Consider the following 72,089-nt stretch of genomic DNA (forward strand, 5'->3'; position numbering starts at 1 on the left):
TTTTAAGTTTTTTTGTTTTTGTTTTTTTTTTGGAACAGCAATTTTTTTCCCTTCAAAAAAATCTCTGTTCTAAGCATTCGAGTTTGTAAGCTTTCACTTACATGGAGTCAATAAATCATTGTTCACTTTTCTAAGTGTTCGATGATATAATATAGACCTGGTTATTGGCAGGGAAGGAGGATTACATTGCCATATATTCATATTCCTCTTAAAACTATTAAGGAGCTTATCAGCATTATGGGAGAGGTAATTACTTTTCATCAGGGAATATTATTCATAGACGGGGGCTAGAATTTGATATGCAATAATGACAATATATCAGGGGAATCAAGAAGGGAAAATATAACAAAAGATAGTAGATTTATGAAGAAATATAAGAGAATATTCAAAATGAATAATGTGAAATTACTAGCAGGGACCCAAACAGAATTTACATATTATTCCCCAAGGTACAATAACTGGGTTAGACTTGACAACAGTTACATTTCACAGCAGCATGGGTATTTACTTGAAAGCTTCAAAACACATCCAATAACCATTTCAGCCCATGTGCCAATAAAAACTAAAATAAAGATGCAGGATATAAGTATATATGAGATATCGGTGTTTTCCTACTTACCTATTAAAATGCGAGGAATTTAAGGAATGGGTAGTGGAAATGATTCGAGTGAGGGAAGATACACATTTCTTTAGAAGGGATAGCTGAGGAGTTAGATAAAATGATAGTAAAATGTATAAATATGGTAGAAACGAGAGAGATATATGAATGAAGTAATAGGAACATCTTAAAGATAGATAAAGGGGAATTGAATTTAATGAAACCAAATAGATATTAGGTTACATGCTGATGGTGAAATGGGTCTGAATGGATATGTTCCATTAAGACCCATACTGAAAGCTAGCATCTATTCAAACACTTTTTTACTCATAACAATATGTAAATATATATATATATATATATATATATATATATATATATATATATATATATATATCTGGTTACATGTTAAAAGATCGAAAGTTTGAAATATCGAACTGCTTATGGTCGAGACCATATGGTCAACATTTCAAAACATCGATCTTTCAACATGGCTAAAAAAAAATAAATAAATTAAGTAGAAGACTGTAATGCAGGGGGGCAAGCCCCCATGCATCCCCCATGGGGGGCTGCACCCACCCCACCCCCCTACTTAAATATACCAAATCCGGGATCGTGCTACAGCACGGAATAGGAAAACTTCCCATTCTGCACTGTATTCTCAGTGTAGCGCAATCTCTGAGTTGGTATATTTAAGTAGGGGGTTGTGGCAGAGCAGGGGGGCTTGCAGTACAGTCTTCCACTTAATTTCTTTTTTTTTTTTAGCCATGTTAAAAGATCGATGTTTTGAAATATCGACCATATGGTCTCGACCATATGCAGTTCGATATTTCAACCGTTCGATCTTTTAACATGTAACTATATATATATATATATATATATATATATATATATATATATATATATACATTGACGTTATAGCAATTCTGATTCCTATTTATATAGTCATAGTTTCAAGTACTTTTAGCGCAGATTTTTTATGTCTGTTCATGACATCATTTCATATAGAGTTTGATTCAATAGTGTAGTCATAGAGTTTGGTTCAATGGGGTAGCCATATGTTTTGTTAGCTAAGTCATATATAGTTGATTACTGATGTGTGTATTCATGTTTACTGCTCAGAATCTCCTAGCATATGTTGAGTATATGGTTTATATTTGGAAGGTAGCTCCTGATATTTATTTTTACCTATGTTCCTTTCACTGTTATATTTATTGCTTAGATATTTTATATTTATTTATTTAAATAGTGAAATGTTGTTGCTAGTTAGTGGGGCATAGGCATTTCTATGTGCATCTTTGGATGTTTTTTTATGTAACTCAGAGTTATCTGACATTTCAGGGGGATGTTTTTTATGCACTATATATTTTTGAATAAGGTTATGCATTTATTAGATTGTAGCTGTATATTTAGTTTTAAATATGTACACATATGTGTTTTATACATTGTCAGATTCAGCTTATGAAATTGTCTACACATGTTTTTGGTTTATTGTATAAAGTAGAAAAGGGAACATGTATCTGTAAGAAGTTTTTGGAATCTGTAGTAGAGTTTAGAATGTTATTCGTAAAAGTCATGTGTCTGATATGATCATTTTGATTGGTGCTTTGGTTTTTGCATTTTATTAAAGAAAATTGTTTGCAATGTATTTGGTTTGGTCTGAAGAAGCAAGACTAGTACTCATGAAACCGTTCACCTTGAATAAATTATTTATTTTATTCTACCCTGGACGTGTGTTGGATAGCTGACTGTACAGTAATTTTGGTGTTATTTTCATTCGTAGTAAGTGGTCCATTAATCTCAGTTGCTGGTGTTTTCTGCTTTTGAATCTTTAAATTATATTTCAATAATAAATTGTTTCTGATAGCATACGTCTTTGTCTACTGTCAGCATTTATTCCATACACAGTCTTGCTTCTCAACAAGCAGTTTCACCCATAACAAAAGCTAGAATAAACCTGTAACAAAACTGCTACACCAGCAGCTCATGTCCCTAATAAAATCCACAATTGTAGCATTCAGTGGTTGCGACTAAGTCTCTTGACTCTTGGTTAACTAAAGATTACTGGCAATATATTATTTAAATCACACTAGTGTCCAATGACCTATACTACTGTTAATAAATACATTCCTTCCCATAACCTGAGATCACAAGCATGCAGTCTTTTAGAAGTGATTAATTCTTACTATCTTTACAATAACTCCCTATACTTTGCACATGTGTTCAAGCTATGGAAGTCTATATTTCCAGGCCCAAGAAACTAAATCAAATGTAAGAGCTATTAACATATGTTATAAACCTATTTAGAACCAAAATGGCACTGCCCATGTATTTGAAATCCCTGCTATTATATTCCCCATGTAGTCACACATTTCTCTAAATTAATATCTTTATATATATATATATATATAACTATCTCACACACACACACACACACACACACACACACACACACACACACACACACACACACACACGCACACACACATATATATATATATATATATATATATATATATACACACACACACACACACACACACACACACACACACACACACACATATATATATATATATATATATATATTCATAGTAATAATCTTTAATCTAACTACTTCTTTTCTAACACTGTTTCTACTTCTTCACTATGTATAATTACTGGACTTATCCATTATTCCAATTATTACCTCTAGGCCTTCATTTCCTATAACTATACCTTTTTAATTCTAATGTTACGTAAACGTTATCTTATATCTTAAATATAAATTATATATTACTCAGGTTGTAAAAACATATTTTCTAATATTACCTAAACAATACACTGTATCTTAAATGTAAATTATGTATAACTGTTAGTAAACAATGTTTGCTTTGTTACATCTTTTATGTAAACTGTGAAGCTTTTCTCTCTGGGCCTTCTCTAAAAAATGGGTGCCAGCTCAGCTGGACCATTCTGGTTAAGAAATTGAAATAAATCATCACCTCCTTATCCCAGTTAGTGGATCACCAGTCCGCTCATGACTGGTAGTTGAGTTTTACAGTGCTGAGTTGCCAGCCCAGCACCCAATCTTCCACAGAAGGCACACACACACAGCGCCAGCTTAGAGTGTCCAATCCACCTACAGCATGTCTTTGGGATGTGTGAGGAAACTGGAGCACCCAGTGGAAGCCCATGCAACCACAAGGAGGACATACAGACTCTGCATAGAAGGTATCCCAGCCAAAAATTGAACCAGAGAACCTCTTGCTATGAGGTAGCAACACTAACCGCTGCACCACTGCAGCCACCCTAAGAAACTGAAATAAATAAATAGTAAAAAAGCAAACAAGCAAATACAGTTCTGGGCCAATTTTACCAACTCAGTTACATACTGAGTTGCAGACAAGCTTTCTTATACATGAATCGAATTTCAGTCTTTAAACTGACTGGTTAGGTTTGGGGTTTAAATGATTTTCTAACCAGCTTACCAAATGCATGTAGATTTTTCACATTGTATCTCAAAACTCATTATTTTTTTATTTAAATGCAAGTCATAGATCTACAGTTATTAGTAAGTGTAGCCAATGTTTGTCTTCATTCTCGGCTTCATTGGCAAAAAATGTCATGATATTTCATAGTACTCCTCCCCTGTATGGATTTAGATATCAGAAGTAATCAAATTCTTATAGCTCCCTTTTTGTTATTTTATTTCCTCCAATAAAGATTTCTGCAAATCAAAACTTAGTTAAATATACAACACATTTAAAAATTTCAAAAGCCTTAATATGTAATCTAAATTTCATGGACAACAGTAAATGCAGCATAAGAATCTCAATAAAGAGGAATGATGGTTAAATAAGCAAAAACAGCTTAGCAAAAATAAGTTTCACTAGACAGGGACCAGATGGGCTCAGGGGGGGTTTCAACAAATTCTTGTAGTCTAACTTTATCACCACTGAACATTTAGTCTGTAACATAGCTATTATCAAGAGGCATATTAAAGATTCTATAAGCTAATGTGCTCATCCTACAGCAGTCATTTCCTGCCAAGGCACCAATCAACAACCTTAAGGTCTGCAACCTATCTCTTTTTCCTAGAACTCAAAGAGAAAACTGAAGGAAGTGAAATAGGAATATTGGTCAATGTTTACAAAAAAATATTAATCTATTTTAATTTACTCAATGAGCAAAAACAAAAATAATAAAAAACTTATTTGGCATAAATCGGCTCATTGCTTACAAAAAATACAACAAATAGTACAAAATGTGTCTACAGATTATTCCACACTGCATACAATATGTAGGAATGTAGTCGCTCATTATTAATACCTCTTAGGCCTAACGCTTCTTCCCAAGATCCTCATCAGCAGATTGTCCAGAAACAACTCTCTTCAAGACCTGTGCTTACCTCTCCCCAGCTTCAAACAGAAATGAAAGATGAATGAGCAAAACAAGAAGCAACTTTCATCTATAATGGACACACAAGGGATGCTACCAACATTAAAAATTCTGTCATTGCATAGTGGAAGCCAGACTAGTGTTCAAAATATTTGCAACATTTATGTATATATCACAGCATTTGATGAGTCACATTGCATTTTCCATCTCATTTGTTGTTACGTTTTTGGGTTGTGTTTTAAATAAAAGCTTCATAAACTTTTCTTTTTTTTTTTTAGATCATGGCTCAAATAGATTTAGTTTTTCCTACAGTGACACTACACTACCTTAGGGTAGTGTATGATCTATTCATTGACTAAATGGGCACTTTTGCACATATGTGGCTGTGCACCCATTAAAGTCTATGAATGCAAACCAGATTTTCTTACAATGTAACCAATTAAGTTAATGTTCATTGTTTGATTCAGTGATGTCAGTGTAGGGAAGATGCAGATTTTAAAAAGTGCTGTTTGTCAGTTTATGCAGGCATATGCTGTGCTGCACAGGTAACTTTTAAAATGTCACAAAATCACTTTAATATATCCAGCACACAAGCACCATTTCTACTATCAATAACAACAACACAAAAATCCGTATTATAGTCACACTGATTTTTTTAAAGTGTGTTTTAAGAGGGACGTTTTCAAACTTGCATGCTCACATGTCCTCAGAACCTGGAATCTGCTAATGTCAGTGTGACTCAAACTTGGGGGAAAGAGAATATGTTCTTAACCCCCAAGGTTCAACATTCTCAAAGTTAGAAATGCAAATATGGCCGTGATCCTATAGAACATTACCAGTGTGCCACTGAGATGACATCATGCTCCTGCAGTGCTCCACCCAGGGACTATCTGACGTACCCTGAGGATAAACACTCCTTGCAGTTTCTTTTACACTGAATACTTACACTTTACATTGTTTTCTTTCTTGGACTTACTGCACTTCTCTTTTACATCTGTGACTTGGAAGTATTTTGTTTGGTTGTAGAAATATTACATATTTTCTTTGGAGGGATTGAAAGAGAGAGAGAGAGAAAGAAAGAAAGAAAGAAAAAAGAAAGAAACAAAGAAAGAAAGGAAAGAAATGAGACAACTGGCAATCAAGTTTAGTTTAAACAGATATGCACCTATTCATCCTGCGATATATAACTCACAAGATGTCTGAATTTAAATATGCTGTGCCTTCATGAGTGTAATACCTGTGATAACGCCATTATATATTTTTCCTATGAAACCTCATAAGCTAGTACTAATATCTGAGGATTGGCAATGTTATTGAATACAAGTTGAGAAAGGAGTATTTTGTGGCACAGTACAACAGAAGAAAGGCCTTTTGTCATCTGAAAGGTCGAGTATTCTCTAGTGCTACTATCCATGGATATTAGTAAACTTAGAAACAGGCTACCTTGAACTTTATGTATTTCAATTCCCATTTCTATTATAGTTATGTCTTGTTGATGTAACACAGAATGCCAAAGGCACACATTTAATTTTAAGAAAATTTTAAAATAGAAAATAAAAAGGTAATGAATTAATCCTTGTTACCCTGACTCAGTTGACTACACATTGGGGCAAGCTAGCAAAGTACGTGTTTTATGAATCTAAGTTAATTAGCAGATTTATGTCACTGTTTAGCTTCTTCAACATGATGATACTAAAAATATTATCATAAAGCCACTACATCCTGCTAACTGCAAGTGCTGCAAGTCCCACCAGACTCTTCTCTCCAGCTTTCCTTAGCTGCCAGGCTCCAGGTTTTGAATAAGTCAGGAAAGCAGCCCAGATTGAATGTCTAGAAATCTTAGCTACACAGATGATGCCTGTAGTTTAAAAGGTCACTTATATCTTGTCAAATGCTTTCCATAGGTGTGCTGTACATTTGAACATTTATTTGTGAAAGAGCTTTATTGTAAAGTTACAGCCATAAATGGAGTTCTTCACTTATTAGGTCTCATTACTGCTATATTTTAATTCCATTCAGTGCTGTTGACTCTCCCTGTAAAATAATGCAATACTTGTGGTCGGCATTTTTCTTATTACATGGCATTACAAAACCATTATTCAGTTTAGTGTTTTTGAATATTTTTATGTTCTTTTTGCCTCTGTAATTACTGACTATCACGTTTTCTTCAATGTGCCTTCATCCCATTTGTTTCCCTGTACAGTGGTAAGAGTCGACATCAGAAGGGTCAGCATCTAGACAGTCATAAAGGTGGTCTGTGCCCTTTTCAGCATCCCAGCAATAAGGGCATTTCTATTAAGGCCCCTCCCTATACCAGATAGCTGTTATGAGTGCCCTTATTACTATAAGGTGTCTTACACCCTCCACTCTCTTATGCATGCCTCCAGCCATGAGCTATGATAGCTGACATCACTGATTTCTGATCACAATGTCTATACTTCCCTTCTCACTATCCTGGTGCTGAGAAAGACTCTACTTACATGGTGACAATCAGGTGTATGAAACCACTGTTACATCTTCCAGGGCTGGTCAGCTTGCATTTTCCATTCATTCTCATTATCCATTGTCTGGGTGTTCCAGTGCCTGAGACACTATTTAGGGTCAGGTCAAATGTGAGGTAATGCAGAAGTTTTCCCTTTACACCACAAATACAGTGTGTGTGTGTGTGTGTGTGTGTGTGTGTGTGTGTGTGTGTGTGTGTGTGTGCGCGCGTATGTGCATATTATAGTGTGTGTGTGTGTCTTTGTATGTATGTGTATATTATAGTGTGTGTGTGTGTGTGTGTGTGTGTGTGTGTGTGTGTGTGTGTGTGTGTGTGTGTGTGTGTGTGCGCGCACGCACGCGCTCGAGCACACGCGCACTTGGATGAGGATATTTCTTTTTTCCAGGTTTGGAAATTGTGTAATCTTTTTTTTAAAACATGTTTATTGTATTACCACTTGTGACATAGGCACATTTACATTTATATAAAAGTAATCAAACTGTATTAACAAGTTAAAATTAACAAACATTATACTTTACATGTATTGCTATATATCATATAACCTAAGCAACATTTCATACATTATTCAATTCCCAACACTTTTTTTAAACAAGAAACATATTTATTAAACCATCACTTACAACATAAGCAATTATACATTTATTTAAATGAAAACAAACCACACCAAAACAATCCTAGTTGCAAGCATTTTACATCACAAAACATACTGACACACTCCCAGCTGCAAACATTATACATCACTTATAATCTACCCAATCATTTTCAGTCAAACATTACAAGGCTCATTTAAGTCCTGCCTTCTTTTAAACCTCATTCCTCCCATGTATGTATTGTTCCCACAATTCCCATTTTTCCTATGTAGTTTTCTCCTACCTTTTTCTAAATATCTCAATTCCAGTTGTTTTACTTCTTTTACTATATTCACTACTTCTAGTATAGCTGGTTTAGATTTTGATTTCCATTTTCTTGTAATTGCTTTTTTGGCAGCCACCATAATTAGAGACAGCAAGGCTTTACCATGTCTAGGCAATTTTGATTCTGTATCACAGCTCAGAAAAATCATCTCCCTCGTCATGAGTGAGGGAGTTTGTCTGTCTGTCTATCTGTTTTGGATGTGCCTGCTATGTTTTTGAATTTCTTGCAGCTTTGGTATTTTTTAAAGTTTTAATATCTTTAATATTAGCCTCGATTTTTTTTATTAGTTACTTAACTGTGATTGGTCTGTGTATTCATAGCTATATTCATAAGATTGGCCCAAACTGAAATTTTAGTTCTTTAGCTTATTTAATAGTAGCTTATTATTTATTGGTAGCATTTTTTTGTGTAGCTCATAGTTCCACATTACCATAATTTTGAGTCTAAACTGTGTATAACTGCCAGGCTAACAGTGAGGTTCTAATATTCTAGGAATTTTCCACTGGCCATTCATTCCTTCTGCTATTTGTTTCATAGTCCCAGTATTTCTCTCAACTGTATGAGAGTTGACATGACAAGCAGCCATGATGGAGTTCTGTCCAGTGGGGATTGGTATTATTCAGAGTAGCACAAGGGTAATAGGGCTTGAGAACCAGTGTCCCCCTTGTCATGTGCCAGTAGGGTTGGTGAGTACAATCTGACCCCCAACATTTCCATGAGCTGTTTTATGTAATGCCAGGTCAGTCAGAAGTGATCTCATTTACTCTATGTGGTCAAAGCAGCATTTATTATTAAAACTTGACTGGATGAAATCATAGGGCTCTATTTAGGTTTTCACTTTCTGCTGGGATATTAGGTGATTCAGAGCACTAGACTTACCAACTCAGGTGATGGAACAGCTATATCTTTTTCATCTGAGTTCTTAGATCATCTCATCGACCTTGGTCATATGTTCCCTAGATAGTAATTCCTATGGGATTTTAATGCCTGGGTAGGTAGTGAAAACTCTGAACTTGCCATGGAATTCTTAAGATTAATAGAGAGTTTCAGCTTCACTGAAGTTGTTTTTACTGTGACCCATAAGGATTTTAATGCCTGGGTAGGTAGTGAAAACTCTGAACTTGCCATGGAATTCTTAAGATTAATAGAGAGTTTCAGCTTCACTGAAGTTGTTTCTACTGTGACCCATAAGTCTGAATGTTCTTTGGACCTTATTTTCCAGCCTTGTCAAGAAACCAAAGATGTAGTGATGAAGCCTGGCTCTTGTTCTGACCATTACCTGGTTATTTCAGACCTTCCCTTCCCTTCTCATGTCAGTCTCTAGTCATACAGCTTGTTCAGTGAAAAGATCTGTTACCCTATGCTTGATTCTTGGACAGTTTTTAGAAGGGATCCCTGCACACAATCCAGATGACTAGGCTTTGACTTATACTCATACCGTTACAGTATTCTGGATCAGGTTGTCCCAGACTGTTGGTCCATAACAAGCCATGGTCAGTGCATAGGTTAGGGCAGAAGATGGAGTGACAGTGAGGTAGCATACACCTTCTTGAGGATAAACTTGCTCTAGACAAAGTGTGAGTGTTTTACCAGACTGAGATGACCTGGAAAAGGGATGATTTTTTTACCAAAGAGATTTATGCCACAATTATTGTGCAGCTGCACACCTTCAGGATGCTGCTAGCTGTGCAGCCTAGACCATGTGATTGCCCTGAAGGGTTTTCTCCAATGAGTGTGAGGATGCTGCAGGAGTTTTTTTGTAGACTCATGCATGAGGACTGTCATTGATGGGTAACTTGCATGTTTTGTGGACAGAGTTTGCACATGTCAGCTATGAAGAATGCTTGCAGATTATTTCAGCTATAGCTACCTCAGAGGGGTATGGGGTGGATCAATAGCCACTTGTGATATTGATCATAATCTTATCAGGCTAACTACAACTTTCTTCAGTTTAGTAGGAGTAATTATTCCCTGCATAACTTCTGTCTTTGAGAAGCAGGATATTTCCATCATCTATAAAGGAGACTGAGGTTACCCTGCATCTCAATAAACCATTTGTGGATGTAATTTTAGAAATATGACCCTGTCTCCAAGGCTGTTGAGAAGGTGGTCTACATGCAGCTGTGTTTCTTTTTGATGGCAGGTGACATATTAGAGCTACATCAGTCTGGATCTAGCTCTAAGGACAGCATAGGGCAGTGACTACACTCATTTGGGTGGTTAATAACCTCCTGATGGTAAGATATCAAAGAAAGTTTTCAAACGTGCTACTTTTTAGCTCCAAGTGGCTTTTGACACAATGACCAATACAATCTCTGACCAAACATCTTTGCAGGTGCACTGTGGGTTATCTGGTTTGTTTCTCTCATTTGTGTTCAGAGTGTCATTCTTATCATCAGACCAACACTCAGGGCCAGGTATTATCTGTTGTCAAGACTTCTTACTTCCATCTGATGAATATTCCCCAGATCAAACACTATATACTCTCCTCAGAACTTTGTATGGTGATAAATTCTCTATATTCTGCCTTGACTACTGTTATATTTTAATGCTAAGGCTTTCAGAGAGTGTTCTGGTCCATCTAGAGTAGGTGCAATATTCTGCTGCCACATTGTTAACTGGTGTTCCTAGACTATGCCATATTATGTCTCTACTTCAGGATCTAGATCTAAAAGTAGCCAGTTGTGTCCAGATATGCATTTAAGATCCTTTACCTTCTCTGATCTACATAATCGGGGTCAAGTTTATCTGAAAGACCTGTTGAGACTCTATGTTCCCATAGTGCAGCTCAAATCATCAGCTACAGGGCTACTGGCTGTTCTGAGAACTCAGAAATATTGAGTTCTTGATGTCTGAGGAGGAATTATTATATATATATATATATATATATATATATCTTGCCTAGATTGCAATACATCAAAATCAACACAAAACCTGTTGATAACATTAATATATATACAGCAAGAAACTCAGAATAAGTGAATGCACAACAGAGTATCGCAGCATGAATGGCACATTAAAGAAATGTGCAAGTAATCCATAAGTAATAAGAAATGGTTGTCCAATCGCGTTGTACAGTACCAAAGTTATGGAAAGATGATCACAATTCAAGCATCCTGATAGTTATACTATCATATTTATAACAGAATCTGTACAGTAACATTAAAGACAACTACAAAATATAACTGACTTCATTATGATAGCCAAAAAAAGAATAAAAAATGGCAAGTATCCCAATTTAAGCTGCATGATATTTGAATCATACATTTTCAGGAATAAACACAGAAACATTTTAGACAGCTATGGATATTTACATAATTCATCCACTAACATAAAATACATGCTTTAAAGCAGCAATGCCTTTTGTTTATATATGTATATATATATATATATATATATATATATATATATAGGTATACCTGAAAACGGTGACAGCACACAACGCCGGCGACGAGAACACCGACACCGGAAGATCGTCAATGGAGAAGACTGACAGTTGAGAATCCTGACGCTGAGAACACAGACATGTTAAGGTAAGTGTGTGATAGGGACGGATGTTAGGGTAGGGTGCGGGTCACGTAAGTGTGTGATAGTGATGGACTTTAGGTTTAGGGGCAGGTTAAGTGAGTTAGGGTTAGGGTGCGGATAAGGTAAGTGTGCGATAGTGAAGGACTTGAGGGTTAGGGGCAGATTAAGTGAGTTAGGGATAGGGTGCGGGTAAGGTAAGTGTGCGATAGTGACAGAGTTAAGGGTTAGGGGCAGATTAAGTGAGTTAGGGTTAGGGTGCGGGTAAGGTAAGTGTGCGATAGTGACAGACCTTAGGGTTAGGGTTTGGGTTAAGGTTAGTGCATAGAGAGTTGTGTATGTAAGGTTTAGTGTAAGTTTGTAAGGTTTTTGGTGTGCTTGTGTTGTGTGTGTGTGTTTTGGGAAGGTATTTGTTTTGTTGATTGTCGGGATTGTGGTTTGTCGGGCATGTGAAGTTTTGTGTTTTTGAACTTTTTTTTTTTGTCGTTTTTTTCGTGTCGGTTATTTCGTTGTCGGTGTTTTGACGTGTCATATATATATATATATATAGATATGTATATATATATATATATATATATATATATATATATATATATATATATATATATACATATATATATATATATTTATAGACAGCACTCTTTCCATTAAGCTCAGAGACAAATACAGATATCTCTATAATACATATATTAATAAAATATGGCAGCTTGGACTTACAGATTCTAAAGGAATCTGCAAATGTTCTAATAAAAACATTGAAAAGTGAAGGGCAATCATAACAATCATGGCCACATCACCATAGCTAACATTTGCTAACAATGGGATCAGGAGTTGTGTGGGAACACAAGTAATGCACACTCCCAAGGAAAGTGGGAGACAGAAAAGATGATGTGGGGTATAGATGATGTTGTGTGGGTGAAGAAGAGGCACACACAAGAAGGATGTTGGAATATGAAAATATGCAGGAAAGTCAGAAGGGTATGGACATTTTTTTTTTGTGGGAATAGGTCCCATTTATAAGAATAAAAGGAAAGGTAAACATAGGGAATGAGGAGAAGGAAATCACAGCAGATATACCCATACAACAAACAGCACAACACACAAGACAGACAGAGATAACAAAACAGTACGGACAGGTAAGTTACACAGATGGCACATTGTACAACACAGGCAATGGAAAAATGTCAAACAAGGTGGGGATGCATACCAGCAATGGTGAAATGCAAAACAAATGTTATCTACCTATGCACTATCATGGTATGACATGTTGTGAAGTATGTAGCAGTCATACCTGGATGTGTATGACCAAAGTTACATGCGTGTTCCAGGATAATAAATTAGGATCACAGTAAAAATTGGAGAAATATACACAAATCCAGTTAATCTGTCAGCATTGCAGGTGTAAGCCAAGCAACATCACAGATGAGCAAATGCAGGTGTAACAATGGTAGATAAGTCCACCAGAGGAATGAACCAAACCTACGACCGTGCATGTGAAAAAAAAAACACCAAAGCACAGTGCCAAAAAGAAATACTGAATAAGAGCAACAAAGGCTGCTACATGGTTTTGGCATCTTTTCAGACTTGTTGGCTGTTGGGGAAGCACCCACCAAGAGGAGGAAACGCTGAGAGAAGAAAGGAGCCACTTTTGAGATTTTAAGTATTTTTCTTCAGATTATTTGCTAAGTTTTTCTGCATAGCCGCCTACTTTGAGCATTTTCTGGCTTGATAAACTTGATTTCTGCATTGGTAACTGTATTTAGAACACAACCTAGAGCTGTTTACTGAATTTCCTGTTTGCACTTATTTTTAAAATCGTTTTTTTCTTAAAAGTTGCATTTTATCTGTCTCTGGCCTAGCACTAAAGTGTGGGGTCATTTACTGCACTGTTATAACTTGTTGATACTTGTGAACCTCTGCTATCTTTAAAAAAACAAAAAAACAAAAAAATCTTGCTTTTTTCCCACTTTTCTGAGATTTAAAAAAGTTTAGTTACAGGCTTGCTGTTCTGAACTGTTTGTAAGTTTCTTGGAGGCCATTTTTTGCTTGGGCTAAAGGGAAGTCTCTCTGTTCATCAGTGGCAGTGATAAACATTGAGCAGCCTGCCTGCCCCTGTGGGAGTGGTTACTGCCTTGAAACTAGTTTTATTGGCCATTTTGGGTCAATTCCAAACTCCTTGATCTCCCTCTCTTAAAACCCTTTTTTGCGCAGTTTTTGCACGTTTTTGTGCATAGCACAACAACGGGCAGCGCCGCCTAATTGGGTATAAACTAATCCTGGCTCCACGAAGTCTGCTCTTCACTTTCTCCCTTAGAACTGCTCTATCTCTCAAATTAAACACCATATGCTCATTCTAAGGCCCTTCACTGGTCCAAATAAGTAATCTTACAAGTTAGCACTATTAAACCATAAGCACTACTTACTCTTATACTCTACGATTACCTTGACCCCTATTGGTCCATCTTAATTCAGTTTCCCTATATTACTCTAGCATGTTCAAAGGTCAGTCAATGGTTTCCTCTCCAGTCCAGCTGGTGAATCTGGGAATTTTGAGGCAATGTTACAACTGTCTCATGTACACGGACAACCCTCTCCTTCTCCAAACAGGTTCAAATATATGTGAGAGATGCAACCATATAGCCAAACTGGAGGCTGAGCTCTCTCATCTCAAAACTGGTGAAACCAGTCAGGAGGAGAAGGTAACCTCAAACAACACAATTCCAGTATCACATAGTCCCACCACATCAGCGAACCAAACACATAAATACACAAAAACATACTCAGAGGCTCTAAATAAAAATCTACCTAAGCAACAGAGACCTCCAAAGCAGACATCCAAGCAAACGCTACCCCAAAACAAAACATGCACAACACATAGCCCACAAAGTCAGTGTGCTAAGCAGCCGCCACAGCCCTTAAGGCTGAATAACACACCTGATACTCTTGTAATAGGTGAGTCTATTGTCAAACACACTGACGTCCCGCTCACCAGGCTGAACAAAGAGAAGGTCACAGTGAGCTGCCTGTCGGGCGCTAGGATCCGCCACATAACGCAAGTACTCAGGTCACTCCAAAGCAAATACAAATATGACTCAGTCATTGTACATGCTGGTGTGAATGACCTGAGACGTACTTCCCTGGACTACATGAAAAGAGACATAGAGGAGCTCTCTGATCATGTAGCCCAGGCCGGTATGACCCTGACCTTGAGCAGCATCTTACCCTCACCTAGAATGATGCCACAGTACAAAGACAAAATGATCGATTTTAACAATTGGCTAAAATTTTGGTGTCATTCAAAGGGGATCCAGTGTCTGTCAGCCTGGGATGACATGCTCGACAAGCCACGTTGCTTCGCTAGGGACGGCTTGCACTTGTCACCACTGGGCTTTCGGATATTGGCAAAGGCTCTTGCCACCCCCATAGTGCCTTTTAGGCAAGGCTCAAAAGTCAAACCCACCTCCATAGACAGCACAAGGAACAAGAAACTAAGGGTAATGCTGCTAAATGCCAGAAGTCTTAACCTCAAGATGCACGCACTCGAAGCTCTCCTCAGTATGGAGAACATCGATATCTGTGCAGTGACAGAAACCTGGTTCAAGGCTCCAGAGAGCACCCCAGCACTACCAGGTTATACCTCATATCATGCTTTTCGGCCCCAAAACCCGGACCGAACCACAAAAGGAGGGGGAGTTTCCATATTTATCAAGGATATCCACACCTCCAGGTTAGTGGCATTGCACGAATTATCGGAGATCATCCATGTGCAACTAACAGTGGGCAAGACTGCTTTTCAGTTTATAGCATCCTACAGACCACGTCAGGAATCCCACTCAGCTTTTCTGAAAACATTGGAGAACATGAAGATCTCTCCGAACACCATTATATTGGGTGACTTCAACTACCCAAACATAGACTGGGAGCACTACTCAAGCCCCAGCACCTTAACCCAAAGGTTCCTGGAAATTATAAACTCAAATGCTATGGAACAACTAGTCACCACTCCCACAAGAGGGGATAACATACTACACCTGATCATTACCAACATGGGTACTCTGTGCTCCATACCAGAAATATATCCCTCATTGGTAAGATCAGACCATAAATTAATTTCACTGGATATCCACATCCCGACCCCACCCCCAACCCAGAAAACCACAGTGAAAAACTTCTCAAAAGCGAACTTCTCACTTCTCAAAACCGAAGTGGAATCCATCAAGGCCCCAGGGCCAGTGGAAACTACGGCCCAAACTGCAGAATCCTATATAAACGCATTCTACGGACATCTCCAGGAATGCATGGATCATGCTATCCCAAACAAAACCAAGACCCAATCATCCAAAGGCAGGCGTCCAGTCTGGTGGACCCCAGCCATAAATAAACTGTACAACAGAAGGAGGAAGTTACTACATGATAGAGCAAAATCCCTAATAGGGAAGGCAGCTCTGATCAGTACTAGCAAAAAATTACGATCCCTCATAAAATCCTCCAAGGTCAGCTTCGAGAGAAAAATTGCACAGGACACTAAAGACAATCATAAGGCTTTTTTCAGTTATGTTAGGAACCTGGGATGCAACTCCCAGACTTGTTCTGAGTTGATTCTAAATGACAAAAAATACACTGAACCCACAGACATCGCCAATATCCTGGCAGACAGGTTCAGTTCAAACTTCTCCACCCCCTCACCCCCAAAAGAGCAAGTATCTATCCCGGCAGAGGGCTGCCTCCCAAACATCACTGATGCTCAGGTGAAGGCTGCCCTCTCCAAAGCAAAAAACACTGCTTTCATGGGACCAGATGGCGTCCCGGGTTGCGTCCTACATGAACTCCAAGAAGAACTAACCCCTCAAATAAAACAGCTGTACAATCTCAGCCTCACTACAGGATATGTGCCCACAGAATGGCGTACAGCAACAGTGGTCCCACTCCACAAAGGTGGAGCCTCTACGGACCCTGGAAACTATCGCCCCATAAGCCTGAATAGCCTAGTCTGCAAGGCTATGGAGAGGAGCATCTTGGAGCTCATAAACAAAGACATTGGGGACCTACAGACACTAGATCCTACCCAATTCGGCTTCATCAAGGGCAGATCCTGCCTTTTGAACCTGGTCGACTTCTTTGAAACAGTCACCAAAACCATAGATGAAGGGAAGGTAGTCCACACAGCCTATCTGGACCTAGCAAAGGCATTTGACACAATACCCCACTCGGGCATCATAGATAAGCTATCCAGATTAAATATAAACCCCTATGTCACAAGATGGGTCGCAAACTGGCTCAAAGACAGTACCCACAGAGTGAGAGTTGCTGGAGCCATGTCAGACTCGAAACCGGTCACAAGTGGTGTCCCACAAGGTTCTGTCCTGGGTCCGCTCTTGTTTGGTATATACTTTTCCGAGGTACAGGCCAACGTGGGAGGACTATGGCTCACCAAGTTCGCAGATGACTGCAAACTGGGCACCATAATCAACTCTCCAGCTGACACAAACATCCTTCAAAAAGGTCTCACAGAGATGGATAACTGGTGCCAGAGCCATGGTCTAAAGCTAAATGCCAAAAAGTGTATAGTCATACCCTTTGGCAAAAACAATGTGCCCACAAATTACCACATAGGTGGTAACCCATTACGTACAGAGAAAGTAATTAGGGATCTGGGGACCCAAGTTTATAGCAATCTCTCCTTTGACAACCACATTGCCAAAGTGGTTAGAAAGACCTTCTACATAGCCCACCTCATCATGAAAGGATTCACATCTAGATCAAGAGAGGTAATCGTGCCCCTTTATTCATCCCTCATCAGGCCTATCATAGAATATAATGCCCCTTTTGGGATGTACCTTACCCGACACCCGCAGCAATTAGAAAGACCCCAAAAGTACCTCACCAAGAGGATCAAGGGACTCAAGCAGATGCCATATGCTTCTCGGTTAAAAAAAACTCCAGCTCTACTCAGTTGCATACCGCTTACTTCGAGGCGATCTATGCCTGACATATAAAGCTATGTCCAATCCAGAATTAATGGATATGCTCCACCTCAGTAAATCTAAATCCCTTAGAGCCACACGCTCAAGGGACCTGAACCTCAGCACAGAAATAAATAGAACTTGCTGGAGGGACAGATTCATAACCCAGAGGCTCCCTTCGCTCTGGAATAGAATTCCAATTCATGTTAGGCAGAGCACCTCACTGAATCTCTTGAAGAAGAATCTTGATGAGTGGATGGGGGATCGTAGGTTTGTCCCGGGGATTACTTCCGTGTCACTATTAGACAGAGGCACAGTAAACTAAACCTTAAAAATGGCACAGTATACTCAAATCAAGGGGTGGCGTAAGCCAAACAAAATCGAGCTAGGCTTGTAATTGCAGATAGCCTAGTATGAACCTATGAACCTATGAACCTATATGCAGGTAGTTGTACACAACCCAAACAAACAAATGTGTAATGGAATCTGTATATGTTACACAAATATATCATGCCAAAGGCAACATACAGATGTAGATGTGTAGGTATGCCTGTCAGTGGCATAAATGGAATGTACACGAAGGCAAGATCAATACACATACATACAACAAAAAGGAGAAGGAAATTACTTGCATCACACCAGCAGTCTCACATAGACCTATGAAACCAGCACCGGCAAAAAACACACATAAATACATGAAAACATACTCGGAGGCTCTAAATAAAAATCTGCAAAAGCAAGAGAGACCTCCAAAGCAGACATCCAAGCAACCTCCACCCCCCAACACAAGCCATGAAACACATACTTCACAAAACCAGTGTGCCATGTAATTACAGCCCTTAAGGCAAAATAACATACCCAACATACTAGTAATAGGTGACTCTATAGTCAGGCACACTGACTTCCCTCTCACTAGGCTGAACAATGAGAAGGTTACTGTTAGCTGCCTGTTGGGTGCCAGGATCCACCACATAACACAAACACTCAGGTCACTCCAGAACAAGTACAAATATGACTCTGTCATTGTCCATGTTGGTGTGAATGACCTGAGCCGTACCTCCCTGGACTACATGAAAAGAGACATGGAGGAGCTCTCTGATCACATAGCCCAGGCCAGTATGACCCTGATCCTGAGTAGCACCCCGCCCTCACCAAAAATGATACCACGGTATAGAGAAAAAAATATCAATTTCAACAATTGGCTAAGCTTCTGGTGTCATTCAAAGGGGATCCAGTGTCTGTCAGCCTGGGATGACATGCTCGACAAGCCATGCTGCTTCGCTAGAGACGGCTTGCACCTGTCACCCTTAGGCTTTCGAATACTGGCCAAGGCTCTTGCCACCCCCATAGTGCCTTTTTTAGGCAAGGCTCAAAAGACAAACCCATCACCGTAAATAGCACAAGTAACAAAAAACTGAGGGTAATACTGCTCAAAGCCAGAAGTCTAAACCTCAAAATGCACACACTCGAGGCACTCATCAGTATGGAGAAAAATCGATATATGTGCAGTAACAGAAACCTGGTTTAAGGCTCCAGAGAGCACCCCAGCACTACCAGGATACAACTCATACTATACATTTTGGTCACAAAACCCGGACCGAAATACAAAAGGTGGGGGAGTATCTATATTCATCAAGGATACCCACACCTCCAGGTTAGTGGCACAGCAAAATGATTCCGAGATCATCCATGTGCAACTAACAATGGGCAAAACTGCTATTCAAATTATAGATTGCTACAGATCACCCGCCATGTCCCAGGACCCCCACTCCACATTCCTGGAAACACTGGGAAACATAAAGGTCCTACCAAACACCCTGATATTGGGTGATTTCAATTACCCAAACATTAACTGGGAGAACTACTCAAGTACAAACTCCCTTGCCCAACATTTCCTAGAATTTATAAACTCAAACACCCTAGATCAACTGGTCAACACCTCCACCAGAGGTGACAACATATAGGACCTGGTCATCACCAACGTGGGCGACCGGTGTTCCACATCAGAGGTCAACCCCCTCGCTGGTTAGATCTGACCATAAACTAATCACTCTGGATATCCACATTCCACCACCACCCCCAGTCAAAGAAACCACTGTGAAAAACTTTTCAAAAGCAAACTTCACATTACTTAAGACCGAGGTGGGAAGTTTCAAAGCCCCCATGCTAAAGGATAATGCTGTCCAAGCTGCAAAATCCTCTACTAATGCACTCTATGGGCACCTACAAGAATGCATGGATCATGCTATCCCAAATAAAACCAAGACTCTCTCCTCCAAGAAAAGGAAACCAGTCTGGTGGACCCCTGCCATAAACAAGCTATACAATAGAAGGAGGAAACTAGTACAGAAAAGAGTAAAATCCCAAGAAGGGAAGACATCTCTGATCAGTATCAGCAAGAAACTACGTTCCCTCATAAAATCATCCAAGGCTAGCTTCGAAAGAAAAATTGCCATGGACTCCAAAGATAACCACAAGGCATTCTTTAGCTATGTCAAGAATCTAAGTGGCAATTCTCAGATCTGCAGAATGGCACAAAATACACTGAACCGACCGACATAGCCAACATCCTGGTAGACAGGTTCAGTGCAAACTTCACTCCCCTCTCACCCCCAAAAGGGCCCATAACTATACCAGAAGAATGTAGTGCCCCTGAAATCACAGACACTCAGGTTAAAACAGCCCTCTCCAAAGCCAAAAACACAGCAACAATGGGACCTGACGGTGTCCCAGGCTGCATCCTACATGAGCTCAAAGATGAACTAGCCCCTCATCTAAACACACTATTTAAACTCGTCCTCTCCACAGGCTACGTGCCCACAGAGTGGTGCACAGCAACGGTTATTCTGCTCCACAAAGGTGGAGCCACAATGGACCCTGGGAACTATCACACTATAAGCCTGACTAGCTTGGTCTGCAAAGCTATGGAGCGCATCATCATGGATCTCATTAACAGAGACATTGGGAACCTCAAAACACTGGACCCTACCCAGTTTGGCTTTGTTAAGGGCAGATCGTGCCTCCTAAACCTGGAGAACATCTTTGAGACAGTTACCAAGGTTATAGATTAGGGAAAGGTGGTCCACACAGCCTACCTAGACCTTGCAAAGGCCTTCAACACCATTCCCCACTCAGGTATTATAGACAAGCTCACCAGCCTGAACATAAACCCCTATGTCATGAGATGGGTTGCCAACTGGCTCACGGACAGAACCCACATGGTAAGAGTTGTGGGAGTTAGGTCTGACTCTAAACTGGTTACAAGCGGCATTCCCCAGGGCTCAGTCCTAAGGACCCCTCCTGTTTGGCATATACTTTTCAGAGGTACAGGCAAGCACAGAAGGACTATGGCTGACTAAGTTCGCAGACGACTGAAGACTAGGGGCTATAATTGACTCTCCAGCTGACACGGACATCCTCTAAAAGGGTCTCACTGAGACAGATACCTGGTGTCAAAACCATGGCCTCAAGCTAAATGCCCAAAAGTGCATAGTCATCCCCTTTGGAAAAAGCAAAGTACCCACAAACTACCACATAGGTTGTAACCCCCTAAATACAGAAGACGTAATAATGGATCTGGGGACCCAAGTAGATAGTAACCTGTCCTTTGATAATCACATTGCCAAAGTGGTTAGAAAATCCTTCTATGTGGCCCACCTAATCACAAAAGGGTTTGCATCCAGATCAAAAGAGGTCATTGGGCCCCTCTACACATCACTCATCAGACCCCTCATAGAGTACAATGCTCCATTTGGGATGTACCTTACAAAACACCTCCAACAACTGGAAAGACCACAGAAGTACCTCACCAAGAGGATCATTGGCCTCAAGCAGATGCCCTATGCAGCTCGACTGAAGAAACTCCAGCTGTACTCGGTTGCATACTGCCTACTCAGAGGTGATCTCTGCCTGACATACAAGGCCATGTCCAACCCAGAATTGATGGACATGCTCCACCTAAAGAAAACCATATCTCTTCGAGCCACACACTCCAGGGATCTAAACCTCACCACAACAATAAATAGGATGTGCTGGAGGGATAGATTCCTGTTCCAGAGAATTCCCATGCTCTGGAACAAGATTCCAATCTACATTAGGCAGAGTTCCTCGCTAACCCTCTTCAAGAGAAACCTTGATGTGTGGATGGGAAACAGAAAGTTTATCCCAGGGATCACTTCAATGGCTCTGCTGGACAGAGGCACAGGGAAATAATCTAAGGGGGTGGCGATAGCCAACACATTCCGGCTAGGCTTATAATTGCCTTCGGGCAGATAGCCTAGTACCTACCTATGAACCTATGAACATGTAATTATAGGTTCAAAAATGTGCCAGTACAGCATAATAAATATAGCAGGTTGTGTACATGGATGTGAATAAACTACACTGGGTAACACACAAGTGTAATGAGAATAAGGACACATTGCAAGCATTAGCCAGCAACTTGTGTGCACGTGTCCTGCATTGTACAATGGGCATATATGTGGCATGTGTTCACTGTGTCAAATTAGTACACAGAAATAGTCAGTAGTTCCAAAAAAGGCAAACATACCTTCAAAAAATAATATTGAAATATGAAGGAGAGAGGGAATTGGACATCCTGTGCCCACATCAGGATAAAACAGGACAAGGTAAGTTGACACAATGCAAATGCTTGTGTATAAAACACAGGGTGCTGTAGAAGCCACACAGAAATACATTTAATGAAATGGAAAATGTATGTCAAATATTCCTATTGATTACTGATGCCCACAGAACTGGACATGCATAAAACACACATACTCAGTAATGTGCAATCTTGTCACATTAACATGCATAGGTAAGCAAGCTAAAAAGTACAGGCACATACACATATACTACCATGCAAATGTCTAATAAAGAAACACAGGTGTATGTCAACCATCCTGCTCATTACAAAACAGAGGATACACCTGTGAGCATCATTACAGCACATCAGCAGTAACTTAATGAACGCGCACATGTCAAAGGTACTGTATATTTGTGTGTCAGTATGTATCTGAGCATGTGCACAAACACGTACATTCACTTAAAGAGTATAACTATTTGTGGAAGGTGTAAACCAATATCAATACATAATGGATGTGGAAATGCTACATACAACTTAAATTGTGTATTGTAGTGTTAAAGAATGTGTTATCTGTAACAGTGTGTACAGATTAATGCTACATTGCTGTTTGATGCAGTCAGAAAAGGAGGACTGCACATAGGACATATCTGTAAATGACCCCACATGGCATCAGTATCGCTAACCCATGACACACAACACCACATCATGCCAGTGGGACATCATGACAGCTGTCATCCAAAATGCATTTGGAATGACACGTATATCTGTTGCACATACCTGATATGGCAAAACAGAAATCCAAGTTAGTGATGGTGTTTGGACAACATACGTTGCCTGTCATTTGCTTCACTTGACAGCCACAATGCATAGACAGTTAAATGTGTGTGGAAAGTGTAATTTGTTAAGGTGTGTCAGGCATACATTGAAATGGAAGTAAAAATTATATGACAATAACACATACGCATGACAGATAAATGGTATGCATGCACAACAGTACACATACAGTCCAATCAATGAAATGGCAATCACCATGTTGGCATCATAACACAAGTGGAGCACACAGACAATACTTACTGACCAGAGGGACCAGGCTAATGGGGCTCAGACTCCCAAATGACCTCACAAGCTATCGCCCTGAATGAATTCCATATAGTCCATGCCATATCTTCAAAGAAGGTCCCCATCATGTCCCTCATCTGTGTTCGGCACACATTGAGCAGAAATCCCAGATCTCTTCCCAGTAATTGTCTTGATTCTGGTCATATCAACATCTACTTCAGTGTGCATGCATGATGGCTCAGGTAGGGGAAGGTCCAGGTTCCATCATTGTCATCATAATCATCATCACCATCATCCTCTGAAGATTCTAGCAGTGGCCTGGCATGTGCTCATCATCATCTTCTGATTGGTGAAAGTCCACGGGTCCCATCCTCTGCAATGATTAATTGCAAAATACAATAGAAAAGAATACAAATGTCTATCATGCAAAAAAGTCCCAAGAATATCATATCAGAACAGAATATGATTATGATGACAATTTATACAGGGACTGACACACATCCATTATGGACAGAGTTACCTATGACACTATATGTCCTATTTATGAAAAATACATCATTTTTCTTTCCTGAACAATTCTATATGCTTAGACACACCCACATGTACCTTTGTAAGACTGTGTGACTGCTCAAATCAACAGATTGTACTGTCTGCATTCAATGATTTATATGCGGAGCCAGAAAGTGTCCTTGTTAAAATGAGGAGAAAGTAATACAACAATATTGTGGACATTAGGCATAGCCATATGACAAATATCTGCATCAGGCATTATGACGATTGCCTCAGCACACATCGATAGAATGGGTACAACAGTAAAAGCAACGTGATATGTTCAGTCAACATAGCTGGTGACATATGAGAATCTAATATATCTGGCACTAACAGTATTGAATATGTACAACTGTATGCATTATCTACCAAATCAATTAGCAGCCAGTAGCCTGAAAAATAAAAATGTTGTAAATACGTTTGCTGATAATGAACAGCTACAATTGAATGTGATCTGATCAATAGTCAGTATACCTCGGCAATGACTGTGTTGCTACAAAAACACCCAAGGAGTGGGTCGCAGATGCAATACCACCATTGACCTGCAGGGTGTGAATTGCTGCAATCGCATGTCTGTCTGCTCAAGTGTCAGCCAGCCTGTGCTATAACTGTGTTTCTACTTTGTTGGAGAGGCAGATGCAACAGTAATGTTGAACAAAAGGGCATGCCACACAGTTTGCAAACACTGATATAACAGATGCCCAACTCCCTCAGTGAATAGGCAGGCTATGTAAAACAGAGCAATCTTAGAAAAATGCAGCCATACATACAAATATGCCCTAACATTTAGCATAAGCAACAGTCAAAGCACTAAAACATATATGCTAAACATTTAGCCAAAACATTTTTGACAGATACACCAACCCAACTGTTATTTAGGTTGTAGGGTACAATTCAAAAACTGTGTGCTGAAACAATGGCTCATTTCTACATGAAATTCATCATTTTTGGTTTCGATCACAGTTGAAAGCACAGCTATTGCGTGATGATTTCACTTACCTTACTGACGCACTATTGGTATTCCTGCATTCTAATCAATATACATTATTGTGAAAAATACAGGGAAATATGCATTTAATTTCATAAAACAATAAAAAACAATTAATATACCTGTCCCCCTCTGCTGCTCCTTAAGCCTGTGCATCTGTCGATGCACATGGCTCTGTTCCTGCTGTGATCCTCCTTACCCAAAATCAGAAAAAAGAATGTATGAATAATGTATTCATCAAGTAACAGTGATATATATTTCTCAGAAAAGTTTTTAGGCATTTATTTCATAAGAACATTAGATAATCAAAATACACAGTTGACATTTATACATAACAGATATTAACATTTTTGAACACACAGATTGGAGGACTTAAGATTCATCAAGGTATATGCAACCACATATACCTTTTACTCAAGCTGTGCTGAGAGACTGACTTACTGCCTGCTGTGATATTTAGAAAAGATAAGTGTTTATTCTCATTTTTCATCTGCACATTTGATTTAATATTGACTTCTGCAGTGGTGCAGCGGTAGCGTTGTTGCCTCACAGAAAGAGGTTCTCCTGTTTGATTTTCAGCTGGAGTGCAGGGAGTGCCTTCTGTGTGAAGTCTGCATGTCCTCCCTGTGGTTGGGTGGGTGGTCAAAAGACATGTGTAAATGGGCGTGCCTTGGTTGAAAGTTTAGCTGACACTTCAGCGTTTGTGAAAATCGACTGCCAAACTTTAGTGGACCGGAGTTCTGCTGTGGTGACCCCTAACCGGGAAAAGACAACGACATTTGATTTAATATCTCTGTAATCTGTACAACTGCTTTTTACTGTCCTTTTGTTGTGAGATAGAGCTAACATCTGTTAGTGTTGACCTCAGTTTGTAGTAAAATCCTTTGTCTAGAGGCCTACCTGCTTACTTAGTGAGAGAAAGTGAACAGAACTGGTTTTGTCTGGCCAGGGCATTTCTGCAACTGTATTGTCTGGATTATAGGTCTGTTTCTGCCTTCTGTGCCTTAAATCAGATATACCTGTTACTCAAGCTGTGCTGAGAGACTGACTTATTGCCTGCTGTGATATTCAGAAAAGATACGTGTTTATTCTCATTTCTTGTCTGTACATTTGATTTAATATCTATGTAATCTGTACGACTGGTTTTCCCACCCACCCATCCTGTTCTTGTGGTGGTCTTATGTCTTGGTGGCTTTGAGTTACTCGCCTCTGGTATAAAGTTAATACTGGACACTCCCTCCCCAGTCACATTATATCAGCTCATTCTACTGTTACTAGTGAGAACTTAACAAAGGCCCACCTCTTTAGCTTCTGCATATTGAATTATCTCATTATCTTCTGCCTCTTCACTTTCTACTAAAAAAGAAAAATAAACTGTTTCCTACCTCTCCTTGAGCTAGTGTAGCCCAGATACAGATTTGCTGTATCCAGGATTTTTTGTAAGCTTCAGAGCAGTGCTCTTCATTGTTTCCCTTAGATCTGCTAGTTCCCTGCTCTCCTGCACTTTTATTAGCTTATTAGTCTAGCACTTTAAATTATTCCCAGTGCCAGAAAGTCTGCTCTTCAAATTTTCCCTAAGAACTAGCTGGTTTCTCAGTAGCAGTACTAAAATATGAATCCCTGTGACTAGCATTTGCTCTAAAACCTGCTGGAAAGCACTAGGAAGCCTTAAAGTGATACAGTCACTCAATTCTCCTTGTTAATAAGGAGAAATTAATCATAGGCACTAAACAGCCTATAACTGCAAAGTACCTTGCCAAGGTAAGAGAAAACAGCTCTTGTACTTTACAAAAGAAACCAGGCATGTCCAAGGGTCAGCTTCCGGTGATTTCTCCTGTCCACCTGGTGAATCTGGGCATACTGGGGCAATGCAGCAATTGCCTCACCCAGCACTACAACCTGCGAGAGATGCACTTACATAGCCAAGCTGGAAGCAAAGCTCTCTCCAGCCAAGATAGTGCTAGACAGTCAAGAGGAGAAGGTTAACACCTGCACTACACCTCAAGCAACACATAGCTTTTCAAAACTCACGGCACCAACATCCACACATAGTAACACTAAACCCACTTATGTGGAGGCCCTTAACATTTAGCTGCCCAAGCAACAAGGACCGCCGAAGCTGAAACACAAGCAGACACCAATCACAACCAAAGTGACACATAGCTCAAAACACCAGTGTGCCACCAAACAACAGCCCCTAAGGCAAGACAACGTACCCAACACTTTAGTCATAAGTGACTCTATAGTCAGGCAAACTGATGTGCCACTCACCAGGCTGAACAAGGAGAAAATTACTGTCAGCTGCCTGTCGGGTGCCAGGATCTGCCACATAATGCATGCACTCAAGTCACTCTAAAACAAGTACAAATACGACTCTGTCATTGTCCATGTTAGAGTGAATGGCTTGAGACATACCTCCCTGGACTACATGAAAAGAGATATGGAAGAGCTCTCGGATCATGTGGCCCAGGCAAGTATGACCCTAGCCCTGAACAGTATCCTGCCTTTGCCCAGAATGATAACACAATATAAAGACAAAATGATTGACTTCAACAACTGGCTAAATTTCTGGTGTCATTCAGAGGGGATCCATTATCTGTCTGCCTGGGATGACATGATCGACAAACCATGATGCTTTGCCAGAGATGGTCGGCACCTGTCACCCCTGGGATTCAGGTTACTTGCTAAGGATCTTGCCACCCCTATAGTGCCTTTTTAGGCAAGGCTCAAAGGACAAAATCACCACCATAACAGATCTAAGCATGCAAAATCTGAAGGTAATGCTGCTCAATGCTAGAAGTCTAAACCTCAAAATGCACTCTCTCGAGGCACTCCTAAAAATGGAGAACATCGATATCTCTGCAGTAACTGAGACCTGGTTCAAGGGTCCAGAGAGCACCCCTGCAATACCAGGCTACAACTCTTACCGCACTTTTCAGCCACCAAACCAGGACCGCAGCACTAAAGGCAGAGGAGTGTCCATACTCACCAAGGATATTCATGCCTCCAGACTAGTTGCTCAACACAATGCATCTGAAATTCTACAGGTACAACTAACACTAGGTAAGACTGCAATCCAAATTGTAGCTTGCTAAAGATCCCCCACCATGCTCCAAGATTCTCACTACACCTTTCTAAACATACTAGATAATATTAAGATACAACCAAACACCCTAATACTGTGTGATTTCAACTACCCTGCCATTAATTGGGAAAACTACTCGGGTACCAACACCTTTGCCCAACGGTTCTTGGAATTCATAAATTCCAACGCCCTGGACCAGCTAATCCATAGTCCTACCAGGGGCTCAAATATCCTGGACCTGGTCATTACCAGCATGGGAGATCAATGCCCCACACCAGTGGTCACCCCTTCTTTGTTCAGGTCTGACCATAAGCTAATCACCCTTGATGTCCACATCCAACCCCCAGTAGGGAAACCACCATAAAAGACTTCTCCAAAGCCAACTTCATGCTACTAAAGTCAGAAGTGACAAACTTCATAACACCCCTGCAGACAGGAACTGGAAGTTTGACCGCTGAATCCTACACTAAGGCACTGTACGAGCACATCCACTCATGCATGAATCATGCCATTTCAAACAGAACCAAGATGGTCTCCTCCAAAAAAAAGGAACCCAATCTGATGGTCCCCTGCCATAAACAAACTATACAACAGAAGAAAGAAACTGTTGCAAAAAAGAGGAAAATCCCAGGATGCAAAAAACTCCCTTACCAGCCTCCTTCATAAAATCCTCCAAAGCTAGTTACGAAAATAAAATTGCTAAAGATTCCAAGGACAACCACAAGGCATTCTATAGCTATGTCAAGAATCTAAATGGCAATGCTCAGATCTGCTCTGAGCTACAACATAATGGCATTAAATATACCGAACCCAAGGATATTGCCAATATCCTTGCAGATCGATTCAGTGCCAACTTCACCCCTCTCTCATCCCCTAAAGGGATCATCTCAATACCAAAAGATTGCCAAATTCTGGTACTCATGGCCACACAGGTAAAAAACACACTCTCCAAAGCTAAGAATACAGCATCCATGGGACCAGATGACATCCCGGGCTGTGTACTACATGAAGTACAAAATGAACTGGCACCTCACCTAAGTGTCATGTTTAATCATAGCCTCACCTCAGGCTTCATGCCCAATGGGTGGCGCACAGCTACAGTTATCCCACTCCACAAGGGGGGATCCACATTGGATCCCAGGAACTATCGTCCCATCAGTCTGATGAGTCTGATCTGCAAAGCCATGGAACGCATTATCATGGAAATTATAAACAAAGACATTGACAACCTTCAAACACTGGACCCCACCCAGTTTGGTTTCGTAAAGGGCTGATCTTGTCTCCTCAACCTGATTGACTTCTTCAAATCAGTCTCCAGAGCCATGGATGAGAGTAAGGTGGTCCACACAGCCTATCTGGACCTCCCCAAAGCCTTTGACACCATCTCTCGCTCTGGAATCATAGATAAACTTACTAAGCTGGGCGTTAATCCCTACGTCACTTGATGGGCAGCCAACTGGCTTACTGACAGAGCCCACACTGTAAAAGTAGCTGACTCAAAATCCAGCTCCAGACAAGTGACAAGCAGAGTATCTCAGGGCTCAGTCCTGGGACTGTTCTTGTTTGGCATAGACTTCTCTGATGTACAGGCCAGCACTAAGGGACTCTGGCTAACAAAGTTCACAGATGACTGCAAACTGGGAGCCATTACTGAATCCCCAAATGATGTGGATATTCTACAAAATGGCCTTACAAAAACAGATGCTTGGTGCCAGAGCCATGGGCTCAAGCTCAATGCCAAGAAATGTATAGTTATCCCCTTTGGGAAAAACCATGTACCCATGAATTACCACATACGTGCCAGTACACTAAACACCAAAAGTGTGATAAGGGACTTAGGAACACAAGTGGACAGTGGTCTCACTTTTGATAACCACATAGCCACATCAGTCAGGAAATCCTTCTATGTGGCACACCTCATCACTAAGGGCTTTTCATCCAGAAAAAAGGAGGTCATTGTCCCACTGTACTCATCTCTCATTAGACCCATTATAGAGTACAATGCCCCATTTGGTATGTACCTCACAAGACATCTGCAACAACTGGAAAGGCCACAGAAATATCTCATTAAAAGAATCACAGTCCTAAAGCAGATGCCCTATGCTGACTGTCTAAAAAAACTCCAGTTATACTCTGTCGCATATCGCCTACTCAGAGGTGATCTCTGCTTAATATACAAAGCCATGTCAAACCCAGTGCTGCTGGACATGCTACACTTAAAGAAATCCCAATCCCTCAGAGCTACATGCTCCAGGGATCTAAACCTGGTCATCACAATGAACAAAACAAGCTGATAGGATAGGTTCCTGACCCAGAGACTCCCCATACTCTGGAATAGACTGCCCATACATGTCAAGCTGACCGCCTCTTTGGCCCTCTTCAAAAGGAACCTTGATGATTGGATGGGAGATAGGAAATTCACCCCAGGGATCACGTCAGTCGCCCTGCTAGAAAAGGGACCAGGGAAGTAAATTTTCTGGGAAGAAATAGCCAGGGAATTGTTATAGCTAGACTTGTATAGGCCATAGAGCTGATAGCCTAGTACCAACTTATGAACCTATGAACAAGTGACATCTGAGGTCTCACCTTGAGAGCTGCCTAACTAGCTAACACATCTTGAATGAGAAAACGGCATGCTTTGAATTTAGTGAAAAAAATTCATTTTATGACATCATCTGTATGGGGGATGGTCTACTAATAAAGATCTTGGCTTAGGATTTCAAAGTATGAACTTATGCTGCTCATGTAGCTAAAGAGTTTGAAAATTACACTCATGTCAACACTATGCTCAGAAACATTAACAGTAATGCAGGGCATACATTCCTCAGACAGTGGGGCAGTGTTGTGTAGCATAGAGCTTCTGTAAATAGAACCATACATGTTGCTGTACATAAGAGATGCAGTAAGGTATGTGTGAGGACCGTGATATTCCTTGCCTAAGTGCACATCCCTAGGACAATACATACATCTTCCCGGTTCTGCATTTAAACTGTTAGCCTGCCCATCCCACTCCCTCAAAACCTATGGATGATGTTGTACTAGAATTGGCTGTAAAATTTCATGAGAAAACAGACCTTGATAAAGCTGTTACAAAGTATACAACAGTAATCAAAGAATTGCTCAGACATATAACAGCATTTAGCAAGCTTTACTGACCCTGCTGTTAAATAGCTGGTCTTAACTGAATGTTATGGATAACAGATATATTTGTAGGAATTCGCAACCATGCTCAAAATATACCTTAATATCAATAAGTGGAATATGTTTCTCTAAATAAATGCTGTGGATAGATTAAAGCAAGATAGCAATTTCAGATATATATGTCCCACCTCTGGATTTGAGCACACACCATGCCAAAATGTAAGCATGATGGCCTGCTTCTTTACTGCTTGAGCTAACAACTAGCATATGGCAATTTTAAACATACAGGTACTACTCTACAAACACTGTTGTTTGAAAGCTGCTATTATCAGTGTTATAGCCTATGGGCATATTCATAGGAATTTGAAGACTAACTCAGTGAGTCATTATCATGTACAACATAAAAATTAATGTCAAGTATTGGAATATGGTTCTTCAAAAAATGCTGTAAGTGAATTAAACCAAGATAACAGGTACAGATATATGTTTCCCTTATGTGGATTGGAACCCACAGCATACCAAATGTTAGACATGTGGGCCAGTGGCTTTACAGGCCAAACTTAAACAGTCAGCACGTTACTCCTAATATACAAACCTAGTTGTTAGAAAGCAGATGTTAGCAGAGCATTATGGATTATGGGCATATTCGTAGGACTTTGATGACTAATGCAAGTATTCTTAAACATGCACAACAGAAACATTAATATCAAGTTTGGGAATATGCTTCTTCAAAATAATTCTTAGGGTGAATTAACCAAGATAAATTACAGGTTTATGTTTCCCCTATGTGAATTAGAACCCGCAGCATGTCAAAATTTACGCAGGCTGGTTGATTACATTACAGGCCAAGATATTCAGCAAGTGCTTCATTTTATAAAACAGGTACTGCAGGTGTTTTTTAAAATCCTGCAGTGAATGGATAAAACCTACAAAAAATTATTGGAGAATTTAATTTAAAAAAATAACAGCTGTCAACACATAACTGAAAGCATATGTGTAAGCAGAGTGACAACCATTCCTTTTAAGCTTAAATAAATGTGTCTGTGCACTTTCTTAGGTGGAATGATTTAATAAAGTTATGTATGTGTTTTTATTACAATGTATAATGGTGCAGTAGGTGATACTGTGGTACTATAACAGAAAACTATGAAGTGAGCAGTCATTTACAACCTAGGTGCTATAGGCATCTGTGATGCACGACAACAGTGGTGATGTGAAATTATGTACTTAGATGTTGTAAAACATATGTACATTTACAAAGGACATAATTATGGATATTATAACAAGTTAATAGAACAGTATTTACCAAGTCACTTAATTATTCCCATGAGCTAATTGTTACAGCAGCTACTAAATGTTTATAAAAACATCTATCTGATATATATATATATATATATATATATATATATATATATATATATATATATATATATATATATATATATATATATATATATATATATATATATATATATATATATATATATGGGTCTACCTGATAACACCGACATGCCAAAAGACCGACAATGAAATATCTGACATGACAAAACCGAAAAAAAAAAGAAAGTTCAAAAACATGAAACTTCACATGCCCAACAAACCACAATCCCGACAATCAACAAAACAAATACCTTTCCTGGAAAACACACACACAACACAAGCACACCAAAAAACCTTACAAACCTACAGTAAACCTTACATACACAACTATCTATGCACTAACCTTAACCCAAACCCTAACCTTAAAGTCCGTCACTATTGTACACTTACCTTACCCACACCCTAACCCTAACTCACTTAATCCGCCCCTAACCCTTAACTCTGTCACTATTGCACACTTACCTTACCCACACCCTAACCCTAACTCATTTAACCCACCCCTAACCCTCAACTCCGTCACTATTGCACACTTACCTTACCCACACCCTAACCCTAGCTCACTTAACCCACCCCTAAACCTAAAGTCTGTCACTATCGCACACTTACCTGACCCGCACCCTACCCTAACATCCGTCACTATCACACACTTACCTTACCCACACCCTGACCCTAACGTCCTTCCCTATCACACACTTACCTTAATATGTCAGTGTTCTCAGCATCGGGATTCTCAACTGTCGGTCTTCTCCGTTGTTGATCTTCCGGTGTCGGTGTTCTCGTCATCGGCGTTTAGAACTTTTAGCATTTTCAGGTAGACCTATATATATATATATATATATATATATATATATATAGGGCAGAGAAAATTGACACTTATTGTAGGGATCTATGGGCTGCCTTCAGACCTGCGTGATTCTCGGATGCAGGTCATCATAGCGGTGATAAACCTGTACTCCAGTGTGGTAGATCCCCGTCCTCCATCAATGCTCCCTCATGATCTGGTTCAATAGATCAATCATGACAAAGTTCCTGGGTCTGGATCTGATCCTCTGCTCTAATCCAGTGTACACAGTCAACATCTGGCTCATCTCCTCATTGGTCCAGTTGGGAACACAAACATGTCTCAGCCTCCTTGAAGTAATCAGTATTATATGTTCATAGGTTCATAGGTGTGTACTATGCTAATGGCCCTGGAGCCTTTACAAGCTTAGCCCATAGAAGTGCCCTGCCATTGTGCCACCTAACGTCTGTTCCCAGTGCCTCTATCAAGTAGAGCCACTGGAGTTATCCCCAGGGTGAACTTTCTATTTCCCATCCACTCATCAAGATTTCTCTTTGAAGAGGGCCAGTGAGGTGGTCTGCTTGACATGTATGGGAAATCTATTCCAGAGCATGGGCAGTCTCTGGGTTATGAACCTGTCCCTCCTGCATGTTGTGTTGATTGTGGTAATCAGGTTGAGGTCTCTGGAGCATGTGGTGCAGAGGGATTGGGGTTTCTTTAGATGTAGAGTTTCTAACACAGCTGGGTCAGACATGGCTTTGTAAGTCAAGCAGATATCGACTCTTAGTAGATGATATGAGATGGAGAATAGCTGGAGTTTTTTGAGTCTGTCCATGTAGGACATGTGTTTAAGGCCTAAGATCCTCTTCGTAAGGTACTTTTGTGGCCACTCCAACTGTTGCAGGTGCCTAGTGAGGTACATGCCAGATGGGGCATTATACTTCATGACTGGTCTAATGTGGGAAGAGTAGAGAGAAATGATGACCTCTTTCTTCCTGGATGCAAAATCCTTCGTAATGTGATGTGCCACATAGAAGGACTTTCTGACCACAATGACAATGTGGTCGAAGGAGAAATTGCTGTCAACCTGTGTCCCCAGATCATTTATAACTCCTTCAGTGTTCAGTGGGTTCCCATCAATGTGGTAATTAGTGGGAACTGAGTTTTTCCCGAAGGGGATGACGATGCATTTTTTGGCATTAAGCTTAAGGCCATGGTTTTGACACCTGTCATTGGTCTCAGTGAGGCCTTTCTATAGGATGTCTGCATTATTTGGGGAGTTAATAATGGTTCACAGCTTGCAGTCATCTGCAAACTTGATCAGCCAGAGTCCCTCTGTGTTGGCCTGGACTTCTGAGAAGTAGATGCCAAACAGGAGAGGACCCAGGACCAGTCCTTGTGGGACTCCACTCATGACTGGTTGTCAGTCTGACTTGGAGTCTGCTACTTTCACACTGTGGGTTCTAAATTTGCAACCCAGCTAATGATATAGGGGTTGATGCCTTGTTTGGTGAGTTTATCAATAATTCCTGTGTGAGGAATGGTATCAAAGGCCTTGGCCAGTTCAAGGTAGGCTGTATGAATTGCTTTACCCTCATCCACAGCTCTGGTGACTGACTCAAAGAAGTCAACCAGATTGAGCAGGCATGATCTTTCTTTCACAAAACCAAATTATGTGGGATCTAGAGTTTGGAGCTTCCCTATATCCTTGTTAATTATGTCTATGATGATGTGCTCTATAGCCTTACATATCAATCTTGTCAGGCTAATGGGGCAATAATTTCCAGGGTCTGTAGTCGCTTCTCCTTTATGGAGAGGGATGACAATAGCAGTGAGCCATTTGGAAGGGACAAAGATTGAGGTGAGGCTGTGAGTGAACAGAGTACACAGATGTAGTACCATTTCACTTAGTAATTCATGTAGAACACAGTCATGGATATTGTCAGGTCCTATGGAAGCTGTATTCTTGGCCTTGGAAAATGCAGCTTTAACCTGTGCTGAAGTAATGCTGGGTGCCTGGCATTCTTTTCCAGTTGAAAAGGTCTGGAAAACAGAAACACATAGAAATACTCACTGAGATGCCATTCAGTTTGTAGTTACCAATTGTCTGATCAGTAAATGTGTCAAAATCAATATTTGAAAGTGTCGTTAAAGTCCTGTTAGCAGATCATTGGAAAGTAAGGGGCACATACCACACATGACACCTTTTAGCAATACCTATTGGGTGTTTATGCAGCAAGCCTGGGTGTTTTGGTGCATGAAGAGAATTTACATGGAGGTGTGTGAATGGAATTCCAAAACCTTGAATTTTAATGAACCTCATTAATTATGTATGACACAAATGGTACTGAAAGAAAGGTGCACATTAGGTGCACTTTGATTCTGTGATTCAGAGTGAGAGGTACATTGGGAATTGGTAGCATTTCTGTTTTGGTGATTAGTAAATGTCTTGACATCAGTCATTTCCAAAGGTACCTGTTTAAATTAATTGCTCTCAAAATGTTATCTTTGACAGAAGTTGTTATACGTTACAAGAGTGATGTTCTTTTGAATTTTATGTATACAGGTGTTGCTATTTTAAATACTTGATTTCAGTCCCATATGCAGTTATACAAACAGACCTATATTGCAAATGTTAACAGTATATGAAGGCTGATTTATGGATAATCCACAATTCTTACTGGAAATTCCTTGCACTCTGGTGTAACTACAGAAACCTATGGATTCTGACACTGTCCGTATCTAGTATGTGATGTTGATATTACAGGCATTTGTTAATTCATGTTTCCTAAAAACACAGTTAAAAACATACTGTTGCTGTTATGGATATTTTTCAATGATGCTTCTTAACAAAAATGTTATCACTAATGGCTCAATATACTAAGGATCAGTACTATCTGTGATCTGCCTCCAGATCCTGTGGTATTCTGAACCTTTCTGTAAGTTGTTCAAGTGTTACCTGTTGTAGTATTTTAATGTGAAATGGAATCCTATGACATGATGCTATTGTCTATGGACCTCCATTCAACATATATATCATATATACTGTTCACAGAATTAAATGCATAAATTGGGTCATTCAGTAATATTATCATGTACATTTCACTGTTTTTCAGATGGCCAACTATCCTAGGGGTGACAACTTCTTCCCCTGGGAAAATGACATCATAACTGATTCTCTCTGGCAACATGGACAGAGACTTCTAAGCCATTCAGGTGATATGGTTTGGAGAAATGAAGTCTGGACCGACCTCACCAACATGATCAATGCAGTTGGAGGCCACAACTGATCCTGTAAAGCCTGTAGATGATACAGCTTGAACATAATCCTTTGTGTAGTCAACAGAGTGACCCGTTACGAGAGATTGAGGAATGACATTGGTGGTGGACCATCATTGACCCCCCCCCGATGACATCACAATATTTTTGGCTTCACTGCATACAGCAAGAGTGGTGCAACACATACCTGGTGGTGGATTGAACCTGGAGTTCCAGGCCAAACATGTATGTCTTTCTTTCCATTACATGGTTGCGTATTGAAATAATCGCTGCATATTACTGTAGCATGCATATTCATGTATTGTATTTATCTACAACAGCACAGTTGAGCCATGCACACACAGCTACACAGGGTGAAGATGATGAATGTAAGCTTAATGACATGTACTAATACAACTGAGTTACAGACAGAGCAGTCCAAATAACATGCGTAATGCTGTTTGGGTTAATATTCACAGGTCCATCTACTTTAGGACTAAACCAGAGATCAGCAGGTGAGGGTCTGCATACTGTTACTTTGAACATTACCTTGTTATTGCCTCAGCCTCATTTCAGGGCACTGCTGTTTACTGTCATATTATTTACCTAGGATTGTACACTACAGATACATCCAGTAGGGGCCCAAGCCATGCAGGTTCAAGAGCAGACAGACCAGATATACTACAGCAAAATCATCATAGCTTACATCAATGTATAGCATGTCTGTGATACTTGACATTTGTATCAATATTTGTCAGCAAAGGCCCATCTGGTGTACAGTTGCAACAAATATCAAGTGAGTATTTGCAGCCCATGTTACTGTGTTGTATTTGTGATGCGGTTCGTATTCTTTTTGTTTTTCTCTTTACTCTCCCACTGCAGGGTCAACAGTACAACCCACAAGCTCTCCACAGAAGAAGTCTGTCAGTGTTCTATTAACTATGTTTTATGCCTGGCATTGCTGTTAATCCTGTTGTTGCCCTCCATTAATACTGTGTCCTTCTTCCCATTCCTAGGCCTGTCTGAATCAATGTCATTGAGTGCACATATGAGTGGTATATGTATGTCACACATTCTGTATGTTTTAACTGTGTTCACCTGGTTAATGGTGTCAGTGATGGGCTCATTAATGCTGTTTTTTCCTTAGAATAATTGAAGAGAGATAATTGAAGTTCGTCTCTCTTCAACAGCACCATCTTCCCAGGAGTTGTAGTAAGGTGTGTTTTTTTTTTTATTCATCACATATGTCATATATGTTGGCCATGTGACCAAATTATATACTTCATGTACATAGATTCCATGAAGCATGCATACAGTATTCCACATATGACATTATTATTTGTAACATTGCAGTGAGATACATATGTCATATGTCTTTGATGATATCCATCATGTGATATAGGCACATAGTCCTGATCTGTGTCTTTGTATCTTGTAGCATATCATCTATCTGTATCATCCAGCAGCCCATCCAGTGATCATGATGTGGTTCAAGATATGTCTCAGCATGGTAGTATGGTCCCTGGCACAGAGGAACTTGAGTTATTTGGAGAGTCCATCCATGAGGTTGCAATGAAATTACTGCAGCTGTAGCCTCAGATGTGGAGATCATCTTGTAGCCATTCGGAGGATGCTGGCACAGTGCATGTTGAACAGGGTGAGGTCCTTGATCAGCGCACCACAGCTGAGACTCCTGCTGATTGCAGTTCTACACACCAAGCAGAAACAGGACATTGTGATAAATGTAGGCAAACAAATGTGCGTGGCCAGGTGTCAGAGGCTGCCCACCTCCTGCTACAGACAAATGAGCAGTCACGGCAACAACATCATTCAGATATTTGTGTACTTGCACAAGCCACAGATTATGTGGTACACAAGCTACTTGTCATGCATGAAGGACAAGAGTACAGACACCATGAGATTATGGCTGCATTCTCCACTCAGAATGAGAGTCTGCAAGCTATGGCATGATTGGTCAAATCTCTTGCCTCTACAGTACTGCAGCAGTCTCATACTACAAGCAGGATTCTGCATTCCGTGACTGTACTCAACAGATTGTAACCTGGTAGTGGCAGGCCACCTGTCCAGAGAACCACCATTGATCATTGAGAATCACTGTATGTGGTCCAGCCTGCACAGAGTTCAACTGCTGGCCCAGCTACTGTGGTATCACCAGTCACAAGGCCTTCAACTAGCAGTCATGCTCCTTCATCTCAACATGGTGTTGTACCCCCATCCATCTCCTCTGAGGAGCAACCAGGACAGGATGTGTCTGTTTGTGGTTGAGGTAGAGCAGATCATGGTGTGAGACATCAGCGAGTTTGCTGTAGACATGGGTAAAGTGTGTCCAACATTGTACATATTGCTGGCTCATATTATTGAATTACCACTGTACTGTGATATATGTCTTCTGATACTAAACTTTCTGCATTATGTCCTGTATGGTTTCTCTTTTGTCATGTTCTTATATTGTAGAGCTATGTATATATAATGCTGATGTGTGTCCATAATTTTTTTCCATACACTGATACAACAATCTGAGTGTGTATGCATATCTGTGTCAGTTGTGCCCTATTTGCATATGTTCATGTTGTAATATGTTATGATGATGTTGTTATGTCTGAACGTCAGTGTGTACATCTAGCGGGTAATTGTCATTAGATAAACAGAAACCGGAGCACTCACCTAGGAAAAGCACAACAGAAATCAAAATCCTCGGTGTAAATGGATGTTCGTAAGGCTGGAAAACTTAAAGGTACTGCACTGCATACCTCTCAACCTCTTAGAGCAAGAAATCTGGACAAAGCCATAAATAAAAGTGAGACAAAGGCCCAAAAATAGGGGCAATTTTTAAATATTGCTCTTAAAAACTTAGAAAGTTGACAGAATAACAGGTTTTGCATTAGCATGAATTTTCTGAAGGGTGTGAAGTCTGAAACTCAAATGTCTGTCATTATTTTCTAACTTCAGTCTTTAATGATTTGTCACTAATTTACCAGAAAACCACAATTTTATGAAAAACGGACCAAAAATATGAGGCAAAAATCTGGACATTCTACGAAAAGCTGTACAGTTCAGAGGTATGCTGCACTGTCAAAACTCTGCAGTAAAAACCACAGCAGTAAAGAGTTAAATTTGATCATGTTTAATAGTCAACCAGTATTCTAAACATTAAGTGCTTTCCTCCCACAAACTCGGAACTTCATCAGAATGTTTGGGCATATAAAATTTTTCATTTAAATAACTAATAAAACCCAACATGTGACCAAGACCCCAAAATCACAAGCACAGATCAATCTATGAATGAAAAAAATAATAATACCTTATTATGACTTGCAAATGTTTTCACTTGAATAAATACATTTACATAAAAACATGACTTTTAAAATAAATATAAGTAGCATTATACATATTTACATATATACAGATTTACAATTTAGAGGCTCACATCTTAAGTATACTGGAAATTAATATGGCTTCATTCAAGCCTGGCAGCTTGTTAGCTTGTAGTCTTAGCTGCCACTTTAATTCACACTGCTCTAATTTTAACCTCTAAGAACCTCCCCTATTGTTTGGAAAAATCTGTTCTAACACAAAGAATAAGAAAACGTTATGGTTTTGACAGGGTAATGTATGTTTGAAGAGACTGTTGTTCTCATTTAATGTTCTAATATCATAAACATGTTCATAAATGCAATGTTTTGTCTGTCTGTTTTGTCTATATAATAATGGCAATAGTTGCTGAAAGCTAAATATACCACCCTCGTCAAATTGCAGTCACATGTACAAAGTAGAGTAAAATTGTAAGAATTACTAAGTAACTGTAAAGTCTGTCCAGCATGTTTATATTTACACTGCAACCATCGTCCACACCTAAGCATACTTTACTAATTATGTTAGAGAATTGGGTGGTGCAGTGGTGCAGTGATTAGCGTTGTCACCTCACAGCAAGAGATTATCTGGTTTGATTCTCGGCTGGGGTGCCTTCTGTGTGGAGTCTGCATGTCCTCCCTACATTCAGGTGAGTTTCCTACCACATTCTAAAGACATGCATCTAGAGTGTTTCTCCCCAGGCCTCTGCTGAAAATAGGCTCTGTCCTAGTCAGACTTTTCTGCTCAAGAAATGTAAAAGAAAAGAAAAGTAGAGAAAAAGGAATCATTACTATATGAAATCCTTTCAATTTTTCTTTTAAATGAAAATGTCTTTTGTAAACAAACTGAGGGGGTTGTACCAAGAATGGGCTGGATAAATTGATTATGTAATAATAGCTTTCCTTACTTCTTTGCCCAAAGGGCCATGTTAAAAAATCATAGTGTACTCAAAAGAAGATTTTTCTTTGGGACAGGATTCTAATATCTCATCACAAAAACATTTTCCTAGTAAAGGTGCAAAACTGTGTTCCCATTTATTAACTACTTTGTTCTTAATGTTCTCTAAAATATCTAAGGGGTAACTTCTATCCAAAAATAACAAAATAAATAAATGTCTCCATGGAATGTGTGTTGTCAGATATTATTATTGAGGCATGAACCATTTTCCCTTCACTAGGCTTTCTTCTGTGAAAAGGGATGATTACTGTTGAAATGCAGATAGGTGTTTGAATATGTTGGTTTCCTATATAGAGTTGAAACAAATTTACATCCAACCCTATCTTTGATCAAAGTTAATCAAAATAATTAAGGAATCAAGAGAATATGAAAAGGTACATTTAAAAAAAAACAGTATTAAAGGACAACAATGGGATATTAAAGCAGATTGCTCAACCTGCTGTGTCTTTTAGTCCCTGTTCATTGATACAGCCTCGAAAAATCACCCATGCAGCTTTAAAAATGAATCCACTCAACTGTTTTCCCTGTTAGGCTTCCTACCTTTCTGTACTGTTTTACTTTCACTTTGAAAACCAAGTTGAAAAACCTCTAGCTGGCTCTGAAATGATGATGTCACATCTGCCAGAGCTCTTGCTCTAGCTACCGGGACATTTCCTCCCCCAAAATGATATAATCCCTGCCTGATTTGCATGCTGGATAGAAGAGCCAGTGGACTTCCCACATTGTGATGTCCAAGCTGCCTTGCCCAACCCACTCTTAACCTAGTAAAAATGTCAAACTATAATCTCACTTTTCTGAAGAGCCCTACCGATATGGAACAAAGTACAGGCAGAAGCACAGTAACAGCTGCAAAACCTAAGACCATAAATTTGCAATGACCATGTGTAGACATTAATTGCATGTTTTTGCATAAGAAGCAGATGTCTGTCACAATTAATCAACAACACTACATCAGATAACAAGAAGTATGCAATACCATAATTTTCTTAAATTACCACTTAAAAAAGTATGTGGGTACTGTCATGCAAGTCTGTGAAATATTTTGTGTTTATAGTGCATCATTTGTTAGCTATTTAACCAAACAGGAAGAAAAAATAATTGGGAGTTTGATGCTTTTCAAAACAGTGATCATTCCCAGTGCTATGGCGCTTGGTTCTAAATTTGACAGGAGGAGCACAACAAAAAAAGTCTCCTACTGTAAGGAAGGAAAGGCTGACAAGCAAACAGTACATTAGTCTGGTCACCTGCTGTGAGCTGCCAATCACATGTAGATAATGGGTCAAATTACCCTTAGCTCTTTGACAGCTAGGGAAGGTATGTGTGAAGGGGGAGGGGAGATACCTTAAATAACTAGATTTCAACCTTCACAAAAGAAATCAAGTTAGCATTTCTAAGAAGAAAGAGCAATAAAATGCACTTTTCAATTCTGTTCTGTAGCATTTGCACTGCTTGTGTTTGAAATAGTCATTGAAAAAGGATAACATTTTAACCAAAAGTAGATGACTATAACACAGCAGTGAATGCCTATAAAATCAGTACACTAACAGGAGCTTTAGGGAAAATGTGGCAGATCTGATGCATTTTTTGGAGACAAACAATGTATTCTGGGATACTTAGAGGCAGACTAAACAGTCAGAATTATTTCAAGATGCCAGACCCCATGTGGTCAGAGTCAGAAATTGCGTATAAAAATATCTAAAAAGCTTTAAATAGTCCCAGAATGGTGTTAAAATGTAGGAAACACCAAACCATGATTAAATAAACATGTTTTTTGAGTCTGTGGGTGTGGTTGTCCTTTAAGAATTTTGAGCTCAATTTTGCAATGTTATCTAGCCACCTCATGGCACTTATTAAATTGCTTACCCCAGTTTTAATAAATGATTTACAGTGTTCTTCTGTTCCAGTTTGTACAAATGCACCCCAGGCTGGGACATCACATAATGAGTTTGTTGTTAATATTGTTATGGCATCTTCGACTCAGCAAGGTGAAACAAACATGAATACCCATGGTGCTACAACCCCTCAATTAAAATAAGCTTCAACACATACTGTTATGAATTTACCGGATATTCAACACCGGTTACAACATACTACACATGATTTCAACAAGCCCTAGACTGTTCGAACAGCAAATGTTTCATTTGATAAGCAGCTTATACTTTTTTGAGGAAAAAAAATATAAAAGTTTAAATCACTGCAATTAGACAATGTGTTTCTTAAGGAATGCATTAACAGGCAGTTGGTACCAAATGGGCTAAGAGTATATAAAATCTCCAACTGTTTATTTCACGATTCAGAGCTGTTTAATGAACTATTTGCAGCCTTTTATCAATGAGTTTTGGCATTGTGCAAATTCTTATTAGATTTAATGAAAAAGAAATGGAAAGTTTGCTTGAGGATATTAATCCTTTAGATGCCTCTTTGAAATGGGACTTGTTGTTTCAGGTCAAACACAATGATTATGCTAAGTTGTTTGACAATATTAACAAAACAAACTGCGAACATAACAAACATAACAGACTTGTAAGAGATGAATTAGTGTATGCAAAGAGGAAAGCTTATCCTTTACCTTTTAATGATTTGCCTTCCACTACTGATGACAATTTTAATGATAGATTTGTGACACTTCCTATTAGGAACAATGCTGACCATACCTTCAATGATGGTGACTGTAATGAAGTTGTTTTAGACCAACTGGAGTTTCCCTCCCTTAAGACATTCTGAGAGGTTGGCTCAGAGGGAGGGAGCAATACACAGTTTACCCCAGAGGATGATGAGTGGTCAAGGCAGACAACAACAGTATACATGCAAACATTGAATCTACCCTTGGACAATTTTAGAACCGATAATACGCTGATTAATATAGAAAATTATTTATTGTATTGTTATGAACCTTCAGTTCTTCCTAATGTTATTAAAATTGATGATTTTAAATTTTCTAACTACAGTCAGCTTATGATTGTGGCTAAACAGTTAAAACTTGTTTAGGAAAGGTTTCACTTTTGTTCCTACTTTATCCTATGATATCAGTGGCCTATTAAATGATTTGGCATTGTTTATTACAAAATTAAATTTGAACATTATGTATCATAACAAACCAAACCCAGATTTTGAAAAGGGAAATTTTGTTAGAGCCAGCACTTTTAATCTGCCTATCCACCATACTTTGCAATTGTATGAAAACTTTTGTGAGCAGAATCTAAGACAGATTGCAAAAAAGCCTTGTTTTAGACATATATGTAATACGTCTAGTGATGAAAAGGAATTACTTCATGATATTTGTGGTAATCGTGAACTGAGAATTATGACCCCAGACATGGAAGAGGGAGTTATGTCAATGGAAGCAATGGATTATATGGATATGATGTTTAATTTATTGAACAATGAATGTCGATATCATAGAATATCTAAAAATGAACTTATCTTATCATAATATTGATTTTTTTCCTTAAAGATTTATTGGACCAAGATGTTATAGATTATAATCTGTTCCAGTTTCTTAAGGTTGAAGAAGCCATCATACTGACAATCTTTGGCATCCCAAAAGTACATAAGGAAGTCAATGACCACCCCATTACATCCAATAGTTGCAGCTGCAGGTTACAAAACTCAACCATTGGCATTATTTATGGATGGTTCAGTAAAGGATTTCTTTCATGATTATTGATATGTATTATGAAATTCATAGGATATTTTTATAAAGGTTAAATGAAAACCATTATGACTCTTGGCTACTAGTGACAATGGATGTTTCAGAGTTATTTTCATCTGTACCACATGATATAGTTCTTGAGTGGTTCATAGAAACCTACTTAATCCAACAGAAGGTATCACCTCAAAGTATCAACACTTTGGTGGAATTTATGGAATTAGTCCTTTCAAATAGTTTTTGTTCTATGAGGGGGAATATTTTAGACAGGTTGCCGGAGTGGCATGGGGGCACCCTGCTTTCCCATTTATGTGAACATCTCACTTTAGTTTGGGGAAAAACAGTAGTGTTTAAATCAGATTTTATTAAATACATTGATAAAAACCTTTGGTTTCTGGATGATATATTTATTGTCTGAAAGGGCTGTGTTTTGGATCTTGAAAATTTTGTAGAATTTCTTAATACTTCTACTGGCTTTTTAAAATTTGCATTTTCATATTCTCTTGATTCTTTAAATTATCTTGATATAACTTTGACAAAGGATAGAGTTGGATATAAATTTGTTTCTCCCCCTCTACAGGGAACCAAAGTATTTGAACACCTATCTACATTTCAACAGTAACCATCCATTTTCACAAAAAAAAGCCTAGTGAAAGGACAAATGGTTCATGACTCAAGAATAATATCTGGTGACACACTTTTCCATGGAGAAATTGATAAGTTGGTCCATATGTTTTTGGATAGAGGTTACCCCTTGGATATGTTAAAGAACATTAAGAATGAAGTAGTTAATAAATGTGAACATAGTTTTACACCTTTATTAGGAAACGTTTTTTGGATGAGATGTTAGAACCCTGTCCCAAAGAAAAATCTTCTTTTGAGTACACAATGATTTTTAAACATGGCCTTTGGAGCAAAGAAGTCAGGAAGGCAATTACTGACACTGGAAGGTCATATTACATGATGACTTTATCCATCCCATCCTTGGAAAAAAAACCCTGTTTGTTTACAAAAGACATTTTGATTTAAAAGAAAAATTTGAAAGGATTTCTACAGTAATGCTTCATTTTTCTCTAACAGAATTAGTAAAGGTATGCTTAGGTGTGAACGATGTTCGCAGTGTAAATATATACATATTGACAGACTTTGGAGTTACTTAGTAATTCTTACAACTTTAGGCTACTTTGTACATGTGACTGCAATTCAGTGAGGGTGGTATATTTAGCTTTCTGTGACTGTAACTATTGCCATTATTATTATATAGGAAAAACAGAGAGGGGGAATTTAATAAAGCCTATATGGTCTTTCTACCATGTAGGTGTCATGCCACGCTACTTACATGAAAGTAAGTAAGTTTGTGATTCAGTAAGCACTGCTGAGCAGTGCTCAAGTATGCACCAACACAGAAGTTCCATGACATGCAAATCACCTCATAAGCAGGTGAATCTCATGCAAATGAGAGAGGTAGAGAGATCCAGAAAGCAGATAGGCAGCCCTACAGACCCAGTGTCAGTGTCCATAGTGTACACTGAGAAACTCCATGTACAGGAACATAGACAGACAAAAGGGACTGTTAAAATGTAGACAGATGGACAGAAATGGCATACCACACACAGACATGAGTGAAAATATTATCTGTGGGTCTCAAAAGTTACAGAAAATATGTTAAAATATATTTTTTAATAATCTGGGTATGTTTGCTCACTGTGCAGCAGTGCACAAACATACCTTAAAGGGGAAAGAAAAGTGGAAATAAACTTAATATTATGAAACATAAATTTATTACAGGACCCTGTATGGAGTATCTACAATGGTGCATTGGTGCTGTTGCTAATGTGGTAGGGCTTGGAAGTGTGTAGTTACCAGGTTGTGAGCATGGATCCCTATGCACATGAGGTGGAGTTATTGAATAGCATAATGGGGCGACTGTGCCTGCATATCCCCTCCGTGTAGGCAGAGAAATGTGTTGGTGTCCACACAGGAGGTAAGTGACATCAGGACAGGGTGTATCCAATAACTACCAAGCTAATTGGAGCTAATCTGCACCTGTTTGCTAGGGGGGACATTCCACACGGCCATTTACTGAGATATTCTGGCTACGCACTGGAACCATGGATGATGACACCCATCAGAAATGCACACACATGCTCATGAAAGAATGCCATAATGAGGCACATGTACAAACTAGGAACATCATAAAGTGTGTGTTTGGGCTGCTGAAGTTATGCTTACAGTGCCTCAATATATCTGGTGGAGCCCTGCAATACTCTCCAGCCACATGTGCACATATGTTCACAGTATGTGTCATGCTAAACAATGCGAATTTTTGGAAACAGCTGTAGCAGGAGCAGCAATGGGAAGGGATACAAAGGTCCCCCACCATTGACTAGGTCACCACAGCAGCACTCACAGGAGGACTTGGAGGAAGAGCCCTCTGCTGATGTCCCTGTAGGCAGATGTAGTCATGACCAGTATGCCCTGGTATTGACTAAGAGACAACGTATAGCACATTTACTGACAAGCTAGAGCCCTAGGGACTGACACTTTACTCCTACTCACATACATATATTAAAATAGCTGAGGCCAGACAGTCCACACAACATTTACCTATCTATGTATTGGCTGTATACTGCTTACATCACACAGAGTCAGCCCTGAACTACAGGTCTGTCAACTGCTGCATTCGCAAGGTAGGTCTCTAACCTACACACTTATTGTAAGGATTACTATAATATGGTATTGTATGTATGGATCTGCTGTTGTTATGCAAGGAAAAATAGTGGGCTATTTGGACAGATGTGACATCCACATGGGACTGCAGATGCCCAGTCCAATAGTATGTATTCCTTAATATTCACTAGGCCTCATGGTTGGAATATTCATAACATCTGGCAAGAGAGATGTTAAACAGGGGCCACACGTGATATGTGAACAACTGTCTACCCAAGCTGCTCATGTGCCGTTGTCACCCCCCCCCCCAACACAGCAGTGTACCCATATAACTGCTTAAACAGAAAATCAGCTATGGTATATCAGTGGACCAGGCAATCTCAGGGCTGTAACATAGATATTGCTCACACATTGTATGTATATCTTCATGCAGGATAAGAATGTACATATTTATGCTGTTGATTGTGTGATGAATGACTCCTCTCTGTGTGGCAACCTGTGTGGCTCAGTAGACTAGGAAAGCTAGCATGGGTGATGGTGTTGATGGTTCTAATCTGGAATTACTCACATCTTTTTCATGTGAGGTAGTACTATGTTGGTGTTTTCACAGACTGTCATACCTCTCAACCTCTTAGTGCAAGAAATCTGGACAAAGCCAGAACGTTTGGGGGGACAAAGGCCTAAACATAGGGACATATTTTAAATATTGTTCCCATAAACCTAGAAAGTTACTAGAATTAAAGGTGTTGCTTTATTACATATTTTCTAAAGGGGATGAAGAATGAAACACAAATGTTTGTCTGTATTTAGTATAATGTAGTGACATCAATATTCAATAATTCACCAAAAAACCACAAATGTATGAGGAACAGACCAAACATATGAGACAAAACTCTGGACATTCTGTGAAAATTAGGACAGCTGAGAGGTATGCAGACTGTCAGTCTGTTGGTGGCATAACATTGCCAACCTCAGTCACATATTTAGTACAGCACACAACTGTGTAATGCCTTGGACATTTTGAGTGAAGTGCAGTACTGCAGAAACAGGGGTGGATGTTAAGGTCTGTAACATACAAAATCCTGGGGTGGAGTACAGGTATGTGTGGCCTGGAGTCATTTTATAGGTACTGACAGTCCCACTGGACATACCCAGACACTTAGTTAAAATGAGCTCAGTTCTGTTACCCCTTCATCAAAATGACCTGTTATGTATAAATGCCTAGATATACAGACATATACGTATACATATCCATCTGTCACTATCTCTCTCTCTCTCACTTGCATAGTATATCTATCGCTATTTAGTGCCAAATATATACTTGTATATATAGCTATATATATTAAAATGATACATACACTCCCCCATATATCTACGTAACACATATACATAGCATACAGACAGCTACATTTAGATATACATCCCTGTTATATACAGCAATATGTGTGTGGATGTCTGTATTGCCCAACATACCCTAATAATGTTGAGTAAATCTGCACCATCACACAGCCATGCTATTGCTCAAAGGATCCAAGCTAAGGGTGCACAAGTACATAATCTATTTACCTACAGACCCCTGTGCCTGCTGGATGTCACCACACAGATAGACACAGTAAGTAGGTGGTGTAATGTATAATGTTGTCAATGCACGTATGGACAGGACACTTTGTCCCTCCCCACAGGTTTGCCTATGTAACTGCAAGCAGCCACATATGGCCATACAGGTAACTGTACACACGTACCTAGGGTAAAAACAGTTATCTCACTGCTAGGGTACTAGATGCAGAAACAGTATGAAGCAATATCACTTTGCAGGCCATAGATACTGTTCAACACAAGCCTAGTTTGTGTAATGCACAAGTACTGTGCCTGCAATCACATATGCAACAGACTTAATCTGCAACACGCGGGATAAGTACTGCGATCTGTAGTATATAACATTAGATAGGTAGGGAGTTCTACTCTCACTCCAGCCTACTTGGTGCATGTGTATATATCTATATGGTGTAACCTAGATATAGGTTGGGTTTTGCAGTATTCTATTTGTAATGGGTGATGTGGCCCCCCCAAAAGACTGACCACAACAAGACCTGCTTATGTCATCAGGCATACTATGTCCTAAACTGATAGTACTAGCAGACATGAGGTGTGTTGCATGCAACACGTACTGTGATACTGTATCATTACATAGGTAAGTGTTCACATTTACATACAGCCAAAGTGCAATATGCGTGTGTCTTGGCATGTCCTTTATACAGTGATTGGAAGTGGTGCCAGCCTCAATGTAGCCATGTTTGTGTGTGAACCTGTTAGAGCATTATACATCATGTTATGGAACCATAGGTTGTTTGAACTGAACTAGAATAATGGCCATACAGCCCTCATGATCATAGACATTGTCATAACCATAGTTATATGATCAGCACATACTGACCCAGTCCAAGAGGGACTCAGGCAGACACCCTGTGTTGAGATGACAGTCCTCCAGCCAATCAGATAGATGGCATGTGCAGAGTTACACTGATGTACTCTGTGTGCCATTTGGCAAGATTCTGTTCCAAGGATGTGTTCCAGTCTGCTAGACAAATCTCTCCCACAAGCATGTAGTACTAACGTCACATACTAGGTTAATGTCATTACAGTCATCCATCTGCTATGCTATAAAGCCAATACAACATCACGTAACATAAGGTACACAAATGTATGTGGTGTACTCATGACAAATGCCAGCATACAGTATCTGTCGGTAACCACTACATGTGGCATACGAACCAACACTGCATTGCACAAGTACTGTACGTGTCAACTAGTATAGTCACCCTGTGCATCAGACACATAGCTTAATTTCCCTGCATCAAAGGCAAGGATGGCAGGAATGTGTCACAGGTCACATCACTTGCACAGGGTGTTGTGTGAGAGTGCAGGAGGACTAGGCTGGCCCAAACGGTAGACAGCATGTGTGTGAGTCAGGAGAGGAGCATGTAAGATGGACCATGGAGAAGTGCCATGTGTGTCTGTAGGTGACCTGCATTTGACAGTGGTGTGTGAGTGTGTGCATGTACACAGTCATGCTCAGTGCTAGCCCTACACGTGTGTATGTTGGACAGTTTTGGACTGTACATGGTAGAGTTGACAGTTCACCATCTCTGGCAACGAACATGGGAACTGCCTGTGCCAGGAGTTTCACTGGCACCTCATGCCCAATGTCAGTAATGGTGTTAGTACCTGACAGTGACTGCTGTCTGCTGGGACTGTGTACCCCACAGGACCACCCAGAAGCATGAGTCCATGGCCTGCCACATCATGGTGTGGACAGCACACTCCTTTCTGTAGCACTGGATGTACTGCCACAATGGGAGCATGAGTGTGCGCAGCCATGTAGACTATAAGTAGATGGGGTTGCTGACCTACATCCATGGGTCTGACTCTCAACTCCAACTATATATTCCAGCACAGACAATATGCAGTCCAGAACAGACACTGTCTTAGCCCACCATCTGTTCACTTCATCAGTGAACCGATCCAGGGATTCTCCAGTGCAGTGGAAGCAGTCACAGATGTCACACTGTGCTGTATCCATAACCCTAAGCATACATCTGGTGTTCCATTAAGAAAATGCCTGTGCCTCCATGATGACCCAAAACATGTGCAGAGTGACCCATGACATGACACCTGCAACAGATAGTGGACGAACAGTAGGCCTCCTACAAGCACCCCTGTCAATCTGCCTGTGTCAGACCTTGCCAGCTGTCTGGCTATGACCAGTGTCTACATTCACTGAAGCCACAGTTGCCACACTTGCCTGTTCAATGTCCCTACCCTCTGATTGTCCAATATCTGTGTCTGCTGGGGATGAGGTATGTGTGGGCATACAGACAATGTGTGGTGACAATAGAGGCAGAAGAGGGATGTCTACTTCTGGGACAGATTCAGCCCCTGACACCCCCACCTGTGCCTCACTGTGGCCACCATCATCATCAGAGTCCAAAGAGACACTGACATCAGGTTGTGTACTGGAGAGACACCAACCCCCACGGTCATCTGAAATAAGAAAGAAAAAAGCAGTACATTAATACCTACACTATTGTGTATGAAAAACCTCCAAGACTCATAACAATGAAGGCCCACAACTAGATTAGCAGTCAAATGACTTTCTTCTCTGCTGTTGTCCACAAAACACTTCCTCAGAACAAAATACAAATTCAACCCAGGTCCTTTATAACAATTGCTTGAAGTAAATTAAGTAAACATGACCAGTAATATTTACCTTTTAATTAATCAGTATGACACTGTACTTGAAAAAATAACACATAAAACCCAGTGCACCTGTCTTAACAAATATATGGCAATACACATTCACTGCCTAAAGTATTTACATTCAACCTGTTGAATTTTAAAATGCATTTTAGATTCCTTGCCTTATTTAAACTGTGTACTTTATGTGCTCTTAACTGTAACTGCCAAAGTGCATCTGTTGAACTACACCCCTGTAACTACCCCTTATGGAAACCTTAGGTACTTGTTCCAGACTGGAATTTAAAAACATCCTACACTGATTATGCACATAGTTATGTTTACATAGGACATTCATTATTCTGGCCCTTATATATACTAGAATATATTTGTTCCTTAACAAAAGAAGTGCTATGCTTACCAGGAGCAGGACCACTGTCTTGGGAAATACCTGACAGACCTGTGAAAGGTTGAGGGTGGGGTAATGCCAGTACCACTGCATGTTGCAGAACAAAAAGGTAATACATCCATATATCTCACATTTACAGCAGATACTGTGTTACTTGTTGTATTGGTCACAATCTGAGTATGATTGTATAACTGAGGTTAAACCTCCCCCCAAAGAACAAAGACCTGACACCCACATAAAGGTATCTACAGCCTAACACACTGACTACTATAGTATTACAATGCTGATCACAGTAAGCTTATCTGCATGCTCCTCAGCTGTGGAAACTGTGGCACCCACCTCCATGATGTATAGTGTGATGGATGCCTGGGAGCTGTTGTGTGTGCCTAGGTATGCCAGGAATTCCACAGTGGCAAAGAGTTATTTTTCCACTGCAGGCCCTTCACTGGTGACAGCACAATCCCTGGCTACATCTGCTGTCCTTCTTCATGCAGCATTTATCATGTCAGTTGCCCGGTGTCAAACCTGCTCATATGTCCTGCTGGCCTGTGCCATTCACATAACAGGCAAGGTCTGCCCACAGTGCAGTCCACTGTCCCCTGCTTTGTCTCCTCCTGGTTAGTAGGATGTGATGATGTTGCCTTAGTGCTTGCAGTATAATTTCATTCTCTGCATCTGAGAAGGGTGCAGGGCATTTATGGTACATAATTCCTGAAAGACAACTAAAGAGGAACACATTACAGGATCACATATGTGGACATACACTATGTACAGATACAGCAAGGCCAAACTGGCTGGCATTAACCACTGCTTGCTCACACATGTCATACTCCACAGTGTGCAAACAAACAAAGTGTGTGGATACAACTGAGACAGTAGCAATAGTTAGGTATTCCTGTGTGTGCCATGACAGCTAAAGCTGTATTATTGTACACCCAACACTCAGGTCTATTGTGGTGCATCCCCTATAGGCAACACCTTAATAATATGTCATATGAACAATGCCACATGAATAGTAGTGTGCTATTACAATTCTATAAAGGGACAGTTTAACAAGACCGGTATGCTACAATGAAAAAAGACAATGCACCCTTGATATTTTGTACATCATGTGTAGGTTTAATGCAGCAGGAGGTCACTGACATGTTATTCTCACAGGTCTAAGACAGGCTTAATGCTTTAATCACTATTCCCTGTAAGTCTATATACCCATCTGCAATCTGTCGTTCACAAAAACATTTACATACCTGATGGAATGCAGTACTCCTGTGTTGATATGTGGTGATAGTATAGTTGCCACAATGGAGTGGTCTGCGTGAGGAAGGTCTCAAACAGAATGGTTCCCCATAGCCAGCTGCTTGCCTTTTAAACATTTTACCCAGCAGCAGGTGACTACTGTTAAACCAATCTGTGGTTCTGAAATGCTAATTACAGCCAACACAGCTGATTTGCACAATCATCAGTCAATGACATGCAACCACTGTAGAATATATAAGGCCTTCATGTAGATTAAGGCCCCTCTCTGATATGTTGTGCTGGACATTACTGGGGTGAGGAGACTACATCGTCACAGAGGGTAGGTCTGCAGCAGACACCTTTACATAGAGATGGGTGTGCTACAGGCTGTAGCTACTGCTGCAGGTAATAGACATAGGTAGAGAATGTGACAACTTTGGAGAACAACAAGCTATAGAAGTAACTGTGTGAACTGTGTCAGTCTACTAGTATAGCCAGGCTCAGAATGAGAGTACCCTTTACTCTTCATTGAAGGCATGTGTTTAAGGTAAGTATGCTATGCAACGGTATAAAAAACAGAGTATTAGACTACATGTTTGGTGTGTCCTTGAGCAAGATGGGGTATATATATATATATATATATATATATATATATATATATATATATATATATATATATATATATATATATATATATATGTGTGTGTGTGTGTGTGTGTGTGTGTGAATACGTCCACCAGTTGGTCATCTGGCAGGCCATGTATTACAGTCTGGTAGTTATTTGCAGCATGTGTAAGGACAGTCCTTCTTACAAGCATGGACTTCAACTGTGCATATTCATTGTTCAGCCGTGATAATCTGCACTGTGACTCTGAAAGGATTGTGTGGTGCACTCTGATACTAGTTCCCTCATTCAGAGTTCCTGAGTTGACATTCTCTGTGAATGCATATTACTGCATGACGTGAGAATTTGTGCACATATACATTTGCTATAGGCATACATGAAGTATGTTCCTACCTGCAGGCCTGTGACTTCCATCAGTTAAAAGCAGATAATTCATTTGAAATGCATTGTGTGGATAACGAATGCATGACTCTGTCATTAATTTTTGGCTTCACAATACTGAAAATTCACTGCTACACACCACTGGATTTGAAGTCTGGACTGTGTATGGCAAAAATGTGCTGTTTATGAGGCCTTTAACAGACAGAGCTACTGAGTGATTGCTGCAGGAGGTGTGTTTGCAGGACATATGTGCACACCTACCTGCCATGGCAATCATGTTCTACATCTATCAGTATGTTGAAGGCTTTATATGGATGTATTTTTGCACCAGGGTCCCAGTTGCACATGTATTTTGACATTAATGACTTAGCAGGTGTCTTATGTTGCTGATAAAAGGGCACATGTATCTGCTATCAGAGGCCTCACTTATATCCATTATTCTGTATTTGGCTTTGTAGTGGTGTACTATTGCACCAGAGTCCCAGGAACACCCCTGTGTTTTCCATTAAGTTTTAATCAAGTTTGCATGGCATGGCATGCCACACAGCTATGCCAAAACATGCTTAATGACTGTAACTGGTAATTACTATGTTTTTTAAAGCACCTATTTTTTAAGAAAGAGTTGTGTGGTATGGCAGTTGAATCCACTGGTCTGCAGCTGTGATGGTCTTGGGTTTGAAACATGGGACAAGTGTTTATTTTGTATATGTGTAATAGAATTCTAAGGACACATATAATCAATATAGCTGTATTTAGCTGAGCTTAGCGAAGTTGCGCAATATGATGCACCATGCAGCATCCCTCTAAAAAAAAATTAAAGAAAAGAAAAGTGGGGAGCTAGGAAAGTGGTGAAATGGGGTGTAAGCAAGGGGAAATACATAGTGCAAGGCAAGTATGGATGTGCAGGAAGGGTGTAGTAGAGAACCATACCTATCCATTTCTTATAGAGCAGCAACTGTGCACTTTGACAGAATATGTACATGGATTTGAATTCTCACCCGCAGACAAGAGTGGTGACAACAACATAATTGCATTATCAAGCCAACTGGACCAAATTACTTGTGTCTAGTAGACATGTGGGTGAAATGGAGAACTATGTATGGGGCAATATTTTTTTTGGGACAGGTGCCCTTTTTTAAGGTGTGAGTGGAATGTTGGGGAAGGGAGTAAGTACATGTGAGAGAGGTAAGTTGGGCAGGTGAGGATGCATTTTTCAGACAGACAAGACAGCAAATAGGGGTGGTGTGTGACACATGAGGGGACAAACACCTTGGAGACGGAGGGTGTTGTGGAATTCAAGTCCTATGTGGCTCCAGATGGCAGCAGCATGACTCACATCCCACCAATGGGATTGCTGGCAGTACTCCTTCACTGCCTCAAGGGTGGCATTGCTGGAGGTTGGGAACCGGGGTGAGGCTGCCCCCAAGGTCAGCCAGCATGCCTTCAATCCTATGCAGGTGTCAGTAAAGCCCACAGTAGACTATCCTTAGCACCAAGACTGGCATCTCATCCTGGGTGAATCCAGTGGAGTGGTACTACCTGATACCGCAGGTAGTGCAGGGGTAGCAGAGGAGTCACCAACAGTCTCGGTCCCAGATGTGTTGGGACCCAGTGCCATGGCCAGTTGAGGAAAGGTAGGAGGGATAAGCTGGAACTGACCTACCTTGATGGGCTGTGGTAATTGAGGCATAGTAATAATTTGAGGTTAGTAATGAGAAAATCATTGTTAGTATTAACAGCTGTGGAACATCATTTTAATTAACCCAAATATATAGCAATGTATATTATATGTGACAAAACATGAAATAACAGAACAGTCAGCATGTTAGCCAGTAACAGTTAAAGCATAAGGCTAACAAAACGGTTAATTTAACAAGATATGTTAATATGAAAGCATAATAACATATAATAATAAACCGCATAAGGCCAAGCAAATGGTTAATTCATAAAGATATGTTAATATGAAAGCATAACAACCCATAAGAATAATAAACCACATTTCCTAAAATATAGTTATTGTAACAATATATGTTAATAGTAAACCATAATAATAAATAACAATAATAAGTACATGGAAATAAGGTGTGGGGAGAGAGAAAAACAGTCCTTTAGTAACATTGCAGAATATATCTCTGAAAACAGTGCTAATATTTACTCTACAAGTGTGTATTGTCAGTTTTGTGCACAGTGACTACAAGTCTCCTATAGGTGATCAAGCATGTACATACCTCTCAAACTGTTTGCATGGGACAGTATAGGCCAAGCAATAACAAATGCAGGTACACAACTTCAGAACAGTTGCACATCATGTGGAATTATATTAATACCAAGGTGTTCTGTAAGTGGATTTGGTAGTACTTTGCATTCCAGGTAATCATTCCAGTGGGACACATGGATTATGCAATATTAATTACAGTATGAAAAATCGTGACACTTGAGAAGCATGTCTGTGTACAGTACATAAACTAGACAGCCATCATGCCTTAGTTGCCAGGGATGGGAATAGAACTCAATAGCTGTGACTGCAAAATTAATAAATGACTGCAGCAACGTAGTACAGACGTGCAAGAAATGCAGCCATACTGGAAGTAGACAGATTAATTTATGAATCAACAACACTGGTGAACACGCTATACTTATTGATTTTAAAACTCTGTGAAATCTAAACACAATATCTGTTCATAAAATGGGCTACCTTACTCAAATATCTTTTTGTTCCCAGGGAGACAGAAAATGTGAGCATTACGTGGCTGATAGTGGGCTGGAGATAACCTTGAACTATACTATGAGTTGAGCAATACAAGTTACAGGACATTCTTTTTGCATGCTAAAACTATTATAGTGTTATAATTGACTGCAGTGACAGTAGAACACACATGCATGGAATACAAACTTAATGCATATAATAATACAGCTTTATTTTAGAATCAACTCTGCTGGTGAACATTATTTATTGGTACTGCTTTGAAATATCTGTGAAGTCCACACACAGTATCTGCTCATAACATAATCCACTTCACCCATATATCTTTTGTTTCTGGGGTGGGGGGAGAATGAGTACTGCATATATTAAAACAGCTTTAGTTTAGTATCAACAATGCTGGTGAACATTTTGGGGTTTTTTTTACTGCTTTGAAATATCTGTGAAGCATACACACAATATTTGCCCATGGAGTGGGCTACATCACCCATATACCTTTATTAACTGACATAGGATGAACGGAGAGCATTATGTACAATAAGTTAAGCAATACAGTTTGCAGTCCATTAGTTTTGCATTATACAGCTATTACAGTGTTACACTTAACTGCAGCAACCTTACTATAGACAATCAATGCATACAGCCCTGCTGCAATGGTTATGACAACACAATCCTGCTGAGTACCATTTTGCTTACTGTTATTTGTATTGTTTATTGTTAAGTGAACTTCAGTTATCATTCATGTATTGCACTACAGCTCAAATTGCCCATTTATTGCACTACAGTTCTACTTGCCCATTTATTACACTATAGTTTTTCTTGTGTATACTTTATTGTAGTAAATGCTGTACTCTTTCTTGCTTAATGCACTACAGTTAGCATACTAAATCTGTACTTACCACACTCATAGCACAATGAGACTTAATATTGCAAGCCTTTTCAACTGCAGCCGTTGGGACAGAAGCACATCATTATGCATAACAGTTTTGCAGACATTCAGCTTGCATTTTGGTAAGACTGAGAAAGACATACTTACATACTTGTGGCGTATTCCCATCTCTAGCTTCTTGGACCCAGGTATCCAAGGTTCCCCTCTTTCTCCTTTTCAGGTCATTGTAATGGTGATGACACTGCTCACCTGTGCGGGCGATACCAGTAACACTGGTGTGTTCCCTGGCCAAACAGTCCCAAGCCTCTGCCTCACACTCCAAGCCCTGGAATCTTCCCTGCATCCGCCAGGGTGCATGGTTTTGTACCAGGTGCTCCACCATGACCCTGGATGCCTGAATATCCCACTTCTGCACCTGAAAGCACACACCTTCACCAACACCACCTGCCATACCAACAGTTGATGGAACTCCAATGAATGATGCAGAATTCCTGCCTATTGGGCTTAATATATATGTAAATATGTATAATGCTACTTATATTTATTTTAAAAAGCATGTTTTTTATGTAAATATATTTATTCGAGTGAAAACATTCACGAGTCATAAAGTATTATTTTTTTATTTTTTCATTCATAGATTGATTTGAGCTTGTGATTTGGGGTTCTTGGTCACATGTTGGGTTTCATTAGTTATTTAAATGAAAAACTTTATATACCCAAACATTCTGATGAAGTTCCGAGTTTGTGGGATGAAAGCAGTTAAGATTTGAAATACTGACTGACTGACTATTAAATATGACTAAATTAACTTTTTGGGCCGGATTCACTAAACCTACGTGTAAGACTTAATATGTCTTACTCGGAAGCTGCAGTTGAACGGTATGACATCAGCGTGCCATGAATATTCGTGAGGGCATGCTGACTCATCCGTAACTCTTACATGGACTAAGTAGGCAAGCAGGGGGCGTGTCCGACTGCCGACCAGTCTAAAAGTCCACACCTGCAAGGTTTTAAAAAGCATAAGGTCAACAGACAAGAGCGAGTCTGCTCAAATGTACATGCACCCAACACTACACTCCCTGACACTGTAAACCCCCATCAGAGTTATAAAACAGAAAATATTATCTTTTTTTTAAATCCATGATATAGCTGCCCATATTTGCGCTTGTTTGCACGGGTGTGCCCATTGCTTAACCACAGTTAGCAATTGTGGCATTGAAGAGCATATAAGAACTACTTATGCAAATTAATCCAAATAGCAATAGCATAATGGTAGAGCGTATGCACAAAGAGAAAGCATTCACGGTTCGAGTTCCACCACTCCCCTTCTTATTTATGTTTTAAATCAGTATTTGAAATAATACCAGACAAATATGATTAAAATTTTATTAAAAGCAGTGACATGGCCAATGTATCAGCGAACAAAATATATATTTTGAAAAGACCCAGATATATAATAGCCTGCTGTTAAGCAACGTTTTACACAGCTAAACACAGGTGCCCATAGTTTAATAGTGCTATACCCATCTAAACAGAGGTGCCCATAGTTTAATAGTGCTTTATCCAGCTAAACAGAGTTGCCCATAGTTTAATAGCACTTCACCCAGCTAAACAGAGTTGCCCATAGTCTAATAGTGCTTTACCCAGCGCAATAGAGTTGCCCAACATTTAAAAACGCTTTACCCAGTGCAATGTGTTTGTGCGGACGTGCGCGCCGCGCCAACCAGGGCACTGTAGGGCACAGGTGAGCAACGTAGAGCTAAGTTGCTTAAATGCAGCCACACCCCCTAGCCTGTCTAGACCGTATTAAAATAAAAGAATGACAAGGTTTGAACCCAGGACCCTTCGCATCATAATCAAAGTACAGAACCACTAAGCCATGACAACATAGGGGAAACAGCCACTATTAACATTCATAAACTTAGGAATGGTAGTTTAACCATTACTAAGCAGGTCTGCAGTCAGCCGAGAATTTTACAAAATGGCCAATCACAAAAAAGTGCAGGAAATGCGGCATATTTAAGCCCCACAGGCAGGAATACACGCCATAACTGATTGTAGCTCACATCTGCGGTCAGAATGCCTGGTGTTGGAGAGGGAGTGCGCTTCCAATTGCAGAGATGCGGCACCGAGGAGTCCAAATACATGGTTTGGCTACTAGTCCACCGTCACGAGGCAAGACTCCTGCAGGGCCAGTTCCAAGGGATGAAGTACAATGCAGAGGCTTGGAACTGGTTAGCTCGTGACCTCACCAGTGCCACAGGCATTCCCCGGACTGGTGAGCAGGTCCGTCACCACCATGCGGACCTGAAGAGACGAAAGGAGGACCGCCTGAACCAGTGGATACAGGAGGCCCGTGGGATGCGAGATGCCCTACAACTGAGTATGTAGCCATGGAATGCAGTATGTAAGGATTTAAAATGGATTATGTATAACGGATAGGAATGTCTCAATATCCCTTCATTTACTTTACTCTGCAGGTGACCGTGTTACGAATCAGCAAGCCTATGCTGATAGGCTGCTAAGGCTGCGCCACCAGGCAGGTTAGTGATTATTCTGCATGTATTGTTATATAAAATATGGGAGAGAGCATGAAAGAAAGTGTTGTAGTCCAATAATACAGCCATAAAATAGACTGAATAAGTCCTCTGCATGTACTGTCAGATAAAAACATTAGAGAGGCAGAAAAAGAGTGTAGTAATCCATTAAGAAAGATAACAAATGTCTGGAATAATATCTCTGCAGGCACTGTCATATAAAATAATATGTGTCTGAGCCTGAAAAAAGAGTGTGCTAACCTATTAATAAAGGTATAATATGTCGTGAACATGTCTGCCATATATACCATTAAAACAAATAAAGGAGTGAGCCTGTGGAAAAGTGTGTAATGTCATTAATAAAGGTCTAAAACCCAGAGTGTGTCTGTTTCACTTAGTATGAAATGTTGTTGTACCCTTGCATTATACAAATAGTAATGTGTTAGAAAGTGCTGGCAACCCAGAGTTCTGCAGACCCATCTAAAGTGGGTGATGGAAGTGCTAGTACCTATGAAGTAAATATACAGTCCTCAACAGTCAGTTACTGGCTGGCATGCATAAGTAAATCTGGCACACGAGTAGCATGCTAATATGTTCCCCAGAAATGTAAGTGTGCTTCAATAAATGCAGGGTTCTGTACAATTAGAAGAGAAAATGTCATGTGAAAACATCCAGATATGTAGATAAAGGAATATAAATGCAACCATGAAATATGTAGCAGTAACATCTGCATCCTGGACAGTTAGTATGTGAGATATAGGTCAAGTATAGATTGAACTAGCCAAACCCACTACACAACCTAATGCATGGTGGCAAGTGTAATAATACATGCAGGGAATATACACCTGCAGTCACTAGGAATGTAGTGTAGAGTAAAACTGTTTATAAGATGTTAATGGAGGTTTTTTCGACACCCTACTGTTTGTGCATAAACCATGCAATCCGCACCTCAATGGGTATGTGTAATCTTAAATATTTGTCGGGATATATGTCCTATTGTTCCATAAATATTTTCACTCATGTTGATGCATGTGCCCTGTTCAAACACCACGTTCATGGTGGCCTGTTGCTACCAATCATCCCTGCATGCGGTTTGAATAACCACTGTTGTTCAATATATGCATGCGTTATGTTTGCTGTTCAACTGTTGGAACTGTGGTGTGTTGGGTTAATGGGAATATTACTGCATGCTGTTACAACTAATCTGGAATGCTGTTGTTTATGTTATAATGAAACACACCAAATCACAGAACGTATGGGAAGGCCGGTCCCAGCGGACCCACCTGTCCCTCCTCAATTGGCGAGTGCACCTGGCACCAGTGGCTCTGGTGCCCAGCCTGGACTCCCGTCCTCCATTGGTCCTCTGCCACCTTCAGGTGGAAGCACTGCAGGGGATGGGGCTCACCCCCCCGTGCAAGCGTGGGCAGAGAAGGGCCACCCTTCACCCTTCGAAGGGTCCAGGCTGTGGTGCGTAGGGAGATCCAGCATTCAGTCGCTGATCCCCTAGCCAGCTTGAGGCGAGAGTGGCGTGTCTCATGGGTGAGCATGCCCATCCTACTGGGCCCCCAGCACAGCCAACCCCGGGGCTGTGAAGGTGCAGTTGTGACTGCCCATGGGTGGGGATCTCAGTTCCACTGTTACCATCTGTGGGCTCATGGCTTGCGATTTCCAAACAACCTTCCCCGTCAATTGTGTTCACCACCCCATGTGCCAAATTCTGCCCCTGTATGCATCTTGTTTGTCTTGTCTATCTCCCCAACCTACCTCCCCAAATATACCTATTTCCCCTACCTCACTGACCACTCTCACCTGAAAAAAAAAGGGCAATCTGTACCTGAAAAAAAATTACGCCCCATACGTAGCTTTCCATTTTGCACACATGTCCATAGGACATGTACACCGATAATTCTAATTGGCAGTGCAACAAACTATGTTGTCCTCACCCCTCTCTCAGGGGTGGAAGGTCTCAAAACTCACTCCAAATTTTCAACATATGCACAGCTGTTGCTGTTAAAGAAATTGGCAGCTATGGCCCTTCCCTACACCCTTCCTGCACATCTCGAGCTTGTTTTCCTACTGTCTGTCCCTCTCTTTGCCCCCTTTTTCACCACTTTCCTATCTCCCCATTTTCTTTTCTTTAAAAGAAATTAGCGCAGGGGTTAGCGGGGGTAAGCACTTTTAAGCATTAGTTAGCGGGGGTGCGCAAGTGTGAGCTTGTGTGCGCTTAGCTAAGCATTGCTAAGTGTCATGCAAACCCACTCCAACCCACTTACAACTGCTTAAAAGTGCCTTAGTCACTATGTATGACAAGGCCCTTGTATTGCTCAGCAGCAAAATAAAAATACCCTTTTCAGTGCCAAACCTGGGACCTAGGACTCACCAGTCTGCATGAAGTACCACTGAACCACAGCAGATACACAATAACTGAGTGCTGAAAGCAATTTATCATGCATTACCATGAGTGAATGTAAAGGGAAAATAAGAATGGCATAACACAAATCTTGTTCTGTGGGCCTTAACCAGCAGGTGTTGTTGAATTGCATGACATGACTGTGAAAAGAGAATCAGCCATGCTAGTAGGGAATAAGGATACAGTAGCAGCTTACAAATCCCACACAGTATCAGAGCAGGATACACACTGGCATATTTACATAGGTCACAGGCCAGACCTCCCTACAGTGACTGCTCTACAGTGATGACCCTGATTTGTAAACAAATGTTAGCTGTGCCCCTCTGACTCCCTGTGAAATGTACTAACAGTAGGCAGAAAGGTGTTGAATCTCACTTAATAACAAATGTCAATAAGTGAGTGTAGACACCGCTTGCATGTCAGAAAAGGTGTAGTAATAGAAATGCTCTGAATCACCCAAAGTCTGAACTGCAAAATGTCTGAACTATATGACAGGTGTATCCCAGTTATATGTACCTTTCCCTGAGGCTGTTCAAATATATACGTGAGAGTATCTGAGGCCTGGAAGAGTCAGAAACACACAGGCATACCAGCTTGTCTGCTGTTACACACTCTGCAAATAGCTGTAGAATGAATCCCACAAGCATGTCCTTATGTAGCAGTACAACACAGAAATAGCAAAGGATGTAGCCATGAACTGCTAGCAACCACCTGTGACAATGCCATTGTTCAGGTGCTGAAAAGACTGCTGTGGTGCACAGTCAAAGAATACTAGGCTGACCTCTGTCTACCATCTGGATAGGTCCACAGGTGGGAGCTACTCAGACAGACTACAAGCCTTCATAGACTTACAGGTACACAGCAACTCTGCATGTTCAGTAAGATAAACATCACACGATAATAAATAATGCACACTGCCATTCTGCACCCCTACCCAAAGGTACTATATACCCGTGTAGTCAGGCACAACCAAGGGTGTAGTAAGCATACACAGTACAGAAATATGTCCAGTCATCCTGAGCAGACTGTGTTAATGTCAACACAAGCCACAAACTGTTCAGATGTGAGTACTAATGACAGTATAGCAGTTCACAAACAGTGCATGTGCCTGATATTCATAATTGGTAGTACAACATACTTAGATGTCCTCACCCCTCTCTCAGGGGTGGAAGGTTTCAAATATCCCACCTAATGTATTCCATATGCACAGCTGTTGGTGGTAAAGAAATGGGCAGCTATGGACCTTCTCCACACCCATTGTGTACATCCCAAGCTAGTTTCCCCTACTGTCTTCCACTCTTTGAGCACCCTTTATCACCAGATTCCTATCTCCCCATTTACTTTTCTGTCAAAGACATGAGTGCGGGGGTTAGCGGGAGTGAGCACTTGTAAACAGTAGAAAGCGGGTTTGCACCAGTGTGCGCATGTGTGCGCCTAGCTTAGTATTGCTAAGATATGATAAGCTATGCCAAGCTTAGCTTACTATTGCTAACATAAAATGAGTTAAGCTAAGCTTAGCTTAGTATTGCCAAAATACAAAAAGCTCAGCTAAGCGTAGCTAAGCATCGCTAAGCATCACGCAAACCCGCGCAAACTCGCTTACAACTGCTTAAAAGTGCCTTAGTCACTCTGTATGACAAGGCCCTTGTATTGCTCAGCAGCAAAATAAAATACCCTTGTCAGTCTCAAACCCCACACCTTGGACTCACCAGTCTGCATTTTGCACCACTAAGCCACAGCAAATATACAATAACTTGGTGCTGAAAGAAATATAACATGCATTACAAGGAGTGAATGTAAAGAGAAAATAGGAAAACCATAGGAATACATTGCAATCAAGAAATATAACATGCATTACAAGGAGTGAATGTAAAGGGAAAATAGGAAAGCCATAGGAATACCTTGCAATAACTACTGCTGTATGCCAGTTAATTCCCTAATTCAAAATGAAAGTACATACTCCCATGTATCCAGTGTTAGCATTAGGAGTTGTGAGTAAACTTACACACTGAGAAGAGTGTACTGGAAGAAGCAACAGTCAGGTTTCAATACAACATGCATTTCACTATCTACAACCCAGCTTCAGATATGAGACATATACCAGCCTTCTGACTGACACAACAGTGTCCACAGCAAACAAGCATGGTCCCCACCTTGCAAAACTGAAAGGCCTATGCCTCCCTAACCTATCATTTTATAGCAGTGTCCTGAAATCACAGTGAGAACTGCAATTACCACACAGCAGGCTGCATGCAATTACTAAATGGTGGGCACCAATTGGTGCAGAGGCCATCACATGCACATGTGCAGATACCTACAAAAGCAGCCTGCACTTGCTGTCCACACATGCAATAATATCATTGCAGCAACTGGAGAGAGAGAGTGAGCGAGAGAGACAGACAGACAGACAAACAGACAAACAGACAAACAAACAAACAAACAGAGGCAGTTGGAGACACCAGATCAATAAATAACAACAAACAGAGACAGTTGGAGACACCAACTCAAAAAAAAAAAAAAAAAAAAAAAAAACAGAGGCGGTTGGAGACACCAACCAAAACAAAAGAAAAACAACAAACAGAGGCAGTTGGAGACACCAACCAACCAAAACAAAAAAAAAAAAAAAAAACAAACAGAGGGAGTTGAAGACACCAACCTAAAAAAAAAAAAAAAAAAAAAAAAAAAAAACATCAACAGGTACAACAGTCTGAGGTGAGAAATACAAAGGTAAGGTATGTAACACTGATGTATTTGCTGGCATCTGAATGATGTGTCTGAAGGGTACTCTACATACTGTGAACACTCCTTATGTGGTAGCAGTCCGTAACTATATGTATATGCAGATGTGCATAGGGCAAGGGACATACTGCAACTCTTAGTGAAGGCTGGACATATATATGTATTTGAAGGTTGCTATGTGCACATATCTATGTAGGTTGTAGTGTGTAGCATTGAAAACAGCAAGCAGTGCAGGTATATGTCATGTGGTGGTTAAATGATGTGGGACTGAATTACAGCCAGTGAGGTCTGCTACGACTATACGGCCTGACGGCAGCAAAATGCATTCTGCACAACACTGTGCAATATTATTACATAATTGTATGTCTCACAACTGTTCTATAATTGATATTCCCACCATGAAAGGTGGGCAGTATATGTGCATATATGTGCATGTATATGTACAGCAGTGGATGTTTACAAGTATGTGTATATATATTTATATATATATATATATATATATATATATATATATATATATATATCCATGTGGGTAGCTTGAGAGGCATATAGGTGCTACAGAAGCTATAGGGAACTTGTTTACATAAAGTAAGGGCAGACCTGTAGAGTATATAAGAGTACTGTTGGAAACAATATAGCCTATACCAGTAGTAATGGAATGTATTTCTCTCTCCCCGACCCTTTATCTGCATCATAATTAATTATTGTTATACATCAGGTATGGTTTACTTTTAACATATGTTGTTCTCAAAATGTTATGCTGGGCCTTGTGTTTTATTATTGTTATGTATTACAATGATTGCATACTAACATACCTTGTTGAACTACCTGTGTTGTTGGCCTTATGCCGTAACTGTTACTAGCATGATGTTACTGTATTGACTGTTATCTCACTTATTGTTGTGCTCCATATGCTATGCAGTGTTATGTTACTGGGTTAATTGTAACATTCTGGCATGCTGTTATAGCTCACTAAATGTTCTGTTCATTACTAAACTATACACTTTGAAATACCTCAATACCATAGCTCGACTAGGTAGGTCAGTTCCTGGTGATCAGCCTACCCTACCCTACCTCAGCCAGCCATGGCACTGGGTCCCAGCACATCTGTGACCCAACCTGGTGCTGCCACCACTGCTGGTCCTGCACCACCTACAGGTGGAACCGCCCCAGGGACGGGGCCCATCCTCCCAGGGAGCGGGTGTGGAGAGGGAGTCATTACCTGGAAACAGCTACCAAGGATGGTCTCAGGATTGTGCACTGAGGCTACAAGATTGAGAGCAGACTGGCCAACCTGGAGGGCAAGGAGGCCCTGGTGCTCAGTCCCCAGCACAGCCACCTTTGGGGCAGTGAAGGAACAGTGTTGACTTCCCATGGGTGGGGAGCTCAGTCTCACTGCTGCCATCTGGGGCCACATGGCTCTCTGATTCCTGAACACCCTCCCCGTCCAAGGTGTGTACCCCCCTCTTGTGTCATACACCACCCTTGTATGCTATCCTGTCTGTTTGTCTGTTTGCAAATACAACCTCTCCTACCCAACTTACCTTCCCACATGTACCTATATCGCTTCCCCGACATCCCACTTGCTCATTAAAAAGAAAAAAGGGCATCTCTCCCACAAAAATAATATCACCCCATACATAGCTATCCCATTTTGCACCTGCATCCACTGGACACACTTTAATCATTACATGAATCAATCAACACATTTATGTTGCTCTGAGAAGCTCCAAATTACAAATTGTCTACAACCTGCACAGCTGTTGCTGTACAAGAAATGGAGAGCTATGGCCCTTTCCTACACCCATCCTGCATATCCCTACCTGTCTTTCACAGTGTATTTCACCCTGCTTGCCCCATTTCACAACTTTCCTATCACCCCTTTTTTCTTTCCTTTTTTTTGTAATTAGCGCGGGTTTAAGCGGGGCTAAGTGTCACAGCGCGCCACGCAAACCCACTTAAAACTGCCTTAATCACCTTCTGTGTTTCTGACACTGTTAGGCACATCTGCAAAACAACCCTGCCAAGCCTGGAGCCAAAGACCCTGTCAACTACAGCACAGTGCATTAGCCCACTAGGCCACTCATCTCTGATAGGCCAAAGGTGCTTCCATAAACATATCCTGATTGCCAATGACACACTGCTTCTACAAATAATATGAAAATCAACAGTGTACTTGGGACTATGATGCAGACAGCAAACAAGTACACAGCCAAATAAATAATGATGGATGGATGTGAGGCCTAGGATATTAGGTATAGCTGACAACAAAACAGTCTGTTGCAGAACGTCCACAATTGTTCCACCTACTGCTGGCACAGTTGTCACAAAATCTATTCTGTGTGTTGAAGTACTTGCAAGTCAGTACAGATTGAGGTTACAAATTCATGACAGACAGTTCAGTGTTACACGTCATACCCATCTGAACACACGTGCTAATCCCAATCCTGTGTGACAGACTGCATGCATGCACATATATCTTACAAATACACCTGCTGCAGTACTGACTCAATATCTCAGTCTGTTAAGTTCTTACCAGGCTGTACATGTTGCACAGTCCTCGACTGCACTTCAATTACATGCTTGTGAATACAACAAATAATGCCTGGATCCTACAATTTTAATTGAAACAGGTTGCTGCTGCTGCATTCACTGTTACCCATCTTAGCACGTCAAAGGTCTGTAAGTAGGGACACACTGCACAAATATGTATAGGCTACTTAAATGTCACCTAACCCTCTCTGATTGGTACTGTTACATAACATATGTACCTTAAGCACATGTCTCACCTGGACTGTTATGGGTACCCTCACCCTAGCTATGCTGTAACAACAGAGCTGACACTGCTCCCTCACTGACACATACAGCTTGCTGTCCTTCAATGTGTTCACACTCCCTAGTATGACTCCTGGGCTACAGACCTACCATACATCACAAACACCTAGAAAAAGGGATTCACACAATGCCCATACATAAAGGGATAGGGGCAAAGGTCAAGATAAGGGACATGTGGCACAGTCATCTCCTACAAACATACACAGCTCATAGACTAGCAGCTACTGCAGTAGCATGCATATTCTGATGCATATAAAGTATGACACTCACATCTGTCTTCCCCCTTGCTGACCTCAACCCACATGGCTTAACACTAAAGTGCCACATAATCAGAAAGTCTGTTCACAATGGCCAAACATAGCATGCAAAACTGTGGACATACCACATAAATCCCAACACTGGACAGTATTTTTACCTACCCTCTGTGATGTCGTAGTCTCCACACCTCCATAATGTCCATCTCACAGACTAGGAAAGGGGCCAAGGCCTACATGAAGGCCTTACATATAGCACTGTTGTGCCATGCCATTGGTTACTGAAAGTGCAACCCAGCTGTTCTGGATACAGTTATCAAGTCTGAGCCACAGATTGGTGCACAGGCATCACATGTTCATGAGCATTACCTACAAAAGGCAAGCAGATGCCTATGGTAAACAGTTCTGTGACTTTCTTTACAAAGGCAGACTGCAATATCACAAGCAATATTCTTCAGGATTTCTGCACAAAAAGGAGTACAGCACTCTACCAGGTATGTAATAGAAGTCCCTGTGTAATAGGATGCAGATGGGAGGATGCAGTTATGGGGAATAGGGATTACAAGTAGGCCTGTAGTGCATATTTTGGAATGACAAGTTGCTGATAGTCAGCTGTCCAGCACCTACAGGCTTTCCTGGCAACTCTGCCTGCTGTGACGACAGATGTAGCTCTCTGAGCCACTCCTACAACACTACTGGATTGTGTGTTAGGCAATAGTGACAGTAAGTGTACATATTGAGCTTGCAAAGTAAGAGAATGAATACAGCAACAGATATTACTGTACCATAACTGTTTTCTGAGGGTTCTGGCATGTGACATCCAGATTCCCCATAGTCTGAGAACAACCATTATGTATTGTCTAACTGTTTGCCAGACATCCACATTTGTCTGGCAGAGGGTCCACATATATCAGGCACATGTACACATTTTGCAAACATCTGTGTACTGTGGATGTCAGACACCTACAGGGAAGATACCCTACAGCATGTTTGCAATGTTATCTGTCATTGCTGGACAGTCCCCATATACTTGTAGTAACACTCACCTATTTGTCGGACGGTGGCTGTATGACATGGTACTGAGATGTCGCCCATAGGGGACACGCCACAGTAGATGGCATTGATGGGAGTGGAGACATAACAACACACTCCATCACAGCACACAGGGCCATAACCAGTATTCATAGGATCATAGGAGGTTACTAGCCTATTGGGCCTGAAGTCCTTATAAGCATAGCCAAGAGTTTAGCCCATGTTTATACAAGTCAGCACCTGATGCCCCAGTCCAACAGTGACATGGGTGGAATCCCAAGGGTGTATTTTCTGTTTCCCATCCAGTTATCCAAGTTGCTCTTCAAAAGGGATAAAGAGGTACTCTGCTTGACATAAAAATTGAGTTGATTACACAGATGGGGGAGTCTCTGGAACAGAAATCTGTCCTGCTAACAAGTTCTGTTGACATCACAGATCAGATTGAGAGCACGTATGTGAGTTACTCGAGTGGGACTTGACTTGCAGATATGCAGCAGTCCCATTAAGGTGGGGTCCGTGATTGCCTTGTATGCCCAGACAGAGGTCATGTCTAAGGAGTCTGCATGAAACTGAGTAAAGGAATAGGGCTTTTAGCCTATCTGTGTATAGTAGATGTTTGAGGGCCTGAATTCTCCTGGTGAGGAACCTCTGTGGTCTCTCCAGCTGCTGCATGTGCTTTGCAAGGTACATGCCGAAAGGGGCATTGTACTCAATAATGGGCCTTATAAGGGAAGAATACAGGGATGTTATAACCTCCTTGTCCCTAGATGAGATTCCCTTACTGATGAGGTGGGCCATGTAGAAGGCTTTCTGTACAACGGATGCAACATGGTGGTCAAAAGTCAGGTTGCTATCAACCGGTGTGCCCAAATCCCTCACGAATGATTGCATACTTAGGAAATTGTTATTAATGTGATAAGTTGTGGGGATGTCACTCTCCCCAAAGGGAATGATGATGCATGTATCTGACACCAGTCATTTGTCTGAGTGTGACCCTCTTGGAGGATGTCCACATCACTAGGGGATGTGACAGAACCCAGCATGTAGTCATCTGCAAACATGGTCAGCCATAGCCCACTGATTTTGCCCTGCACCTCAGAAATGTATATCCCAAATAACAGAGGCCCCAAGACAGAACTCTGGGGTACACTGCTTGTTATGGGTCTACTGGCTTCCCCTATTAGGACTAGGTGGGTTCTATCAGTGCACCAGTTTTCTACCCATCTGGTAACATATGGATCTCTGCCTAGTTGAGAGAGTTTTACCTATTATGGCTGAGTGGGGAATAGTGTTGAAGGCTTTGGCCAGGTCAAGGTAGGTGTTGTACACTGTCCTCCCCTTGTCCATGGCTTTGATGACTGACTCAAAGAAGTCGACCAAATTTAACAGACATGCACTCCCCTTGACAAGTTCAAACTGTGTGGGATCGAGTGTTTGGAGGTTGCCAATGTCCTTGTTAATGAGGTCCATGATAATCAGTTCCATGGCCTTGCAGATCAGGCTAGTTAGGCTGATGGGTCTATAATTTCCTGGATTGGTGGATGCTCCACCTTTGTTTAAAGGGATGACAATGGCTGTTCTCCACTCAGCTGGGACAAAGCCAGTACTCAGCCTTTGGTTGAATAGGGTACCTAATGGTGCTGCAAGTTCCTGCCTGAGTTCACGTAGGATGCAGCCTGGGATGTTATTGGATCCCATGGAGGCTGTATGTTTTGCCTTTGAGAGAGCATTGATGACCTGTTCCCTACATATAAGGGGGAGGGGGCAGATACTGGGAATGTCCTGACCTACTGATGGGGGAGGCAGAGGGCTAATGTTCTCACTGAATCTGTCAGCCAGCAAGTTTGTTATATCTATGGCATTTGTTTATGTGGTGTCCTTAACCACCACTTCTGAACAGATATGGGTGCTTCCTTTGAGGTTGTGAACATATGTGAAGAATGACATGATTGTCTGTAGTAGATGTTGCCATTTTGGACTCTAAGTTTGCTTTGGAGGATTTCACTAGTGCTCTCATTTTCTTGTTAAGGCTAAGGAGACATTGCTTCTAAGTAGGCATCTTCCTGGACTACATGAAAGGAGACATGGAGGAGCTCTCGGATTATGTGGCCCAGGCAGGTATGACCCTAGCCCTGAGCAGCATCCTACCATCACCCAGAATGATACTGCAGTACAAGCAGAAAATGATTGACTTCAACAATTAGCTAAGTTTCTGGTATCATTCTAAGGGGATCCAGTATCTGTCTGCTTGGGATGACATGACTGACAGACCTCGATACTTTGCCAGACCTGCATGTGTCACCTCTGGGTTTCCAGATACTGGCTAAGGCTCTTGCCACCCCTATAGTGCCTTTTTAGGTGATGTTTCAAAGACCAAATTACCACCATAACAGCTATAAATAAATACAATCTGAGGGTCAGGCTGCTCAATGCTAGAAGTCTAAATCTCA

Source organism: Protopterus annectens, chromosome 1.part0 (genome assembly GCF_019279795.1).
Source record: "Protopterus annectens isolate FY-2018-M chromosome 1.part0, PAN1.0, whole genome shotgun sequence".
In the NCBI taxonomy this organism is placed as follows: Eukaryota; Metazoa; Chordata; order Ceratodontiformes; family Protopteridae; genus Protopterus; species Protopterus annectens.